Below are 72,089 nucleotides of genomic sequence, written 5' to 3' on the forward strand. Positions count from 1 at the left end.
CAATGGAAACTTTATCGGTCGGGATTGATAGGTTTAGTATCGTCATTCTCAACAACTTTACCTTTAACATAACCTTGTATCAATTCCATTCTAATTTTACTTCTTTAACCTCGTCCTCATCTTAACGGTTTAAGAGAATGCTCCCACTCATTTCAATGAGTCTTTACTTAGAGAAGCAAAGGTGAATCTTATAAAGATTACTCTTCAATTCAATCGTTTTAGTCTTAAAACTTTCATTGAAGTGGTTGCGTTATTTTGGTCAATTACGAATTCTGACAAAACTAATTACCAAAACAATTTATCGTTTCAAGGTACTTAATTCAATTAAGTATATGAAACATAATCCATTGTAAGTAGAAGTGTTAGTCAAGAATCAAAAACCTGTTTGATAATGAATAACTTTAATCTATACCTTTTACAAGAGATCCTTAGCAATGGTTCATTCGAGGTCTTTAGAAGAAAATTCAAATTTTGTCTTTAGATACGATGTTTTAATGGAGTTTTGAATCGAAATGATATCGTATATGAATTGTGGTAAAGAAATAGAACAATATAACAACGGAATAGTGGAAAACTTAACATTTATCGTTTTATTAATACTTGAAAAACAAGTATAGCATTTACATAGTGACCTCTACCTAACTATGATAAATGATTCCAAGATCCAAATTCATATTAACTTGGGCACGGTAGGGCCGATTCATCCCTTATCAATATAACTCGGTGGATTAACTCTTTAATCGATTCTACTTTTAGAACTCTTGGTCGATAAAATTACATTAACATTTATCTTTAGCCCAAAACACATCCGACAAGGGCACGGTGTGGCCGATACATCCCTTATCAAAAACTTTTGTTGAGTTCAACCCAAATTTCGAATAAATGTGTCCATGATCCAAATCCACATCAACTTGGGCACGGTAGGGCCGATTCATCCCTTATCAACATGAATTCGGTGGATAGACATTTATCACCCACTTCCCCTACGTAACAAGGTTTGTACCCCGGTAGGGCCGAGTGCACTCCCTTGCGAAATAGGTTTTCATGGTTTCTACTATTTGGTAAGGCTAAGTCTCAATTGTTTATTTTAGCGAGAGGTCATGTCAATTTATTATCTATCACGTTTTAAGTGAACTAAAGCGGTGAACTACGATAATTATAATTGACACGGTCGATATACTCGATTAAAAGATGATGCATGTTTTGGTTATGGCGATTTAGCGATGCATGCAACATATAAATAAAATGCAAAGCATAAAAATAAATCCTAGTATGGCCTTCCTAAAATAGAAAATCTAATTAACTATTACATATTCGGAAACCAACTCCATTGGTCCCTTGAACATCGGTTGTGGCACGCATCTCTAGGTAACAGCGTCTTTATGTATCGCCATTTTGAAGAAATCCGTCTTTGGGAACTCCGAAATGAATAAAATTACATAATAAATTACATAATTTCCTATTATACATTTGTAACTATAATAAAATAAATCTATTAAATTACAAGACGGTGATACGAGATCGCAATAAAATTACAACCGAATCGATATTCCCATACATTTCGGGTAATACCAATTAAAAACTAAGGCCATACTAAGTAAAAATTACATAATTCAAAATTACATAAATAAAATTATGACAATCATAAATAAAATGCAGCATTATAATATGTATGAACATGCCCAGTTTTATGCTAAATCGCCTTTAATTAGCCAATATCGTATATTACTCGGTTTTTACGGATTTGCGTGACTTCAACATTTTATAATCACAAAAATTATATAAATTCATATTTATGCATAAGTTAATTACCCTAACCTCTTAGGACTCAAAATTTAGTCTTCACTAATTATTTGACCATAATTAACTCATATTTCTAAAATTGTTCATTAATTGACCAAAAATTACAATAAAAATGCTATAAACTTCAAATAAATCACAAAAATTCAAATAAATTTGAAATTTGAAATTTAAACTCATGAACATTCTGGAAAAATACCATGACACTCATAATGTTCAAAAAACGTAGGTTAAAAATTTCGAAATTTTTCCGGAAAAACAATGTTGCGGTTTATCGGGTTTTAACAAAATAATCATAAAAACATGAGAAAAATTATATTCATCAACTTTTCAATTTTAGATCTGAAAAAGACAATAAAATTCAACATGTGACGTTTTTCCTTAGTCATAGATTATGTTTTATTAATTTTTCACTAATAATGTCACTATTTATGCTATTTTTCATCAAAAATCCATAAATCATGCACAAAGACTTCAATATAGCCTATTATTTTACACACATCTTGTAAAATTGCATGAGACAACATACTAAATTTTTATGACCAGATTCGAAATTTATCTCATATTAACCTATTTTTCACTTAAATCCGATTTTATCATGAAAAATCCATTTTTCGAGCATAAGAACTCATAAAATTATGAAAATTTCCAGATTATATAAAAATAATATATGTGAAAACATATCCAAAAACCACTGGAAAATTCGAAGTTTAGCTAATTTTTGTCCAAAAATGACATTTTTATCATAAAAATTACATTTTAATGCCAATATTATATAAAATGAACAATAAAATCCATAAATTAACCAAAATATCCTAAATACATTTTAGGATCAGAAACTTTAACATGCAAAAATTAATTTTGTGATATATCATAATAACACAAATTATACAAGTTTTATATGTTAATCTTTATAACTCGGAAAAACTTTTAACCGATTTGCATGCAAACAACCATGGCGCTCTGATACCGATTGAAGGAAAAGTAGATCTATATACTAACATATTCATATATGTTTTAATTTAATTTGTCATAAAATTAATAAGTGATCTTATGCATGCAAACTAATAAACAATATAAAGAAGAAACCATCATCTTACATTGTGATTTTCGGATTTATGGGCACAAGTGAGTTCACCTACTCACTTGTTCTTGAGCTTCCAAATATTGGATGAACAAGGTTCAAATTAGAACCTCTCCCAAAAGCATATACCCAAGGAAACTCATAATAACCAATATTATTTAGATCTAGTAATAATATTGGTTTTACTATAAAATTGACACAAAATAAATTGTATTTTTACTCTTGAAAATCTCGGTCAAGAGGGAGTATTTGTGAGATTTTATTTCTCTAGAAAAATCACATATTGTAGAGAGTATCTAATTTTCTTACTCTAGAAAATTTTTGTATCAAAAATGATGAATGAATAATGAAAAGAAAAACTCTCTTTTCTTTTCTCATATGGTTGGCCGAAATATTGGCCTTGGGTAGTATGCCCAATGCTTTTTATTTTTGCTCTTCTCAAAAGCTTAGGGTTGCATGGCTAGAAGGTAGTCTTTCATCATTATGTTTTCCACTAATATGAAAACACAATATTAACCCCATACTCCTTCTAATTTCGGCATTTTCATAATAAAATGGATGGTCCATTTTATTTTGTCATTTGTCAATTTTGTCACATGTAACATGTTACATGACATGTCACAATGTAATGTATTTTTAACATATTAAAAATCAACATACTCATAAAATATGTCATTTACAAAATCGACTAGTAATTCGTAATTACTCGTACCAAAAATGTTTCCAAATTATAAATTACAACATTCTGTATTTATAATAATTTATTCATTCCATTTCAATTGTTTCTGTAAACAATGATTTCATCTAAGTAATAAAACAATTCGATTACTTAGACCGTGTCTCATTTAATCATATTTACAATAAGATACGTAAATTATACTCACAAAATCATCCGTCAATTTTAAGCAATTTAATTAACTCGTATCGGTATACGATTAATTAAATAATCAATTAAGAGTATTTCCCTATAGGTATGACCTAAGGGGATCAACTGATCACCACCGTCGCACGACAGTAATGTCAAACTCTAGTCAGCCAATCATTACCGATATATGTGGACCAGTTGACTGTAAATATTACATCCCACATGTATTCTTAAAATGAGATTTAATAATGATATTTAAATCATGTGATCGCACTATTGTTGAGGACACATTTCCCAACAATCTCCCACTTGTCCTCGACAAGTGTGCGTCACCAATTCTCTTGTCCTATTACTATCTCCCACTCAATGCAAGGTGTCTTTCGGGTCGTACTTGCAAGTGATCATATCGAGAGTGGTTTCCTCGATCTGAAGAATAACTGATTGACCGGATTTATCTATCATAGATACCTTCCGAGCATGGCCACGCATTTCCAGTTCATTACTCCTCGAGTGGCCCTGAGATATTGTTTTAACCCTGACAAGGGGGTGGACAATTCCTATCGCACTTATTCCCTTCGACTGTAAATATTACCGATATATGTGGACCAGTTGACTGTAAATATTACATCCCACATGTATTCTTAAAATGAGATTTAATAATGATATTTAAATCATGTGATCGCACTATTGTTGAGGACACATTTCCCAACAAAAGTGTGACTCAATTTTGGTGGGAAAGTTATAACAACGGTTGTAATATACAAAACCGTTGTTATAACTAAAGACAACGGGTTGTTTCTCAATAACCGTTGTTGTTTGTTTTTAAAAAAAAAAAATATTACTAGATGCATGCATAATTACGGCCCCGTTATAATTCCGATGCATGCATTATTACTGACATCCCTGTGCATATGAATGGACAATATGGAATGAGAAGGGTTATAATAAGATTTGAAGCAGCAGAGAGAGATATGATGATGATTATGGCACAACTTCCTAACATATATATTAATTAAAAAACAACTCAAACCACACATTACTTAGTATAAATACATGCATTATCTCAACTAACATTCCATTATCTCACTATATATCTCCAAACCCTAACTGCTAAAACAAACTCCAAATAAACCCTAATTAATCTTTCAAACAAACTCCAAACTTCATCAACAAAATGAATGATATCATCCTTAAGACTCTTACTATGATCGTGAACAACAACAGTTTTATCCGCCGGTTGCTCCACATTGAGGACAGTTTCAGGAGCTACCTTGTGGATGCGCGATCCGTACTGAAGGACGCCAAAAAAGATGGTTTGACAGAGTAGCAGCAGTTGCAGCTATATGACGATATAGCAACTGTTGAACGGAACCTCCAAATAGCTAAGGAGGGGAGGACAAATATCATAGAAGAGAATAAGACTCTCTATGAAAATATAAGAATTGCATTTTTATTAATGTAATTTTTTTTTTAATTTATGTATTTATATATATATATATATATATGTATATATATATATATATATATATATATATATATATATATATAGGGTCGGGGTCAGGTACGAACTAAAGTACGGTGCGAACCGTACGAACTAATATATAAAATTAAATTAGACATTTCTACGACCCTCATTGATTGTCCGGTTGTCCCCTCTTCAACAAAATGTTATCCTCCTTCTGCCTCTTATTCACTATTCACACAATGACAAAATCGCACATGATGCCACTACACACCCACCACAAACTACTTCACCAACGGTCACCTCCAACGCCGCCAGGACAGCCGCCTCATCGACTCTACCCCAGCTCCTGCCGGCGATAATCTGACGACCACCGTTGCCTCCATTTTCCGTCCAGACGCGTGTCTCCTTCCTCTTTTCTCATCTCCGATCCTGCGCATTAATCACCGACGGTGAATCACCGTCGGCTCTCCGGCATTTCCTTAGCTTCTGCGCCGACAATGATCCTGCCTTTCGACGCTGCCGGTCACCCAGGTGTATCTAGCTAGATAAAATAACAATATTTAGCTGCTTATAGTAGTATATGAAGGAAAAGTATATCTAAATACTTACATATTCATATATGTTATGATTTAACTTGTCATAAAATTAAACATGGATTTTATGCATGCAAACAATAAAAACAAATAAGGAAGAAATAATATCCTTACATTGTATTTCGGTTTAAATGGGCACAAAAGAAATCTCCTTTTCTTTTGTTCTTGAGCTTTCCTTATGGATGAACAAAAGATCCAAGTGTAGGATCTCTCCCAAGGAATAATACCCAAGGCTTACTCTTAATTAAAATCAATATTATGTATACTAGGTAATATTAATTTTATAAGAAAAATGACCCAAAAATATTTGGTTTTTGGCTCCCAAAACCGGTTGGGAGAGAGAGGAGATGGAAGATTAATTTCTCTTTCTAAAACTTAGTTTTATGAGATGAATGAATAATCTTATCACCCACACATTCATATGGTGAATCATAACAAAAATAAGCAAAAGAACCCTTGTTCTTTTCTAGGTGAAACCGGTTGGGAGGAAGAGGAAGGCCAATGCATGGGCTAGGTGCTCTTCCACAAGAAGCACTAGGTATGCATGCCTAGTTGTAAAAAGAATGATTACATCTTCCACTACTCTAATTAACATTATAAGAATATGTTAATTATGTCCAATATTTCGGTCCAAATGGATAACATGAAATCCATTTTATTTTTGTCAATTGTCAATATGTCACATGTCATATGTAACATAAATTTGTTATGTATTTTTAACATATTAAAAATCAACGTATTAATAAAAATACGTCATATACAAAAATCGACTTAGTAATTCACAATTATGTGTACCAAAATATTTTACCGTTTATAAATCACAACAGATTGTATTTATAATAATTCATTCAATTTCAATTGTTTCTTTAAACAATAATTTCATCCGAGTAATGATACAATTCGATTACTCAGACCGTATCTCATTTAATCACATTTTAATGTGATACGTAAATTTTACTTCCAAAATCGTCCGTCAATTTTCAAGTAATTTAATTAACTCGTAACATTATACGATTAATTAAATGATCAATTAAGAGTGTTGCCCTATAGGTATGACCTAGGGGGTCAACTGATCACCACCGTCGCACGACAGTAATGTCAAACTCTAGTCAGCCAATCATTACCGATATATATATGTTGACCAGTTTGAGAAAAATACTTCCCAATTGTATTCTTTAAAATGAGATTTAATAATGATATTTAAATCATGTGATCGCACTATTGTTGAGGACACATTTCCCAACAATCTCCCACTTGTCCTCGAGAAGTGTGCGTCACCAATTCTCTTGTCCTATTACTATCTCCCACTCAATGCAAGGTGTCTTTCAGGTCGTACTTGCAAGTGATCATATCGAGAGTGGTTTCCTCGATCTGGAGAATAACTGATTGACCGGACTTATCTATCATAGATACTTTCCGAGCGTGGCCACGCATTTCGATTTATTACTCCTCGAGTGGCCCCGAGATATTGTTATAACCCCGACTAGGGGTGGACAATTCCTATCGCACTCATTCCCTTCGACTAGCCACACCATCATAACCCAAAATATGCCCATTTGACCCCATTTACGAAGGTCGTAGTAACACAAATCAAAGTTAATCGAAATCGTGCCATCTTAGGCGAATAGTCTTTAGTCAAAAGAATCGACTCATTTGAATACTATAGTAGCTCTCGCCACGACCAGGCTATATAAATTTTCCAGAACTCTATAAGCGGTCATTAGGCCCGACAAAATGTTCCTAACAGTCTTCCTATGTGATCGACTAGTCATCTCACATGACTCTATGGCACTTGAACTTGCCATCAATCGTATCACACTCTAGTCACTTCGAGACGTCACCTCATACAAGTGACTATGGGCAAATACTATGTTAATCCGTGTTCACTTTAACGGGGTTCAATTGTCTCTACAACCCGTTTTGATGTAACAATGTATAAATTAAAGATAAAAGACAAATGTGATTATGAACATGAACAAAAACAACACTTTTATTTCATTTCAAAATCTAACAAAAACTTGGTACACGTTTAAGTCCCATGGACGTAACATGTCCATCATGCTTAGCCTGCGATAAAGGCTTGGTGAGCGGATCGGCTATGTTGTCATCCGTCCCAACCTTACAAATCGCAATTTCCTTTCTTTCAATGAAATCTCTTATTACATGATATTTTCTAAGTACATGTCTAGATCTATTACTAGACTTTGGCTCCTTAGCTTGGAAGATCGTCCCACTATTATCACAATAGAGAGTGATGGGATCATTGGCGGTAGGTACTACTTTTAGACCTTCCGTGAATTGCCTCGATCCAAACAGCTTCCTTAGCGCCACGATCTTTGCGATGTACTCACCTCCATTGTAGAATCCATGATTCTGACTTCCTTGAAGCTTCTCCAACTTACAAACACCACCATTGAGCATAAAAACGAAACCAGCTTGTGATTTCAAGTCATCTCTATCTGTTTGAAAACTTGAGTCCGTGTATCCATTAACACGCAACTCAGTGTCACCTCCAAACACTAGGATAGAATCCTTAGTTCTTCTCAAGTACTTAAGGATGTTCTTGACTGCAATCTAGTGACTCTCACCTGGATTTCCTTGATATCTACTCGTCATGCTCAAGGCATACGAGACATCAGGACGTGTGCATATCATGGCATACATGATTGATCCAATAGCGGAAGCATAAGGAATCAACTTCATGCGTTCAACATCATGGGGTTCGGAGGGAGATTGAGTCTTGCTCAATATCGTCCCGGTTACCATAGGTACCAAACCCCTTTTGGATTTATCCATGCTGAACCGTCGAAGAATCTTATCAACATAAGACTCTTGACTTAGTGCCAATATCCTCTTGGATCTATCTCTATGGATCTGGATACCTAATATGCGTTGTGCCTCTCCTAAATCCTTCATTTGGAAGTGGTTGCCTAACCACTTCTTAACAGAAGACAACATTGGAATATCATTTCCAATGAGTAGTATGTCATCGACATACAAGATTAGGAACACAACATTGCTCCCACTGAATTTCATGTATAAACATGGTTCCTCAACACTTCGAGTGAAACCATTTTCTTTTATAACATGATTGAATCGATGATTCCAACTTCTAGATGCTTGCTTAGACCATAAATGGATCTCTTAAGCTTGCACACTTTGTTAGGATTTTTGGAATCAACAAAACCTTCGGGTTGTATCATGTACACCTCCTCTTCTAAATGCCCATTTAGAAAAGCGGTTTTGACATCCATTTGCCATATTTCATAATCATGAAATGCGGCAATCGCTAACAAAATCCGTATGGATCTTAGCATGGCTACGGGGGCGAAGGTCTCATCATAATGGAGACCTTGGACTTGGGTAAATCCTTTTGCCACTAGCCTAGCTTTGTAGACATCATCATGTCCTTCTATGCCATTCTTGATTTTGAATATCCATTTGCATTGAAGAGGTCTTGCCCCTTTAGGCAAATCTACCAAGTCCCAAACTTGGTTTTCATGCATAGAATCCATTTCGGACTTCATGGCTTCAAGACATAAGGAGGAATTTGGACTAGAGATTGCGGCCTTGTAGGTGGCGGGCTCGTCACTTTCCATAAGTAACACATCGAGTGTTCCATCTTCCTCGATAAGTCCCACATATCGATCGGGATGGCGAATTACTCGACCCGTCCTTCTTAGTGGAGGAGGTACAACCGCGTTAGACGACGAAGGAACTTCTTCTTGCGTCTCTACCTCGGTTTGTGGCTCTTGAACTTCGTCAAGTTCAAAATTTCTCCCACTCTGTCTCTTAGAAATAAATTCTCTTTCTAAGAAGACAGCCTCGCAAGACACAAACACTTTGTTATCTTGAGGTTTGTAGAAGTAGTATCCTCGAGAGGTTGAGGGGTAACCTACAAAGATGCATTTTTCGGATCTTCGGGCAAGCTTGTTGTCATTCTTGGTTTTGACGTAAGCATCACATCCCTAAATTTTCATGTAGGATAGATTAGGAACTCTTCCTTTCCACATTTCAAATGGAGTTTTTCCGGTGGCCTTTGTGGGACTATTATTCAAAGATATAATTGCGGTTTGAATCGCAAATCCCCAAAACGAGTTTGGTAAATCGGTTTGACTCATCATTGATCGAACCATATCAAGTAGGGTTCGATTTCTCCTTTCGGCAAAACCATTGAGTTGTGGTGTTCCGGGTGGAGAAAGTTGTGATATAATACCACAACCTTTCAAGTGTGAATCGAATTCAAGGCTAAGATATTCTCCACCACGATCAGAACGTAGTGCTTTTATCTTTTTGTCCAATTGGTTCTCTACTTTGTTTTGAAATTCCTTGAATTTCTCAAACGCTTCACTCTTATGTTTCATTAAATAGACATACCCATGTCTACTCAAATCATCGGTGAAGGTTATAAAGTAGTCATAATTACCACGAGCGGTGATACTCATTGGTCCACATACATCGGTGTGTATGAGTCCCAATAGCTCACTAGCTCGCGTCCCTTTACCACTAAAAGGATTACGAGTCATTTTGCCAAGTAGGCAATATTCGCATGTACCATATGATTGATAATCAAATGGTGTAATCACATTAGTTGAAATTAATCTTTTGATGCGATTCTCGTTTATGTGACCTAATCGACAATGCCAAATGAACGCTTCACTTGGGTCACTTGATTTGAGTTTCTTTGATTGAATGTTATAGATATCATTAGTTGGATTTGAGGTCTCTAAAATGTAAATGCCATTGATAGAGGAAGCTTGGCCTATAACCAAGTCGTTCCTAGAAATAGTACAACGATTGTTCTTAATGACAAAACAAAAACCGTCCATGTCTAGCATGGCGATTGAAATAATGTTTTTAGAGAGTGTAGGCACATAAAAACAATTATGCAAATACAACTCAAATCCATTAGGCAAAGCTAAAACATAAGTTCCTTTGGATTCGGCCGCTACCCGAGCTCCATTTCCAAGGCGTAGATCCACATCTCCCTTGCTAAGCCTCTCCACATCTCTTAAACCCTGTAAATGATTACAAAGGTGAGAACCACAACCGGTATCTAGTACCCATGTCGTAGTGGAAGTATAATTTATATCAATAACATAAATTTCCTTAGGAATTTTACCTTTCGGAGTGATGAGTCCTTCCCTTATATTTCGCAAATATACGGGACAATTCCTAAGCCAATGTCCCATGCCATAGCAATAATGGCACTCATCATTAACTTGCTTGAAGTTTTTTATTTTCTTTCCTTTCTTCTTGAACCTTTTGCCCTTGGAAGCAAGAACTTGATTGCTTGAGCTCCCACTAGCTTTGGCATCTTTATCTTCCAGAGACAAAGACCCTATAGATTGTATGAGGTAGTCTTCCTGAGACGGACTCACACGAGGTCTAGTAGTAGTAGGTGGTTTAGAAGAAGTGATGAAGTTAAGGTTTCCATCCGAACCTATCCCAAAATGAAGTTCTCTAGTTGTATCGAAATCATTGTTGGAGCAAATGTCGTCAAGAACATTGTGGTAAGACTCAATAGTTATTGGTGCGGTAGCATTTGTTGGATTCATTGTAAAGAACTACAAATATGGAGGAAAAGGAAATATTAACATTTGTCTTTTTAAATCATACTTGTAAAAATTGACAAGATATGAACATTTAAATAGTGACCTCTACCCAACTATTATAAATGATTCCAAGACCCAAATTCATATCAACTTAGGCACGGGATAGCCGATGCAACCTTTATTAATATAACTCGGTGGATTAACGTTTAATCGATTCTACTTTTAGAACTCTTGGTCGATAAAATTACTCTAATATTTATCTATAGCCCGGAACACATGCGACTACGGTCACGAATACTTCCGTTGAGGTCAACCCAAATTTCGAATAAATGTGTCCATGATCCAAATTCACGTTAATTTGGGCACGGGATGGCCGATGAAACCCTCATCAACACGAATTCGGTGGATAGACATTCATCACCCACTTCCCCCACGTAACAAGGTTTGTACCCCGGGATGGCCGAGTGCACTCCCTCGCGAAATAGGTTTTCATGGTTTCTACTATTTGGTAAGGCTATGTCTCAATTAATTGTTTTAGCGAGAGGTCATGTCAATTTATTATCTATCACGTTTTAAGTGAACTAAAGCGGTGAACTACGATAATTTTAATTGACACGGTCGATAAACTCGATGAAATAAGGATGCATGTTTTAGTTATGGCGATTTAGCGATGCATGCGACATAAAATAAAATGCAAGCATAAAAATAAATAAATCCTAGTATGGCCTTTCCTAAAATAGAAAAACTATTTAACTATTACAGATTCGGAAACCAACTCCATTGGTCCCTTGAACTTCGGTTGTGGCACGCATCTCGAGGTAACACCGTCTTTATGTATCGCCATTCTTGAAGAAATCCGTCTTTGGGAACTCCGGAATGAATAAAATTACATAATAAATTACATAATTTCCTATTATACATTTGTAACTAAAATAAAATAAATCTATTAAATTACAAAACGGTGATAGGAAATCACAATAAAATTACAACCGAATCGATATTCCCATACATTTCGGGAAATACCAATTAAAATCTAAGGCCATACTAAGTAAAATTACATAATTCAAAAATTACATAAATTAAAATTATGACAATCATAAAGAAAATGCAGCATTATAATATGTATGAACATGCCCAATTTTATGCTAAATCGCCTTTAATTAGCCAATATCGTATATTACTCGGTTTTTACGGATTTGCGTGATTTCAACATTTTACAATCACAAAAATTACATAAATTCATATTTATGCATAAGTTAATTATCCTAACCTCTTAGGACTCAAAATTTAGTCTTCACTAATAATTTGACCATAATTAACCCATATTTATAAAATTTGTTCATTAATGGACCAAAAATTACAAAAATAAGCTATAAACTTCAAATAAATCACAAAATTTCAAATAAATTCAAAATTTGAAATCTAAATTCATGAACATTCTGGAAAAATACCATGACACTCATAATGTTCAAAATATTAGGTCAAAAATTTCGAAATTTTTTTCGGAAAAACAATGTTGCGGTTTATCGGTTTTAACCAAAATAATCATAAAAATATGAGAAAAATTTTATTCATCAACTTTTCAGTTTTAGATCTGAAAAAGATAATAAAATGCAATATTTGACGTTTTTCCCTAAGTCATAGATTATGTTTTATTAATTTTTCACTAATAATGTCACTATTTATGCTATTTTTCTTCAAAAATCCATAAATCATGCAAAAAGACTTCTTTATAGCCAATTATTTTACACACATCTTGTAAAATTGCATGTGACAACATATTAAATTTCTATGACCAGATTCGAAATTTAACTCATATTAACCTATTTTTCACCTAAATCCGAATTTAATAATGAAAAATCCATTTTACAAGTTTTATATGTTAATCTTTATAACTCGGAAAAACTTTTAACCGATTTGCATGCAAACAACCATGGCTCTTGATACCGATTGAAGGAAAATTATATCTAAATACTTACATATTCATATATGTTATGATTTAACTTGTCATAAAATTAAACATGGATTTTATGCATGCAAACAATAAAAACAAATAAGGAAGAAATAATATCCTTACATTGTATTTCGGTTTAAATGGGCACAAAAGAAATCTCCTTTTCTTTTGTTCTTGAGCTTTCCTTATGGATGAACAAAAGATCCAAGTGTAGGATCTCTCCCAAGGAATAATACCCAAGGCTTACTCTTAATTAAAATCAATATTATGTATACTAGGTAATAATAATTTTATAAGAAAAATGACCCAAAAATATTTGGTTTTTGGCTCCCAAAACCGGTTGGGAGAGAGAGGAGATGGAAGATTAATTTCTCTTTTTAAAACTTAGTTTTATGAGATGAATGAATAATCTTATCACCCACACATTCATATGGTGAATCATAACAAAAATAAGCAAAAGAACCCTTGTTCTTTTCTAGGTGAAACCGGTTGGGAGGAAGAGGAAGGCCAATGCATGGGCTAGGTGCTCTTCCACAAGAAGCACTAGGTATGCATGCCTAGTTGTAAAAAGAATGATTACATCTTCCACTACTCTAATTAACATTATAAGAATATGTTAATTATGTCCAATATTTCGGTCCAAATGGATAACATGAAATCCATTTTATTTTTGTCAATTGTCAATATGTCACATGTCATATGTAACATAAATTTGTTATGTATTTTTAACATATTAAAAATCAACGTATTAATAAAAATACGTCATATACAAAAATCGACTTAGTAATTCACAATTACTTGTACCAAAATATTTTACCGTTTATAAATCACAACAGATTGTATTTATAATAATTCATTCAATTTCAATTGTTTCTTTAAACAATAATTTCATCCGAGTAATGATACAATTCGATTACTCGCATCAGTATCTCATTTAATCACATTTTAATGTGATACGTAAATTTTACTTCCAAAATCGTCCGTCAATTTTCAAGTAATTTAATTAACTCGTAACATTATACGATTAATTAAATGATCAATTAAGAGTGTTGCCCTATAGGTATGACCTAGGGGTCAATCGATCACCACCGTCGCACGACAAAGTAATGTCAAACTCTAGTCAGCCAATCATTACCGATATATGTTGACCAGTTGACAGTAAAAATACTTCCCAATTGTATTCTTTAAAATGATATTTAATAATGATATTTAAATCATGTGATCGCACTATTGTTGAGGACACATTTCCCAACAGTATACCACTAGAAGCTACTCCGTATTGCAGAATTTCAAACCCGATTTACTCGGTATTGTTTTAGGACTGAAGATATATTCTTGTATTGGGACTGAATTTTATCAAAAATGTTGCTGCAGAAGCATATTATTCCTAAAGATTGTCAGGTTCTAAATCCGATCGACTTGCAAATAATTATTGATTGGTTAATATTATCATTTCGGGTGATCTGGAAACTGTCTTTTATGTTTGTGTTTGGGTGAGGACCCACTCTCTTCGTAAATATTGTCAGGTTCTGAATCACATCATCACAAGATGTGAGGTGTTTTTGGGGTGAAAATGGATTTCTTGGGTAATTGGGGAAATATTAACAGCAGAGGAAAAGGATGCTTGGGTTTTACAGGAGTTTGTATAATCAACATCAATAATCTTTTGTGGTTATATGTATTTTACTTAACTAAGTTCATAATAGGGGGACGTGTATCTTAGGTTCCTAGCTAGTAAAGGTATGTACCATAGCCACTTAAAGAAGTGTATCTAGCTAGTTAGAGGTATGTATCTAACAACTAAAAAGAATGTATCTAACAAATTAGAGGTATGTATCTAAAAATTTAGAAGAGTGTATCTAGCTATCTAGAGATATGTATCTAGCAATTTAAAGAATGTATTTAGCAAGTTAGAGGTATGTATCTAAAAAAATTTAAGGAGTGTATCTAGCTAGCTAAATGTATGTATCTAGCAACTTAAACGAGTGTATCTAGCTAGCTAAATATATATATCTAGCAATTTAAACGAGTGTATCTAGACACTTAAAGGAGTGCATTTAGGAACTTAAATGTGGAAATAAAAACTAAACCCCAAAAAGATAGTGTCAAACCTTTCCGATGGGGAATTGGATCATAATAGTGAGACGGGTATCCTAAATTTAGGACGGAAAAGGGTTAGGGTTGGATTAGGCGTCCCGCTACGCCGATCCGCCTAATCCAACCTTAAACCATTTTCCTTATTATCAGAACGAGGGTGGAAACAAAAACTAAACTCTAAAAAGATACGGTGAACGCTTTCCGAGGGGGAATAGAATCGTAATATGGGGACGGGTATCCTAGGTTCCTAGCTAGTAAATGTATGTATCTAGTCGATCACTTAAAGGAACGTATTTAACAATGTAGAGGTATGTATCTAGTCATTTAAAGAAGTGTATCTACCTAGCTAGAGCCTAGAGATATGTATCTAGCAACTTAAACGAATGTATATAGCAAGCTAGACGTATGTATCTAAAAAATTAAAGGAGTGTATTTAGCTAATTAGAGGTATGTATCTAGCAACTTAAATGGATGTATCTACTTAACTAAATAGTTACTTAAATATCCTTTTTTTTTAAAAAAAATCCATTTTACAAACTTCTTATATATAACCGCTTTAGACCTGAATATGTAATTTCAATGTCATTTAAGCATATGTACATCAACATCTAGCTCAATTCACTCAAACCCACATACTTAGTTTATTTTTTTTTTGCAAAATTAACCAAAAATGATAAATGCCCATAATCACTTTCTTTAGCCCATGATCAATATCTAGCTCAATTCACCGAGCTATTTTTTATCCTTATTTTGTATGGTTTTAATGTACTTCACATATTTGTCAACCCATTTATTACGTACATTCCATGTGAATTTTGCAGAGGTACATTTTTTTTTTTGAAACACATGAGAGGGGCAAGCTATATTAAATCGAACTCCGCCAAGTCCAATATGGCTTGCGTAGAATTTGAGGTCAACACAATCTCCTCACACGCCGACATACAATATCAAGCCATACAATGTGCTACTGTATTAGCCCCCGCCTTACATGCTTGCGAAAGCTAGTAGAAAAACTACTTAGACGAGCATCAACAAAACAAATTCCGACTGGACTACGCACAATGCTCAGTTTAGTAAGGGCCTGCATAACCTGGTGATTATCACCCTCCAAAATAACATGCCTGAAACTTGCATCGCTCGTCATTTTCAAACCAACTAACCACTGCCATAGCTGCCACCACCATAGGTGACCATCGTGCCATAACTCGCTTGCACCCGCAAGAACGACCCTCCCTATATCATCCCTGCAAACAAATCCCAGCCCAACATCATCCACACCACAGATAGCAGCATCGATAACGTTACTCATTGTAAAATAGATACTCTATATTGAACTGTTAAGAAGATGGTATGGTCTTATCATCCCTTCAGTTTCTCAATCTTGGGACAAATTCAGAATCTGTTATATATACTCATACAACATAAAGAATATCCCATGATACACAAGTACACAAAAAATATCATGAATTTGGTATTAAATACTCCGTAGTTATCGACCAATTTGCGTTTAGCTTCACCTGAAATATGTTTGAATTTCCTCAAGAGTCCTTCCTTTTGTCTCAGGAAGCCATACTACTACAAATATGGCACTAAAAGCACAAAAGACTGTAAATGGCGAAGGTCCCTGCAATTGACATCAAAACCGGTGCAGACTGAGTTAATGCCGAGTATTTAACCTTAGTGGTGAGACTCCGTCTATATCTATCTTAGTTATTTAGATTTTAGACGGACTATCAATATAATGTTACGGAAATTTTATATTGTTATTTAGTTTTCTGAATTCTTTTGGGGACAAACTTTTGAAAAATAGGCGAGTGCTAATGTCACGGGGCTATTAGCTTGGTCCATGAGTGATCTAAGGTGTGTGTATCACCCCTGAGAGGATGAGCATAGGACTCATGGACAAGCTAATAATCCCGCGGATTTATATCCATCCAAGAAATATTACCTCCGCTGCTCCAACTGAGCATCTGGTTAGCACTCATAGTGATCCCCCAGGATGTGAGGAAATTCGCCAATGTTGCTACACTTCCTGCTAGACCTTTTATACTCATTGGGAGAATCTGGCCGAAAACAAACAAATCGAAAATTCAGAAATTCAAAAAGTGTAGATGTTAACTCCTAACCGAATACATTCTGCTGATATAATACCCTGACATAGTAGAAAAAATTTCAGTCATGCTCACTACTATTCTACAGTACCGAATTTCGCTTAATAATACGACCTCTGCGCTGAAAGTGCATTTGCAGTGAAGCTATTTTTACAGGAATGAGCGACGCGAACCTTTAAATGTAAGTCCAACTCCAATGTCAATCCCCCTTCAGAAAAAGATTCAAAGAAGAAGGAATTCCTTGAACTAATAGACACAATGGTTAGAAGTTTTATGAGTAGATACCAAGTCAACCTTAAGAGCTAATGCTCGCAGACCGAATTTCAATGGCTCCCACTTCCTTCCACGCCCCACTTATCTCTTGGTTTAGTGACAGCTTTTGTGATATCCACATTCATAAGAATTTGACAACAAGACGTTGAAGGGAAAGAATTCGACAACAAGCCGTCTTTCAGAGAATTCGAAACCGGTTGACGGAGTTGGAGGTGGAGTTCAGACTAGGTTGATTGATCAACACTGTTGGCCTAGTAAAAATGTTGGGAAATTATCTACTAGTATTTTAACTAAGAGCATTGATCTTTCACATAATAATAACGGAGTTTTAACATTGAGAAGATTGTCACTTGATGGAATTCCTAGGAATTTGGTTAAAGTTCCAACTGATTCCGAAATCCCAAGAACTGGAATTGGCTATTCATCATTGAGGAGATTATCACTTGATGGAATTCCTTGGAATTTGCAGAAAACAACAAGTGATGCTTCTCAACAATCAGAATTTGAGGATCATATTACTACATTGGGATTGCGTGTCAAATTAGATGACTGCAATAATTTTTAAAAAATCTACACAATGGTGACAATTCGTTACAGCGGCCTCATGAGTCATGATAGGTAGTATACTCCTAAATACTACTCCGTAGTTGTTGAAGGCTTTGACATTATGCGCATATAAGTCCATAACTAAACATTGAACGCTAAACATAACAGAAATGAATAATAGCAATAAAAGTAAAATACCCCCAACACCAAAATACCCTAATTACTACTTCAGATACACAAGGTATTAGTACCGGATACACCCAGTATTACTACCGGATACACAAATCGACTTGTGTATCCGGTAGCAATACCATGTGTACCTGGGCTAGTATTTAGTGTATCCACTGCCACAACAACCTGCGACACCACCTGACCAATCATCCCTACAACCAGTACCTCACCCAAACGACCACCACAAGCACATTTACCGGCGATCATCCCACAAACACCTGCGCAATTACTGCACCTCCCAATTAGTACACCGAAACCGACAAACCAACAGAACATTATCAACATTGATATAATTGTCCAAATCACCCACACCCACATTTCTCCCCATTGAACACCACACAACCAACCACCAAAAACGTTTTTTGTCGTTTTTTAATTATACAGATCTACTAACCTGAAATCCAAGAGTCTTTAAGAACTTAGTCTCAGTTTTAATGATGGCAGTATAAAAGTTGTAATCTAACAAACACTTCTCCTTCAAAATCAACAAAACACGATGCCTAGGCACCATTCGAGTCTCTAGACTATAAGTAAACAACGCAGAATGGGAAGCAATGAAATCAGGGTCACAACCCAACTCAGTCATCAAAAATCAGTTTTAATGATCAATTTCGTAATGTGATGACAAGTTCTATACCAGAAGAATGAGAGTCTTGCTCTGTGATTTCTGATGCTTGCACTTTTTTCTGCGACTACCTGATGTGAACTCAGCAATAATCAAACATACATAATTAATTAAAACAATGAGATTCATAAAAAGTAAATATAATGAAAAGTTTTATGATGGACAAAGCGAAATTAACCTTGGACTTATGGGTAATTGGGTTTACGTGAGATTGAACAGGCAGCAGGTAACCATTGGGGATGAGAGAACGATTTGGGAGTGTGAGGATGCGCGAAACCTAGATACAACGAGGTTGATGTAGGAGTTCCGGCGAAGGAAGAGTGAGGATAGTGCTCCGGCGAGGTTGATGTCGGAGTTCCCGCGGTGTTAGATGTCGGGTCGGGGTGGTGCTGAGTTGAAATAGGGAGAGAGAATATGGGAGTGTGAGTAATTATTGTGGGTTTGGGCTTGTGTTTAGTTATTGGGCTGAAAGAGATTTGTGTTTTTAAGTTAGTTCGTAAGTTCGCACCGAACTTTCAGTTCGCACGAGATCCTATTTCTACATATATATATATATATATATATATATATATATAGAGAGAGAGAGGCAAGATCCGGTGAGTCCACCTATATTTTTGAGTCCCGTGAGTCCACTTATGTATCACACGCTGTACAAAAGAATATCACGATTTTTTTTATGAATAAAAAAAAATTTCTTTGACAAAAACGAATTTCAAGTCCAGTACGGATTTCAGGTCCCTGCCCGATAACAAAAACGAAAACACTTGTAACACACATGAATTTCAGGTCAATTTGTTCAGATGATGAGATATAAGTGTGAACCTTTGGCATCAAACTTTCAGATTAACATGAAATACAAATTCAATCAAATTAGTGTTATTGGGGGATGAGGACCCCTGCTCCAACATGTCTTTCCTATACCTCAAATGCTTTAATTATAGATTCAGAGGCGGATTATTCGAAAAGATACAAGTAGGAGTTGTGTTGATATGCAGCAAAGTCCACTTGAACAACAAACATACCAACCTACTCATCAGCCACTTTCCGTGTGCAAGAAAAGAACATACTACACATGCCCTCTTTAATAATCAATAGGTCTTGGTATAGACGGGTGAGGCGAACAGACGGGTAAAGACCTTTAATAAAATGGGTAGAGGGACAAGGTGGGCACCCCCCATGTGCTTCCCACTTTATGGCAAATGGATATTTTGTGAGGGAAAATGGTATCCGTCTATAATGAGAATTTGTGTTTAATAATATAGTAACCCAACAAAGCTCACACACATGGACACACGTCCTTTACTCTAATTACTGCAAATGTCAAGTTCAGCCTCACACTATCTTCTTGGCTTTTCGGGATGCACATTTTTTTTGTTTTTTAGATAGGGTGAACATCTCATAATGAAATGTTGCTTAATTAGAGACGAGTCTTGGATTCGTGTGTATTACTCATTTTGCTGTCCGATAATTTATCTGTATGTAATGAATATTTGACTTATACTCATATTTATCATGTGATGCTTACTCCAGCGGTTCAATCCCTCATTATTTTTGTTGTTGTCATTATCATTGTGGTATCTTTTGTTGTCATTGTCATTGTTGTATCTCTTTCCAACAAAAATAATAAGCCATCCTTAGGTTCAGTGGTGTGATATTGTATAATATAACCCGTGATATTGTTTAGTACAACCATTGATATTGTTTATTGTAAGGGGTGATATTGTTTTGTATAACTCGTGATACTCTTTTACTGGACTCAAAGACTCGGATACAATATCACATGTTATAATAAACAATATCACAAACTTAGAAAAAAAAAAAAAAAAAAAAAAAAAAAAAATTATTCATAAAAAAAAAATATTCATAAAAAAAATCGTGATATTTTTGTGTAGAACGTGTGATACATAAGTGGACTCACGGGACTCAAAAAGATAGGGTGGATTCATGTGATCCTAATTCTATATATATATATATATATATATATATATATATATATATATATATATATATATATATATATATATATATATATATATAGGAATGGGATCATGTGAGGATACACTATCTTTTTGAGGATTGAGGATTTCGTTACAATATCATAGGTTGTTCAATACAATATCACAGGTTATTCGATAAAATATCAAAAAAAAAACACCTGTACAGAAAAAAAAAATATAATTTTTTTTTTAAAAAAAAAAAAAAAATTTTTGGCAAAGGTCGGATTTTTCGTGATATTGTATTGAAGAACCTTTGATATTGTATTCACTAATCCTCAATCCTCAAATATTTAGGAGTTCTCAGCGGATCCCGACTCTATATATATATATATATATATATATATATATATATATATATATATATATATATATATATTAAGTTTATCATGCATTCCTCTCGATCTATCATCTTGCTTCTTCTTTGTTTTATTTTATTTAACTTGTTTTACTAGCTAATTAAGCGAATAATACTTAGATAAATAACATAATGATCGATAAAAACACATACATGCAAATGAAATAATTAGAAAAAGAAAATAATGACGATGAAAGACGATGAAACTAACAGTGACGGCGAGATTTACCTGATAATTAGAGAAAGTAAGAGACGATGAAATCAACAGTGACGGCGAGATGATAAAGCGACGATGAGAAAGAGAGAAAGAGACGATGAGAAAGTGTGTGTTTTGTGTTTGTGTTTGTGTTTGTGTTTTGTGTTTGTCAGTGTTTGTGTTTGTGTTTGTGTTTGTGTTAAGGTTTGTGTTTTGTGGTTGTAGCCGATCTGTGTTTGTGTGGTTTATAGTATGGAAAGTATTGACAACGGTTGTTAAACAAAAACCGTTGTTAAAACGTTTTAACAACGGTTGTAAAACAACAACCGTTGTTATATAAGTTTTAACAACGGGTTTCAAAAATAATTGTTGTGATTACTTTTCACTAACTTTGCGCCAATTTTGCGCCAAATTATTTACAACGGTTGTGCATGTTTGACCCGTTGTTAAAACTTATAACAACGGTTATATTACCATACCCGTTGTAATTAATTTTAGTAAAATTCGCGTCATACATTCTACAACGTCTATTGTGATTTTCGTGAATAATCGTTGTTAAAGGGCGTTGTAGTTGCCTGGATTTGTAGTAGTGACGTCGACCCGTTCAGTCAAAGATAAACTAAAATAATTTTTATAAAAATATTAATATTTATTATATAATATATTTGAAAAAATAATTAATAAACTAAACACTGAATATGATTAAAATATTAATATTAAATATACTTTATGTAACACCCCATACTCCAAGTGCCTTACCAGGACCACTCAGGTATAAGGATGCTACCATCTCGGTTACCCGAGGCAATGATAATCATAAGACAATGAAGAAACATAATTTAAATAACAATATAGTTTTAAGTGATTACATGATCAAAACCAAAACTGTTAAACTGAAAATACAAGATCCTCAGACGGTCTACTGCTAAAACTATCAAAGCTATAAAACATCGTCTGACACAGCGGAAGACTTCTAACTGTCACGTGATGACTCATCCCAGCTATCCCATACGCGTCATATGATACCTGCTCAATAACTGCTCACCACCCCCGAATGGATCACCAAAGTTTTTAAAACATTAAACGGGGTCAGTACTAATCACACAATTTATATAATCCAACAACACAACAAACAACACAGCTCAAACGGTCACACACACAATCACACTCACTCCGATCAATCTCCGTCACCGACTGTCCACTGGACCAGCCCTGCCAGTGGGGGACCGCAGCCGTACCCACCAAATCCCCGCTCATCATACCGAGCGATAACCCTGTCCCATTAATGTGCACATCCCCTCCCGTGGCGGGTTCCACGGAGGGCGAAACTAGGGCGTGAAGCCACTCCCGCAAGTGACTCTACTCAGCCGAGAACGCATCTCGAGAACCACAGACAAACAATCACAACCATTAACCAGCAATCAAAACCAACGACCGTCACAATACGAATACGATAATATTCAACAATCACAAAACACCAATAATGCATCATGGGACTAATACTGAGTAGGGAAACCCTACCTGGAACAGCAACACAATCAGACGGTCTCAACAGCTGTATCAAAATTCTTCTTCTACGAATCCTCCTCCTAACATATAATCGCATAATCACTAATTACACAAAACTACCACAAATCCCCAATTCCCAAAATTAGGGTTTAACGAAACTTAATTAAATATAACAAATTCGATACATAGATCTTACCCTCGACGCAAAGATCACAAAGATGTAAAGAACGATGAAATCCGACCTCTCAAGCTCCGGGATTTGTCAATAACACGGATGAATGCGAAGAACGTAACTTGAATCTCTTTTTCAATGTGATGAGGTTTGTAAAAGTGTATTATGAAGTTGACGGAAAGGTTTAAATACTAATCCGTGTTATTAACAAAACTCGACAAAACATCACCCGTAAACCGAGCTACTCGATCGAGTAGCTGAGGTACTCGATCGAGTGCCCCCTTACTCGATCGAGTATCAAGGTTACTCGATCGAGTACCCAGCAGGTCAGAAACTATTTTAAAAACGCAACACACCCTTACTCGACAGAGTAAGGCCTACTCGATAGAGTACCCAGAGGCTCATAAAACCGTAGTATTACAGTCTTCCCTCCTTAAAAAGAACTTCGTCCCCGAAGTTCAACCCATACTCAAAAACAAACATACTAACTCGATCAAGACACAACAACGTAACTAAGAACTCAAAACAAAACTCCAACCAAACATGAACTCGTAACACCAACTCCACTAACTATTCCTACCTTCACAACATGGCTTACGATATCGTATCAACTCCATTATATCTCTCTCGACACTAACTCCATACACTATCAACTACCGTCCACAAACGCTGCTAGCTCCGTAAAATATCATCCACTAGCAAACCCAATATCAAAACACTCATAGACATCAAACGGAATGTTACATTCTATCACCCTTAAAAGGAACTTCGTCCTCGAAGTTTACTCACACTCATAAACATCATCATCCAACTGCCAAGACTATCGAATTCATAATCATCATCATCCAACTGTCAACACTATCGAAATATTCTCACATTGCTAAACATCGAACTACTACAAGCACGGTCATGACCTTTAATAAAATCAAAACAAATATCCGTCCTTTATGCTACACCAACACTCTACTTCCAATTATACTACCATATGCACAACCATCAAAATCTCTTTTATCGCATCCTACTCCTCTTAAGATAAATGTTACGTCCTCGTAACTCACTAATACTAAATCCTAGCTATACCTTCTCATTATCCCCATCACCACCGCATGTCAAAGATAACCACCTATAATCTGAACACTGGCCATGCATAAATCTAAGGCTCTCTTACTTAAACAATTCTCATACTTCAATTCACTCGTCACAACACCTAACTTATACCTCAAAATCTTTAGCTTAACCCAAAACTTCAACACTTCCACATTAGCGCAACATGACACACCTCTCTATATAAACTATATAAAACTCTTATCGCCAAAAGCATAACTCACGATCCACACTTGTTACGTACACTCACACTAGATCCTCAAGTTCCTTTCTTTCATTACCGCAAGACTCATACATAACTTAACACGACACTAATTACCCAACACCCTACACTCACTGTCTCAACAATGGATTATGAACCACCTGCATATATCAGATCATTACCACACATGTTCTACGAATCACTTGCCGTTACCATGTCTACGAAAGCCTTATCTAGAACAAGATCAGAATTACTGTAACAACCTCTCACAACCGTGTCCCATCAACAGAATGTCACTATACCATGACAACAACGAAAACATATACAACTCTATTTCATATCGTACTCTACCCTCATTCCCAAACTTAACCTGGTAAAGAAAACATCAATGATCAAGACAAATGTCTATCTGCACAAACTGAAACTCACAGGAAGCAACATCAAACAAAACAACAATTTATGTGTAACTGGTATGTACTTTCGAAACTCGAATCATAATCATCCCGCCTACTCCACCACAACCGGTGATGGCATCGCAACACCGCCACCAACAGCCACACCGCAGTGCGAAAATACCCGCACCACAACACTATGTACCGTGCCCGGATCACCACCCGAGGCACAACAACCACATCGATAGACATCACAACTGCATACAATTCCCATAAACACCGACTCGTAATAACTTCTCTAGACAAGGAAAACTTACTCAAATCCACTTTACTAAATCACAACGCAATATATTTTATGAATTAAACAGATAATAACCTCATGAATATCATCCCCTTACCATATCAGTTGATTGACATGTATCATGAATATATACAGTATCACCGGTCATGCCGATCACTCAAATTATTACCTTTTTAATCATCATTCAATTAGATTAGCGTACCCAATATGCGTCAGAACATTCAAATAACAACTTTATGATAATCACACCATATCACGTCTTGTGAGGTCAAAATCTCACACAAACATTTATATATATATCATGGACCGTAATCACATCCAACCGTCAATCCCGATCACGTAAGTTACCACTCCACAAAGGTTATCTCGTCACCCGAGCTTAACTCATATGCCCCTCATAACATATTCTCCCATTCGCATATCCATCACCCCCGCCAAATGTAACCATACTATTAATACTCAACTACTAACAACCGCCTCATATAACCACATCTTATACTCTCTCACAACCATACATAGCAACTGTCTCTCCGCAAAATCAACCTCTTTAGAATTGTTACCCTTCTAATATACCATCACCCTTAACCACTAGTCACAAACCATAACACTGCCACTGTCCGGACATCAAACCTCTTACACTCATCTCTAAACATCACGATTTCTTTCCTATCTTTGGTTAACATCCCAAATAACGAACATCGAATCCATCAACAAAATTACCTCAACATTCTTCCCAATACTATTCTTAATTGTGTCATCATCTAATTCTCCACCAAAATCTCATATCATGCAGATATTCTACCAACTTCTTACTCCCTTAATTCCTCGAAACTCATGATTAATCATGTTGTCCTGAAACTTCTGTATAACCATTAACTTACTTACTCTTGATAGTATCATACATCTCGACAATTCCTTACTTTTATGTTACATAACTCCGGTGAACATTTTTCTCAGCTTACTTTTATCCTTCTTTTCTCTTTATACTCAACAATACCATTTAATAGCCCAACTCCTTATTACTTCTATCTAACCCTTTAGTGCACCAATTACCTTCTCATCGCTCCAAAACTCAAATCCCATTATTTTATATCGATATCATCTCACTCTTTCTTACCATGGATCTTCTCTTATTATGCTATCACTCACACTTGCCACTAATCTATCCATAAAATCAACGTTCACTGTTTAAACAATTGTATCTCCTTTGTACCTCTTTAGAAATCAAAATTCATTTCATACCGTTAATTGCCCAAGGAAATCCCACAGTAGTTTCATCTCTTAATAAACCAAATCTCCCAAACTTACTCACTGTGTACAAATCTACCTCGCGACATGTCTCCATAAAGTTCACTGTTTACCACCCTTCTCAACCCCTTTAAAACGAACTTTCACTACATATATCCATAACTCACACGACTCCTAACCATCTCCCTCCATAATTCTTTACACATCTCAAGCTGCCACTATCCACATCCTTACTTTCAATCTTTTTATTCTCACGTTCCTTAGACTCACATCACCCCTTGCCCATATTCACTTGTTTTTACGTTACTCAACACACAATCATATCACTCATCTCATCTCAGAAAACATGCTCTATGTCTCAATTAAGCCATAACGATCTTCCTTTTCTTTTTCCACTATCTATCGCAACCACATATAACTCATGTCCTCCCACCGAACTCATACTCACCACAGGTGTCACTCCTTACATCATAAGATTGGGTAACTTACGCATCAGGATCAACATACATATAAAACAATGCGTAAAGAAGCAAAATAACACCTTTGAATTAAACATAATATGCAACGAAGTCAAAAGATAAGCATATGACCCAAAACAGGGGTCACTAGATCGAGTACAGGCCACTCGATCGAGTAAGGGACTTACTCGATCGAGTAGGTGAAGGTCAGAAGCACGTAAAACAAATCACCAGTGCTACTCGATCGAGTAACTGAGGTACTCGATCGAGTGCCCCCCTACTCGATCGAGTGCCAAGGCTACTCGATCGAGTACCCTACGCAATTCTCAACATTGTCCAGTTTTCGTAAAACAGTCATAACTCACTCGTTTCTTGGTCGATTTGGGCGTGTGACCTATCGTTAGAATCGTAAAAGGACAAGCTATCACCTCCAATTGGAATCACATCAAAATCATTTATGTATCTCAAGATATAACAGTTTAAAGACAACTTTGCTGTAATCAGACGACATAACTATTTGATTTTTACTTCCAAACAACTTAGACAACAACCAAGCAAACAAAACCAATCCAAAACTCATAAAACCTGTATTCCTAGTCATATGTTACTATCTTCAAAAGCCAAGCAACAAATAACTCGATGCACATATATCATTCAACTTACCAATCACATATTACCCACATGTTTTTATTATATAACTTTACGTAAACAAAATTACAATTATATGACATCAAGTATCATATTCACATGTTACTAGCATAACAAAATTATAACATCTCTTCCATCATACAAAATGCTTTAAAAAAAAATTAAAAAAAAAATATCATATTATCATGCAACAATTATCATCTTTTTCCACCAATTATTCATGCTCTTACTCAAACTTTCAGCTATATAAACTCGTACAACACTAGCAACAACATATATGTATACATAACTCTATGTATAACTCAAATCAAACAAATTTTCCTCCCGTATCTCTATAATGTCATATCGTAAAACAACTATCATGCTTTCAATCAATAACTTACGAAATCACATCATCACCATCTTTTCTACACATTCCCCATTCTCCACATACATACATCCACTGATTTATGCCACACATCACCATATAGGTACACAATTCACAAGATAAACACATAGCGATCCCGACTCATATCCCATGGTGACCGGTTCAAAATTGTAGGGCGAGTTCGCGACTTTAGGACGTCTCCCAAGTCTTTGCATTAGCTCCTACAACCTTTACCTCGGGTTCATTTTAATTGACTCCCTATATTCATTAAATTCATTGGTTACAGGTTTCAGGATCGTCGCTCTGATACCATTTGTAACACCCCCATACTCCAAGTGCCTTACCAGGACCACTCAGGTATAAGGATGCTACCATCTCGGTTACCCGAGGCAATGATAATCATAAGACAATGAAGAAACATAATTTAAATAACAATATAGTTTTAAGTGATTACATGATCAAAACCAAAACTGTTAAACTGAAAATACAAGATCCTCAGACGGTCTACTGCTAAAACTATCAAAGCTATAAAACATCGTCTGACACAGCGGAAGACTTCTAACTGTCATGTGATGACTCATCCCAGTATCCCATACGCGTCATATGATACCTGCTCAATAACTGCTCACCACCCCCGAATGGATCACCACAGTTTTTAAAACATTAAACGGGGTCAGTACTAATCACACAATTTATATAATCCAACAACACAACAAACAACACAGCTCAAACGGTCACACACACAATCACACCCACTCCGATCAATCTCCGTCACCGACTGTCCACTGGACCAGCCCTGCCAGTGGGGGACCGCAGCCGTACCCACCAAATCCCCGCTCATCATACCGAGCGATAACCCTGTCCCATTAATGTGCACATCCCCTCCCGTGGCGGGTTCCACGGAGGGCGAAACTAGGGCGTGAAGCCACTCCCGCAAGTGACTCCACTCAGCCGAGAACGCATCTCGAGAACCACAAACAAACAATCACAACCATTAACCAGCAATCAAAACCAACGACCGTCACAATACGAATACGATAATATTCAACAATCACATAACACCAATAATGCATCATGGGACTAATACCGAGTAGGGAAACCCTACCTGGAACAGCAACACAATCAGACGGTCTCAACAGTTGTATCAAAATTCCTCTTCTACGAATCCTCCTCCTAACATATAATCGCATAATCACTAATTACACAAAACTACCACAAATCCCCAATTCCCAAAATTAGGGTTTAACGAAACTTAATTAAATATAACAAATTCGATACATAGATCTTACCCTCGACGCAAGGATCACAAAGATGTAAAGAACGATGAAATCCGACCTCTCAAGCTCCGGGATTTGTCAATAACACGGATGAATGCGAAGAACGTAACTTGAATCTCTTTTTCAATGTGATGAGGTTTGTAAAAGTGTATTATGAAGTTGACGGAAAGGTTTAAATACTAATCCGTGTTATTAACAAAACCCGACAAAACATCACCCGTAAACCGAGCTACTCGATCGAGTAGCTGAGGTACTCGATCGAGTGCCCCCTTACTCGATCGAGTATCAAGGTTACTCGATCGAGTACCCAATAGGTCAAAAACTATTTTAAAAACGCAACACACCCTTACTCGACAGAGTAAGGCCTACTCGATAGAGTACCCAGAGGCTCATAAAACCGTAGTATTACACTTTAGTTTTTAAAAAATATTTTTCCGATCTATAAAATGCGTTAGATACTAATTGTTGACCCGCATTTTGCCCCTAATAACCCGACCCATAACCGTATTACTCGACCCGTATTTGAACCCACTGTACCCGACCTGTATGTTCTGACCCGCCCAACCCGTTTGAGATCTATAGACAACATAAAGGATATATAACCCCACTTAAATGGTGTAAAAAATTATCGGGAAAATAATATCAAATGAAGCCCGACCTTCTACCCTTGTATACACATTAAAAAGTGATCGGAAAATAATAATAATAATAATAATGCTTGCAAATTGTATTCATAAATTATAGGTTAAGACAACCTCAACTATGAAACTGTCCATTTTTGTTAATTAAAAAAACGTTCAGTTTTATTATTAAATTAATAAAAAAAATGTCTTTTTTATTTAATAAGTAAAAAATTATAAAATAAGAAAGTCTCACATCATGAGACGATCCATTTTTATAAAAAAAAATCATTTAATGCTAACAAATAAGTTGTCTTTCCACATTATAGAACCGTCTCACAGTATAAGACCGTCTTAATTTAATAATTAATGACAACCACAATAGCTAATGGAATATTTTTTTCTTACCATTACTGTAGTTTGTAGATTTAACATAGTTAGGAGTACGTTTGTTTTTGGGAAAAGTACCATCAATATAGAAATTTAAAATATATTCCGTAATTTCGGTTATAAATCAGTTTTAGAATCATATATTCCGTAACTTTGCTTATATAAATATATTTCGTAATTTTGCTTGAAAGAATATCATATAGCTATAGACCTGTAATAAATTAGTTTATAATCTATTTTTGCTTAGATATTATATTTATATTTATTATTTAATTTATACGGAGTATGTTTTTATACTACTCAAAAGATTATATGGTTTTTAAAGATATATTGTGTAAGAATTTATATGTTTTTTAATTTTTAATTTTAAAGATATATTGTGTAAGGATGGAAGAGGTTTTCAAAATATATATGAAATATACACCGAAATATATATATATATATAGGATATATCCCATATTTGCCTACATATCATATTTGTCAGGATATCATATGTTAATTTTACCATAGGCTGTCATCTCATCTTTGCTAGTTTATTATGCTACCATGTCAGCAGCAAAATTAGAGGATTAATATACAGACTAGGTTTAAACCCGTGAAATTCACGGGGCTATTTTTAAAATTTTAAATGAATATATATAGTTACAACGAAGATAAAATCACTTACGGAGTAATTAATTTTGAATTATTAACCATAGATGAGCTATCATCAATCATCATATATTGTGTCCATAGTATTAGTTAGACTTGCAATAAAATTATTACATATACTTAAAATGAGTGTAACTGTGTAAAACAAATGGTTGCACGACTCGGTTAATAAAAAAAAATTCAAAAGTTGGCTTAATAACTTACATTTGATTTTATTGGCTAAAAAAATACATATATCAAACAACAGTTATCCCGTGAGAGAGTCTGGTCCTGTGAGATAATCCAATTTTATAAAATGAGAACTCATTTACTATATTAAATAAATAGTTTTCTTAATAATATGGATCATCTTACAATGTAAAATTGTCTAACAGTATAATTTATGTACATTAAATACGTAAGAAAATACATAACATTAAGAGAACAAAATATTGTTCCGCTACATAAAACAAACATGAGAAAATAATTTAAGACAAAAAACTCTTATCAAACCCGAAAAATAAAACCCGGACGTGAAGAACACGAGTATAGCAAAAAGCTCTTATCTACCTACCAAACTCAGCCTCACAAAGATGGGAATTGCAAAACCCATAAACAAAGGAGACCATCGGTTCCTATTACCATCAAATGCCATTGTCAATCATAAATAAACATCACCAAAACAAAGCTAAGCTTGAATTTATCTTTGTCATTTTCTATTTTTAGAAACTTTTAGAAATTAGAATTGATTCATCTTTACTTACAAAAGGTTTGCAACTGAAAGTCCCCCCTTTTTTTTTTTTGTAAATTGGTGAACGATGGAGATGGAGATGGAGATTAGGGTTTGAAGTGAAATTTATACTGATTCTTATAGGTTTCCTTGAGAACTAATTGCGTTATTTTAGGGAGGAGAACTTTTGGTCAATTATTTTAGGGGTATATATAAAAGCCTAAATTGTCGATTACACCCTAATATGTTACAAAACTTGAAAATTACCCCCTAATAACTTTTTTTTTTAAACTTACCCCCTAATATGTCTTTTTTCTTCAATATCAACACCAGAATTAGATTCCGGTGACAAACTCTGGTGAACTTGTTCTATTCTGTTCAAAAGAGATGTTACTTGACTATTATACTCTTCTATTATGTATCCCAATTCACTCTTTACCATTCATCCTTTTTCTTTTCATTTTCTCTGTTATTCTTCTTCTTCTCTCTCTCCCTTCTCATCCTTCTATATTAAGTTTACCCAACAATGTCTTCCCCTTCCGATTGCTTGTACAACAATAAATTTGAAAGACCCTAATTAGGCTATTGTGGTAAAGAAGTGAAGCGGCTAACCTCTTGGACGAACAAGGACCCTGGAAGAATAAATTGAAGATGAACGGTGAAAGCCTTGGTGATGAATAGTGAAAGTGTCGGGTAAAAACAATGGTTAAATTAGGATTAAGTTTGAATGGGGAACGGATATAAGGCAAGAGCATATCGAACCAAAAAACCCTTCTCTTACTGGAAAAAAACTAAAAGTGTTGATATTGAAGAAAAAAAGACATATTAGGGGGTAAGTTTTAAAAAAAAAGTTATTAGGGGGTAATTTTCAAGTTTTGTAACATATTAGGGTGTAATCAACAATTTGAGCTATATAAAATGTAAAAAGATAATTGTCATATTCCTCCTCGTATTAGTTACTCCTATTGATTTGTGCTTCAGCTTTTATAGTGATGGAATATGGAATATTCCATGGATATTCCACAAATGATTTCATTCCATATATCATCTCATTGATTTCACAATCTTAGTTAGGTGTATATAGAGTATAATTTATTTACTTTTTTAAAAAATAATAATTATTTCGGTTTTATTTTTTAAAGGGCTCTTATTAACTGCCGCATAGGATTGTGCTTGATAATTAAGATGCCAAGTCAGCATCTTTGGCAACTGATGATAGATACCTTTACCATAATTACAATACAAAAACTTGACTCCGTACCATTAAGATGAAAATAAAGGCAACAAGAGTACGTAGAATTTTTTTAGCCTCCTATTGTTTATTTGAGTGCGCTTGATTATATTAATTCTTCTTTTATCCTCTTGAGCTTCTGTTTTGAATTGTAGCTAATAGTTTACAAAACGACATCCTTGCGAACCTGGAAATCACATGCAAAATATATTTAGTTGGCAACGTACTTGCATAATCTTATACTCCATATACCATAATGATTTTGTGTATACACATTACACAATATGTTTTATTATTGTAGTCATCCTTCATTAGTTCGTATCTATTCTTATGGCGTATGTAAGCTTATTAGTACAATGTCGAACATTTTTAAGTTAAAATTTAGGCTAAAAGTAGTTTCTGAATTTTAACACATATTTGAAGAAGGATCGAGTTATTTAAAACAAACTGCCCAAGTGTTCAATATTAGTGTAATTCAACTTTAATTTGTTCTCTGACTCTCATTTTTATTGACTTAAATGGTTAAATGGATTAATTAAAGGGAGTTTAACTTATAACTTACTTGGATCAACAGTGACAAGAATAGCAGTGCCACCAAAGGAGCAAGTTCCACCAGCAGCTTTAGTTCTTTGCCAAAAACTATTGAAAGCATAAGATGCATGTGCCAATAGTGTATTTGGTGCAAAACATTGACCATTTGGCTGTATTGGATCACAATCAGCTCCTGATCCACATGCATAATTCATTGCCTCTTGAATAATTGGGTCAGGCACTGAGGGTTTAGCCACACACCAAACACCTGGCCCACGACTTCCGGTACTAATAGATGGTGGAGGCGGCACCGTTGGGGGTGGATACACTACTGGTGGCTCAAACACTGGTGGGCTTGGCTCAAACCCAATTGGAGTAGGTACGTATTCTGGTGGGCTTGGCTCAAACCCAATTGGAGACGGTACGTATTCCGGTGGGCTTGGTACATTGCCACTAGGTGGACTTGGTTCATAATTAGGAGGGTTAGTAATAGGGGTTAATGGGCTAGGAGTCGACACCGGTGGACTCAAAAGAGTATCTGGTGGGCTTGGAGGTGGGCTTGATGTAGGAATTGGGCTGTATTCAATTGGACTGGGTGTTGACCCACCAAGGCTTGGAGGTGGTGGGTACACACAATATGGAGGATTGTTGTTATTGTTGTTACTGTTAGGTAAAGATATCGGTGCTAACGAATCGTAAGGTGATAAAGTTAATGGAGAGTTTATGTAAGGTTGTAAGTTTGAAGTATCCTTAACGGATGCGTCCATTAGCATGTTTAAGCTTTTTGCCATTTCTAAAATTTTGAGGTGCTTCATGTTTTGAGTAGCCTTTGAAAGTGAGATATCATCATTGGAAAGTCGCAATGTCCTTGCATCTGTTTTGCATTGAGAATTGAGATAAAGTGTAACTTGATTAAGCTTGATATAAGATATAATCGATAAATACAAGATGTACTCGTACAAGTAAAACTTGGAAAAATAACATAATGCCTAGCAAGTACCAACATCACTATATAACGTTATCTCATTTTCTTGTTTAAAATAATACGAACACAAAACAAAAAAAGTCGTTTAAGAAAATATGAAAATAGTAGACGTACCACAATAAGTGAAGAATAAGACGGTGGCTACAACGACGACAAAGCGAAGTCTCATAACCTTGAGTTTCGTAGAAATGCTTGTTGCCATGTCTTCTTCGTCACCATACACCATAAGACACTCCTCACTTAGTTAATATTTGAGCACTTAGTGATTAGTAGTATACACGTAAACAAAATTAAAAGATGTATATATACTTGATACTTAAAACTTAGTTTTCTTATAAAAGAGAGATTATTATTCCTTAGCAAACTACTGAAGATGTATTAATCAAGAAATTCTCTATTTACATGTCCTTATATTTTTTAAGTGTCTAAGTTTATTATTATGTCTTGGGATATATTCTTAGCTTGATACTTGCAAAATGGTTAAAAGTTGCAAGTTTTGCTCCTTTTATTTTGCTTGTTCCTTACTCAAAATTAACTAAAAAGCTATGATCTCCACCTAAACAACCTAAAAATTATTTAATTTGTAATAAGGATTTTAGGCTGATAAAAGCGATTAATGTGCTGCTAATAAAAGATTACTCTAAAAAAATTTGGTTTGCAAGATTATGCTTTTCTTTTGGTTGTGTTTTACGTTTTACAGTTTTTTCTTTTTGTTTTTAGTATTGATTTGCTGAAATGGGTTGAGTCAAGATGGTCAAGGTAAGTACAACATGAAAAATTAAGGGTACACATAAATTCACGGGAACAATAGACTAATCCACGGGATTTATGCATAATATATCAAGGCTACTCTTTTAAATGGGCTGCAAGATTCTTTGATGGGACCCACAACACAACTAGTAAGGGTATGATGCTTAGACCATCCCCAAGCAAGGTCAATTGTTAGGTCATGACCTTGCTTGGTCACACTAATTACCACTTAACACAAAAATTAGGATGACCTTTGGAGCTAAAAGGTCAATTTGTGACCTTTACCAACCAAATTGACCTTCCTCATGACCTCCTTCATGACCTAGTGAAAATGAGGTGTTCTATTTTTATTGGGTAGGAGCAAAAGTAGTAGGATGAGAGAGAGTTTATTTAGGGAGAATAAATGATAAATGATTGGAAAAGTGGAAAATTTTGGGAAAATGGAAAATAATTAAGAGTAAAGTATAAATGGTGACCTAATTAGCATGACCATTGCTTGGGGAGAATTCCCGTGGCCCAGATAATTTGCTCCGTGAATTTGTGGCTACCCAAAATTAATGATGGAAGGAGTTCATTATAAAATTTGTATAACAAAAACAAGGGTATAAACATTTCTGATAGATGAACCAACTCAACCAAAACCTTAAGGTGATGGTTGAGGCCCAACTATTATAAATATTCCTAGGAGTTTTTGAGGTTGCCAGGATTTGAACCCGTGACCTTCGGTCACACTGGCTCTGATACCATGATAGATTAACCAACTCAACCAAAACCTTAAGGTGATGGTTGAGGCCCAACTATTATAAATATTCCTATTAATTTCTTTGCAACTAGGAATGATAATTTCTTTCGAAATAATGCTAATAAAGAAATTATTGGCCACAAAATTAATCTTATTCACACAAAATAATCATAATTCAGAGAAAATCGTAGAGAGAGAAAATGCTCTAAAAGCCGTCATTTCTAAATTGAATTTACATTATTTTTTGTTCTCTAATAGCTAGGAAATCCACACAAAAGTTACAATCCAATCATTATAGTACTTCTAAGACTAAGGAAACTGCATCTAGAATAATTGCTGAGAAGGAGAAAGTGCTTGGGAGACCTGATGTGGATGAGACTCGTAAGCATAGGAGCCTACATGACATAAATGGTATTCCAGACTTGGATATTGATGATGATTTAGTAGAGGATGTTGAGGAGAGTGACCAAGATCTGAGTGAGAAAGAGGAAGATGAGGTCTGGTACCAACGGCATGGAAGGAAGGTCATGAAAATTATTGAAGATGATCCAGTTAACTTGCTCCAATTGACTGAAGAGGATGTCCATGAAGAGTTAGCATATTGGTAACAGGCTGTTTATGGCTTTATAGTTGAAGCAAATCCTTCATGGCAGGTACTTGAAGGTTTCCTGAAAAGAATATGGAATAAATAATATACAATTGATAATCTTTCTTTTCTACCAAATGGCGTCTTTCTGACTAGATTTCAAACAGAAGAAATGAAACAGGCTGTCTTGCAAAGTGGCCATATTCTCTTTGATAACAAGCCTTTGGTGATAAAGGAATGGAAGCCTGATAAAGAAGTGGCTAAGGAAGAGGTCAAAAACGTACCTGCAACCGTTCATTCACTAAAAAAGAATGACATTTAGAGTGGATAGTTCACTAAAAAGAATGACATATTTAGTGGAGAGTAACTCAGGGTTCTCTCATCCAAATTACATCATAATTGAACAATAAAGTAAGAAGCAAATAAACAACTTAACATGTAAATCAGTTGAGAATATAAGTAAAGAATACGCGATAAAAGATATAACAATGTTATACCATGCCAAGAAAGCAAGAAATACACGCATGTGATCATAATCGATAACACAACTTATAATAGTCACACCATGTAACATAGATAACAATATGAAAACAACATAATACTTGTGAATGAAAAACCGTAGTCATTTCCTTTGAAAACATTTTCTAGCTTGACATACAATGCATGAGACATGACTAACTAATGTACATGCATATTTAAGGCTTGCATTCACCATAAGTATCGATGAGAACATCAATTCCGCCAATCATACCGATACAAGGAGGCTTGCATCTCACCTCCTAGTGCTCAGTAGGATCAAACCACTCTCACGGTAAATGACACGTACAAAGAGAACATAACTAAAGACACAAGACTCAATCCTCCCAGTAGGACGGCGATTATAATATGGTCTTATTCTAAACCCGGTGACGGACTCTTGAGATAAACATACCCAAATTCGACAAACGATAACAACCTATGTAACACCCCTAATTTCCATAATATAATTCTATAATTTTATTTTCCCATATTTTATATTTTATTTTCCGGGAAAATATCCGTCTCTTGTCTTTTGGGCTCGTTGGGCTCGAAAACGATGAAGACCCGCTCCTTCCTTGGGTCTCACGTGTTTCTTGGTGTAGATGGGTAAGTTTTGGGCCTAAACCTAGAATAAACCCATGAGCTTCTCTATAAATATGAGGGAAAACCAAACCCTTGCTTTTCTTTTCTCATAATTCTCACAAAACTCTAAACCTAATTTCTCTCCTCCTCCTTCCTCCCTTGTGTCGCGCGTCCCTCGCCTAGGGTTTCGTGTCGTTCTTCCTCTCTTCCTCCTTCCTTCATCATCTTTCGTGCTTAGATCGATCCTACTTCTTGGATTTATCTATCTTCTTCGTAAGTTTTATGTTTTCGCGTAGTTTTTATAGTTTTATAGTTTTTATATATATTAGTATATTTATTAGTTTCGTTATCTTTGGCACGTGGATGATTTTAATAAAGGCGTGGAAGTTACACCTGGAGAAGACGTTTATATCGTTGAAGACGATCTTTAGGGTTATTTGCTTAATAAGGTAACTAGGTGTTTTCTTTTAATTGTGTTTATGCCAATTGATGTAATTAATATGATTTAATGAATGTTTTGCATGATTAGTACATGTTTGATTGTTTATTATCATGTTAATTATATTTTCTCATGTTTGTATATGTTTCAATGCATTAATTATATGTCGTATGTTGCTTATATGATTATTATGGGTGTCATGAGCGTAATTAGGGTTTCCGAATCAAACCCTAGTGGCGCCATGATAGGCGGCCAAGGGTTCTCTCCAAAGTTATAGCTAAAGCTAGTGTAACCTTGATGATGATTCAAGTGTTATAGCTGAAGTTAGTACAACTTTGGGTTGTTACTCTAGTTATGGCTGAGGCAACTATAACATTGAAGTACGAGATAAGGTTATAGCTGGAACTAACGTACCCTGAGATTTATGGCTCAAGGTTATGGTTAAAACAAGTATAACTTTGAGTTTCGTGTCAAGGTTATAGTTGAGGTAAGTATAACTTCAGGTTATATATGTTGAAGTTATAGTCGAGGTTACTATAACCTCGCATCCAGAGTTTATGTTATGGTTAGGGTTACTATAACATTGCAGGGTTAATGTTAAAGTTATAGCTGAAGTTACAATAACATTGGTTGCTTATACTTGTTTCATATGTTGTATTCGACGTGTTATGTCCTTGTGTTGCATATGTATTTGGTTACTCGTGTTCATATGATAGGTAGGATGGTCAGTTATACTATCCTATGAGTTGAGTCGTGATGTTGTTCACGCATGTTAGTACAGTCAGTTATACTGTGCATTTGTTTGTTGGCTGGTTTGAATAGATGACGGTAGTATCAGTTATATACTATCGGAATGAACTAACGCCACCCGTTGATGCGGGATTTATTTTGGTCTATGTTCGGGGGTGGCCAGATTCGTCAGTTATACGTTCTGGGTCCCGAGTGTCGTTCGGTGTACCGTTATTGCATCGAGAGGTCTGGCCAGATCTTAGGCATATAGGCAGTGGTGATACGCTATACATAGTACCGTGGAGGCAGTGGTGATACGCTCCACACCGATGGAGGCAGTGGTGATACGCTCCGTCAGTCAGAGGCAGTGGTGATACACTCTAACAAGTTAGAGGCAGTGGTGATACGCTCTAACGGGCGTTCGTTCTATTCGTTATGCTTTGTTGCTAGCTTTGTGCCTTCTGTTGCTGTGGATTGTGTGTTACCGTATTCGCTATGCTTTGATGCTAGCATTGTGCCTTAAGTTGTTAGGGGTCGTGTGCTACAATGGTTATTAGTGTACATGGTCTAGTTCTTGCGTATGGTTTAGGTTTGCATGATTCCGTTTAAGATTGATAAGTCATGGTAAGCTTTGTTAGGTTTTTCATGAGTATAGATGATCTCACATGCTTACTGGTTTTACATTTCATTTGTTAATGATTGTTGATTATATTCAATTGTTGTAAACATGACTGGGAGAGCATCTAGTTACTCCCGACTGATTGTCGACCCTCATTCTCAGGTTGAACGCTTGTTGCTGACTTGTTGATGCTTGCTTGGGGAATGTGCGAAGCGAGCTTAATAATAAATTAGGAGTTTGTTTTCATGTTATGAGAACCTTCGAATAATGTATTAGTTGTTTTGGATTTAGTAGCGAACCGGATTGGCCAAGTGTTTCCGCCACCTTGACCCTTTTATCAGTATCGTACTATCATATTTAATTTATATAAGGTTTTTCCTTTGTTTTATAATCCGGGTTGTTAAAGTTGGTATCAGAGCGAACACGCTCCCAACTCTCGCTTAGTTGATGACTAAAATAAATGACCTAGTTAATGAGTGAGAGTAAATGGGGTAGAAACGAATAGGATTAGTTGGTTTTCTTATGTTTGTAAAGTGTATGAGTAGTTGTTTGGAGTGGTACTTAGGTTCTACCACTTATAATGAGATTTCGTTCTTGCAGATGGTGCGTAACGCGAATGGTGAGACCGATGCTGACCGTATAAGGAGACTAGAGGCCGCTTTGGCATCTATGGCCGAAGGTTTCACCTACCACCTCAACAACAACAACAACAACCATCCGCAACCGACTGTGTTTGATCGTTTTGCTCGTCACCGTCCTCCGACTTATGATGGTGCGAATGATCCTACTGCTTTGGAGGCTTGGATTCGAGAGATCGAGAAGTTGTTCCTCGCTACTGGATGTCCTGAGGATCTGAAGGTGGATATCGCCACCTATTATCTGAAGGACGAGGCCGACATCTGGTGGACTCTTGCTAGAGCTGGTCTTGAAGTTCAACCAGAATATGGTTGGGCTGTTTTCTCTGAAGCGCTGAAGAAGAGGTTCTATCCTGAGGAGATGCGTTGGCAGAAGGAGCAGGAGTTCCTTCGTCTGCAACAAGGTTCCATGACCGTCGAGGAGTACACCAACAAGTTCGTAAAGCTGTCACGTTTCGTTACTTCTGTAGCTATGGACGAGATTTCGAGGACTCGTCGCTATGAGAAGAATCTAGCTCCTAAGGTCCGGACTGCTATGTCGGGAATTCCTTCAACTTCTTTTCAGCAGGCTTATGATCGTGCTCTTAACATTTATGATTCAGTTCTTGCTACCGAGGCTGAGGAGAGTGCAAAGAGTAAGTTCGTGAAGAGGCCTTATGTTGCGCCTAGTTCCTCCCAGAAGAAGCAGAAGTTCGAAGCTCGTTCGTATGCTCCGCGTGATCAGGGACAAGCTAAGAAGGATATGGTTTGCTTCAAGTGTGGAAAGACTTACCACCCGGGTAAGTATTGTGAGACTGGTAATCCGATTACTTGCTTCACCTGTAAAGCTCCGGGACACAAGGCTGTTGATTGCCCCCAGAAGCCAAAGTTTGATGCTCCTAAGGCTGATGCTCCGAAAGCTGGACGCGTGTTTGTGATGAGTCGTGCTGAAGCAGATGCTAATCCAGATGTGGTTACGGGTACCTTTCTCGTTCACTCTTTATCTGCTTTTGTTCTTTTTGATACGGGTGCATCGATGTCTTTTGTATTTGAATCCTTTTCCGTCCGTGCTGGACTCTCTTCTTCATCATCCGTTCATACCTCCATATCCCTTCCTACGGGTGAGATTGTTTCTTGCTCCGTTCTTTTCAAGGACGTACCTGTCAGTATCGCAGGGGCGATCCTTCCTGCCGATCTCGTCCAATTCAAACTCGGAGAGTTTGATGTGATTTTGGGTATGGATTGGTTATCTCGCTATGACGCTAGGTTCCTATGTCGTGATCACAAGATCGTGCTTAAGAGTCCTACAGGTTCGAGGGTTTCTTATCAGGGTGTTAGGGTTACACCTACGGTCAAGTGGGTTTCTGCTATGAAGATGGTTAACATGGGTAGAAAGGGTTATCAGATCTATTTGTGCTATGTTCAGGGTGTTTCTGTTGAGCCTAAGTTAGAGGATATCCCTGTGGTTAAGGAGTTTCCGATGTCTTTCCTGAGGATCTACCTGGTATTCCTCCTGAGCGAGATATAGAGTTCTCGATTGAGTTGCTACCTGCAACTGGTCCCATTTCGAAAGCTCCATATCGTATGGCACCAGCTGAGTTACAAGAACTCAAGAAGCAACTTGAGGAGATGATCGATAAGGGTTTTATCCGACCTAGTGCTTCGCCGTGGGGTGCTCCTGTTTTGTTCGTCAAGAAGAAGGATGGTAGTATGCGGTTGTGCATTGACTACCGTGAGCTGAATAAGGTTACAATGAAGAATAGGTATCCTTTGCCAAGGGTCGAGGACTTGTTTGATCAGCTTCGTGGTGCTAGTGTGTTCTCGAAGATCGATCTGAGGTTAGGCTACCATCAGATTCCAGTTAGGAATGAGGATATTCCTAAGACTGCCTTTCATTCGAGGTATGGCCACTATGAGTTCGTGGTGATGCCGTTTGGGTTGACGAATGCACCTGCCGTTTTCATGGATCAGAGGAACCGCATTTTTAGTGAGTATTTGGATAAGTGTGGCGTGGTGTTCATAGACGACATACTGATTTACTCAAGGGATGAGGCTGAACACGAGAGTCACCTTCGTGTTATATTGGAGACTCTGCGTAAGCAGAAATGGTATGATAAGTTCTCAAAGTGCGAGTTTTGGTTAAAGGAAGTTACCTTCTTGGGTCATGTAATATCTGGCGATGGGGTTATGGTTGATCCGTCGAAGATTCGAGTTGTGGTCGATTGGGAAAGTCCAAAGAATGTGAACGAGGTTCGGAGTTTTCTTGGTCTAGCTGGGTATTATCGTCGGTTTGTTCATGAATTCTCTAAGATCGCGAGACCGATGACTCAGTTAATGAAGAAGGAATCCAAGTTCATTTGGACTGAGGCGTGTGAAGCTGCTTTCCAGGAGTTGAAGAAAAGGTTGACTACCGCTCCTGTGTTGACTCTACCAGAAGAGGGCGTTGAGTTCGATGTTTTCTGCGATGCATCAAAGTTTGGGTTGGGTTGTGTCCTGATGCAGAAGGGTAAAGTTGTAGATTATGCTTCCCGTCAGTTGAAAGTTCACGAGACGAACTATCCGACTCACGATCTTGAGTTAGCAGCAGTGGTGTTTGCACTTAAGTTGTGGCGACACTACTTGTATGGGGTCTCTTGCAACTTTTATACGGATCATAAGAGCTTGAAGTATATCTTCACTCAGAGAGATCTTAACATGAGGCAGACACGTTGGTTGGAGCTGCTTAACGACTACAAGATTGAGCTACAGTATCATGAGGGTAAGGCAAACGTGGTTGCCGATGCTTTGAGTCGCAAGGTGTGTCATGCTATGAGATCTGTGTTGGTGTTACCTGAGGACTTAAGTCGAGAGTTCCAGAAGATGAGCCTTGAGGTAGTCCTTCCTGGTACTTTAGATTTGAGTGCGATGGTTGCTGAACCCGAGATCCTTCATGAGATCCGAGTTAAGCAAAGAGAGGATGAATACTTAGAAGGAGTTCGAGTCGCTATAAGCGAAGGGCGCGCCAGAGACTTTGACGTTGGACCTGATGATGGTCTACGATTCCATGGTCGTTGGTGTGTGCCTAGCTGTGAGGTCTTAAAATGTAAGATTCTCAAAGAGGCTCATAGTACTCCCTATTCGGTTCATCCTGGTGGTGATAAGATGTATAAGGATCTGAAGCTAAAGTTTTGGTGGCGGGTATGAAGAAAGAGATCGCCGAGTTTGTGAGTCGTTGCCTGATCTGTCAGAAGGTCAAGTTCGAACATCAGAGACCTGGTGGTCTACTGCAACCTTTGGAGATTCCCACCTGGAAATGGGATTCGATTTCGATGGACTTCGTTATGGGTTTGCCGAGGTCACCGAGAGGAATGAATGCGATTCGGGTCGTGGTTGATCGTTTGATTAAGGTCGCGCATTTCATTCCGATGAAGGAGACTTGGAGTCTCGAGGAACTAGCGAATGCTTATCAGCGTGAGATCATTCGTCTTTATGGGGTTCCTAAGGATATCATATCTGACCGTGATCCGAGGTTTTGTTCTCAGTTTTGGAAGAAGCTTCAGTTGGCTTTGGGTAGTGAGCTTAAGATGAGTACGGCTTTTCATGCTGCAACTGATGGTCAGACTGAGCGTACGATTCAGACGCTTGAGGATATGTTGCGAGCTTGTGCTTTGGAGTTCCAAGTTAGTTGGGAGAATAGCTTGCCGCTTGTGGAGTTCTCCTACAACAACAGTTACCAAGCTAGTATTCAGATGGCTCCATTTGAGGCACTTTATGGAAGAAAGTGTCGTAGTCCTTTGTGTTGGGACGATTCTAGTGAGGCTGTCGTTCTTGGTCCAGAGTTGGTTCAGGAATCGATTGAGCAAGTGAGGTTGATCCGCGAGAAGCTTAAGGCAGCCCAGGATCGACAGAAGACGTATGCAGACTTGCTGCGTAGGCCGGTTGAGTTTGAGGTTGGCGATAAGGTTTTTCTTAAGGTTTCGCCGATGAAAGGTGTTAAGAGATTTGGGCTTAAGGACAAGCTTAGTCCTAAGTACATTGGATCGTATGAGGTGCTCGAGAGAGTTGGCGAGGTAGCTTATAGGTTGGCTTTACCTCCGAATCAGTCGAACGTTCACGATGTTTTCCATGTGTCGCAGTTGCGTCGTTATCGCAGTGATCCTTCTCATGTTCTACAGGCTGATGTTATCGAGGTTGAGCCTAACCTGACTTATGAGGAATGTCTTGTTCGCATTTTGGAACGTCAGGAGAAGAGGTTAAGGAATAAGGTGGTACCCTTGGTTCGAGTTCTGTGGAGGAGTCAGAAGTTTGAGCAAGAGACTTGGGAAACCGAAGCGTCTATGCGAGAGAAGCATCCACATCTTTTCGAGTGAGGTAGTTCTCTTATCAAGTTTCGAGGACGAAACTTCTTTTTAGGGGGTTGGATTGTAACACCCCTAATTTCCATAATATAATTCTATAATTTTATTTTCCCATATTTTATATTTTATTTTCCGGGAAAATATCTGTCTCTTGTCTTTTGGGCTCGTTGGGCTCGAAAACGATGAAGACCCGCTCCTTCCTTGGGTCTCACGTGTTTCTTGGTGTAGATGGGTAAGTTTTGGGCCTAAACCTAGAATAAACCCATGAGCTTCTCTATAAATATGAGGGAAAACCAAACCCTTGCTTTTCTTTTCTCATAATTCTCACAAAACTCTAAACCTAATTTCTCTCCTCCTCCTTCCTCCCTTGTGCCGCGCGTCCCTCGCCCAGGGTTTCGTGTCGTTCTTCCTCTCTTCCTCCTTCCTTCATCATCTTTCGTGCTTAGATCGATCCTACTTCTTGGATTTATCTATCTTCTTCGTAAGTTTTATGTTTTCGCGTAGTTTTTATAGTTTTATAGTTTTTATATATATTAGTATATTTATTAGTTTCGTTATCTTTGGCACGTGGATGATTTTAATAAAGGCGTGGAAGTTACACCTGGAGAAGACGTTTATATCGTTGAAGACGATCTTTAGGGTTATTTGCTTAATAAGGTAACTAGGTGTTTTCTTTTAATTGTGTTTATGCCAATTGATGTAATTAATATGATTTAATGAATGTTTTGCATGATTAGTACATGTTTGATTGTTTATTATCATGTTAATTATGTCTTCTCATGTTTGTATATGTTTCAATGCATTAATTATATGTCGTATGTTGCTTATATGATTATTATGGGTGTCATGAGCGTAATTAGGGTTTCCGAATCAAACCCTAGTGGCGGCATGATAGGCGGCCAAGGGTTCTCTCCAAAGTTATAGCTAAAGCTAGTGTAACCTTGATGATGATTCAAGTGTTATAGCTGAAGTTAGTACAACTTTGGGTTGTTACTCTAGTTATGGCTGAGGCAACTATAACATTGAAGTACGAGATAAGGTTATAGCTGGAACTAACGTACCCTGAGATTTATGGCTCAAGGTTATGGTTAAAACAAGTATAACTTTGAGTTTCGTGTCAAGGTTATAGTTGAGGTAAGTATAACTTCAGGTTATATATGTTGAAGTTATAGTCGAGGTTACTATAACCTCGCATCCAGAGTTTATGTTATGGTTAGGGTTACTATAACATTGCAGGGTTAATGTTAAAGTTATAGCTGAAGTTACAATAACATTGGTTGCTTATACTTGTTTCATATGTTGTATTCGACGTGTTATGTCCTTGTGTTGCATATGTATTTGGTTACTCGTGTTCATATGATAGGTACGATGGTCAGTTATACTATCCTATGAGTTGAGTCGTGATGTTGTTCACGCATGTTAGTACAGTCAGTTATACTGTGCATTTGTTTGTTGGCTGGTTTGAATAGATGACGGTAGTATCAGTTATATACTATCGGAATGAACTAACGCCACCCGTTGATGTGGGATTTATTTTGGTCTATGTTCGGGGGTGGCCAGATTCGTCAGTTATACGTTCTGGGTCCCGAGTGTCGTTCGGTGTATAGTTATTGCATCGAGAGGTCTGGCCAGGTCTTAGGCATATAGGCAGTGGTGATACGCTATACATAGTACCGTGGAGGCAGTGGTGATACGCTCCACACCGATGGAGGCAGTGGTGATACGCTCCGTCGATCGAGGGTGGTGATACGCTCTGACAAGTTAGAGGCAGTGGTGATATGCTCTAACGGGCGTTCGCTCTATTCGCTATGCTTTGTTGCTAGCTTTGTGCCTTCTGTTGCTGTGGATTGTGTGTTACCGTATTCGCTATGCTTTGATGCTAGCATTGTGCCTTAAGTTGTTAGGGGTCGTGTGCTACAATGGTTATTAGTGTACATGGTCTAGTTCTTGCGTATGGTTTAGGTTTGCATGATTCCGTTTAAGATTGATAAGTCTGTGGACATGGGCCACGTCTCGGTCTGCGGATTTAGGCCGCCTACCGGTCCGTAGTCACGGGCCACCTGTACGCCAAGCCAATCTGTGGACATGCAGAGGTCTCTTTGAAAGCCACGCTCGGCGGCGTAAAATGCTTTCGACCGGATCACTTTAGATCGGTCGGTATCGTCTCGGCAAAGGCCGCGAAACGATGTAGAGATGTTCGGAGTCGCCACCAAGCATTTGTGGGATGCTTGGAACCCGTTCGATTCCACTTTATACCTAGGTCAATCAAGGCAAAAAGCGGTGTTTGACATAGGTACTAAAGATAAGGACTCGTCCCCCTTTTAGCATTCTATGCCTAAAATGACTCTCGTACGCCCTGGATAAGGCCATCCACTATCCAAAGGTTCTGAGTAAGGGGTGAGGGTACGTATTGGGAAGCCCTTTAATCGGACACCCAATCTCTCCCGCGTTAGCGGCCTCTACTGATCGATCGTGGTTGTTTAAGTGCAAAAGTTGATAGAACGGTTAAAATGCATGAATACGCATCCAAAAGTTTAACCTAACATGTGAGCTTTCTAAGTAGGTTTGTTAATCCAAATATCAAGCATAAGATGTCAAGTTGGATTTAGATTAATTTGCATGTGAAAACGGAAATTAAACATCCATTTACCAAATTCGGGTTATGTTGCTTAACACGATCCATTTATTTGAAAAAGGATGTCAAATGACAAAGTGTAAAAACGTAAGCTTGTCAATCTGATCCGTCATGTATTCGGATTAACCGTAATCGGGATCGTCCTAGACAAATGCTAAAAACGAGGCAGAACAGCGCCAGGCAGCCTCATTGGGGCGCGAGCCTATTGGCGAGGGAAAGGGGTCTGCCTGGGTTTTTGAAATACGAAAGCAGACGGCCTCTTGGGGCGCGAGCCATGAGCCGACCCAAGGGGGTGTCTCCTGGTTCTTGAAAAGGTTGTTTAAAACCGTATTTGTGATTGAATAATTTGCAAGTGTTGTTTGCATGACTCGGAATAATTACTATTGTGTTAGTAACATTCGTTGTCGGATTTGCATGTTTGAAAAGCATAATAAAATGGTAAAAGGAAAATGTTTGATTTGAACTAATTATGTTAAGTTCAATTATTTGTAATTAGTCATGTTTGTCATCGTACTCGGATTAAACCGACATGGTATAAAGAACCAAGGATGATTATGAATTATGACTAATATATTTACAAATGTAAACAAATGATAAAAATGGTAAATAAAATAAAGGGGGTTAAAATACCCTTTAATTTTTAATTAACCAATAATATCATCGGGTCACGGAATAAACTGTCATGGTATAAAGAACCAAGGATGATTTTTATAATGGTCAAAATATGTTCATCATAAAAATGAATTAAAATGGTAAATAAAGGAAAAGAATTTCCTTTAAAATGTAATTAACCAATTAATATCACCGAGTCACGGATTAAACCGTCATGGTATATGGAACCAAGGGTGATTATAATTTACGGCTAAAAAGTTTGTCATAAAAAGGATTTGAAACATTTGAAATGGTAAAAACCGATTACAAATAAGAAAATAGATTAAAGAAGAAAGACGAGAACAAATACGGTTGAGTCTGACCTGGACACCCACAAGAGGCGCGAGCCTCCCTGCATAGCAAGGAGCTCCTGTCTCTGGCCAAAACTCGGTTTTGGCTCGTCTAACCTATATTTGAATCGTGTTATGCATTGTTCATGCATATAAACTCATAAAAACAGTAAAGACATGAAATAAATGAGATATTTACACCCTCAAACTTACGTATATTTATGTTTGCGACGTAGACGACTTTAGAGACGGTTTTCTCGTAGCGACTACTCACGATCAAAGAAGTTTAAAAGAGTGCTTTAAAGGGATTTTGTTTTGAAAATATGTTAATTAAAACATGTTGATTAATGTTGAGTTGGTCGAATGGGTCGGTCGAATGCACGGCGACGGTACCAAACAATATGTGTAAGGCTTGTGTTTACGATCGGTAGGTCGTAAACACGTGTCGATTTTGTGACTTAGGAAGTCGAGTATAGAAGTTTAAGGGAGAAGGAGGGGGCGGACGCTCGCGTGAGGTTTATGGTGTGTGATGGTGGGTATTTATAGAGAAATGTGGGGAGGTAGGTTGGTTGTGTTTGCTTAGAGGCTAAGCAGACACCCTAAAGAGGCGCGAGCTACTCCGTGATACAAGTGGGTGTATTGTCCCTTTCAATTTGGACGTGGCCTATTCTCCATCCATTATTGATTTGTGGTAATCAAATAGGATGTCGTGTAATAATATGGGCATCTAATAAGATGATTTTGGGTGTTACTTGAGGTAGGTGTTTTGTGTGCTTGACTCGGGTTTGATCCGTGTGAGTCGGGATTTGAATTTCGAGTTGGTTTTTGGCTCGGTGTCGGTTTTGACTCTAGTTAGGGTCATTTTAATGGAAATGACATGATGAAGACGTTCATGGCATTATTTTTGACATTCGGGATTTGGGTTGACTCGGGTTGACTCAGGTTGACTCGAGTTGCGGGTTTCTGAGTCGATTTTGGGTCCGAAGACGGTTTTAACTCTAAATAGTGTTATTTTAATGCAAATGAAGTTAGAAAACTTTTGAAATCATTTTTCATATTCGAGTAGTGCATTAAACCGTCTCATTTATAGCCAATCCACGCACGCATATCAAAAACACGTTACAGTCCGATCATCATCGGGTGGTTTTTGGGAGGTGCAGATACTGGGTATCTACAAAGTCATGGTAAGCTTTGTTGGGTTTTTCATGAGTATAGATGATCTCACATGCTTACTGGTTTTACATTTCATTTGTTAATGATTGTTGATTATATTCAATTGTTGTAAACATGACTGGGAGAGCATCTAGTTACTCCCGACTGATTGTCGACCCCCATTCTCAGGTTGAACGCTTGTTGCTGACTTGTTGATGCTTGCTTGGGGAATGTGCGAAGCGAGCTTAATAATAAATTAGGAGTTTGTTTTCATGTTATGAGAACCTTCGAATAATGTATTAGTTGTTTTGGATTTAGTAGCGAACCAGATTGGTCAGATGTTTCCGCCACCTTGACCCTTTTATCAATATCGTACTCTGATATTTAATTTATATAAGGTTTTTCCTTTGTTCTATAATCCGGGTTGTTACAACCTATCGCACCTGAGACTCGAAACATAGCATATATAACCACAACTACAAAGGTTGAGTAACCCAATTCGGAAAACATGGCACATACAACAATATCAAATGTCCGAAAGAAGGCGGAAAAACAAGTCAAGCTAGTGATCAATGCACAATGACATCACCTCGCATGAGTAAGACGGCCGATAATATTGAAAATAAACTCTTTCCCTTACTCATAATAAAATAGACAATTAATTTGGAAAATATTAAGAAATAAAAGATTAAGATGCAGAAGGGATTAATAAAACTAGAACCGAAGCAATATTAAACTCACCCACTTTTAAGCATGCATATTCTTTTCAAAAATGTTTATTTTAATTTTATTTTATCCATTTCTCCTATGAGACGGTCTTACCTTAATCTTAATGTAAGACTCCTCACAAGTAGAAGTTATTTCGTTCATCACATACCCCCTCGTATACACTCATTTGCTCCCTTTTTCCTTTTTGGGTAAGTCGGATTTTCTTCACTCTTTCCTTTTTTGCATGTGGGGTTGTGTGTTTTGTGTGGTCCAAATTCACTTCCTTATTTCTTGTGCAAAATAGAAGAGGGAGGAAATGAGTGAATATGAGAGAGTATGTATTAAAATATTTTATTTGATAATATGATATTATATTGATAACTTATTATTTTATATTGATAATCTATAAAATATAATTAAAAGGCTACCCTAAAATGACTAATAAACGCCAAGTAGACAAAGCCACGTAGGATCCAAAAATGCCACGTAAATGCCACGTAAATGTGAGCATCAAAACTAGGGCTGAGCAAAATTATACGATACGGTTTTATTATACGTATCCGATACGCTATACGAATTTAATTATACGGATATCCGATACGAATTTGCGGATATCCGATACGGTTCTTTAAAAACCGTATCGGATAAGAATCGGCAAAATATGAAACCGGATATACGGTATCCGATACGGTTGTCTTTTTAATAGAATAAAATATTAAAATATATACAAAATCACAAAATATCCAATATGTTGGTGATTAAACCTCATAGTATTAAATTTTATAAGTTATTTACTCTTATAACTTTAAGTTACTACAAAAACTAAAAAACACAAGTAGAAAAGAAAAAAAAAATATTAAATTACATAAGTGAGGCTGAAAACCAGATACCGGATATACGGTTTCCGGATATACGATTTCCGGATATACGGTTTCCGTATATATGGAAAAACCGCATCGGATAAGGATACTAAAAAAGGAGATTTTAAAAACGGATATCCGATACGGTTTCCAAAACCGTATCGGATATCCGGTTTTGCTCACCTCTAATCAAAACTCATTGCCACGTAATTGTCTTATTTTATAGATTTAATTCATTTTTCAATAAATTAATTTAATTTATGTAACTCTTACAAATTTACATCAAAATTTCATAATTTATAATCAATATTGACATTTTAATTGAACTTTTGTGATAAAAACATGTTAATAAATGTCATAATTTATAATTAAAATTGACATTTTAATTGAAATTTTGGTAATAAAACATGTTAATAAATTAAAACTTTTCATATTACTTAATATGCACCCACCATTTTTATTAACACTTTTTCCTATTTAATTCATTTTCTAATTAAAAATTATAATAAATTGATTAAAACTCTTCATAATACTTAACACCCACCAAATTAATTAAAATTTCTTCTTATCTAATTAATTTTTGTAATATAATATGTTAATAAATTGATTAGGTTTCTTTATACTACTTAATACCCATAATTTTCATTAACATTTTTCCTTATTTAATTCACCTCTTGAGTTGCTCAACAATCAATTATCTAATTTAATAATACCACAAAATAAATTAAAAATAAAATTAAAATATGGGAGTCTATGGTTGTGTGATGGCTATAAAACCTATAATACCTATGATAGTTTCTATTCACAATATATATTTAAAATCTATTGCTCATTTGCCCATGAGCTTTTAAGTTGTGGATTATATTTTATGGTTTAATTTATTTATTTGATTATACAGAGTAGATTGAGTATTATTATTGAGTATTGTTGTTGTTATGTCCAATAAAGTATATTTTAATTTGTTATGTTAGTGGTTTTATAAATCCTTTGATTTATATTTAAATTTATGTTTTCCATTTGATTTAATTTCAATGATTTACATATGACAATGTTGATTCGTTTGTGAAGTTTTTGCCATCTTGATGTTTTACCTTTTGGTCAATATATTTTTTATATGAATTTTAAAGCATCGTGAAATGTATGTGAATGCAGATAAGACAAAGCATCATGTGGGTAATCTGAAGAGGGAAGAAATACAAAAGGCACGAAACTGAGGTAAAATCTATCTATACAATATAATTAAAAGGCTACTTAAAATATTTAATTTTTATTCACATGGAATTTTTATAGAGGTTAATACTAATTCATCTGTATTAATTACTTAATTATTTATTTTTATACAATATTATAAAAAGGCAAAACTATGTATTAAAAAGTTAATTATCTCCAAAATTGTCACATGCTTATAAGTACCAAAAAAATAGTAGTTGCAATCACTAAAAACACAAAAACTAATATAAACTATTTATTTTCCTCTCATAAATTTGGTTATTAATCTACCTATTTATTTAATTTTAATTCCATAAGATAATTAAAAAGCAAGCGATACTATCTACCATTATTATTCTGCATGTCATATTTTAATTTCGGAAGATAATTTCTAAACTATTCTCATGCAAAGTAGATTGTGTAAAATAATAATAATAATAATAATAATAATAATAATAATAATAATAATAATAATAATAATAATAATAATAATAATAATAATAATAATAATAATAATAATAATAATAATAATAATAATAATAATAATAATAATAATAATAATAATAATAATAATAATAATAATAATAATAATAATAATAATAATAATAATAATAATAATAATAATAATAATAATAATAATAATAATAATAATAATAATAATAATAATAATAATAATAATAATAATAATAATAATAATAATAATAATAATAATAATAATAATAATAATAATAATAATAATAATAATAATAATAATAATAATAATAATAATAATAATAATAATAATAATAATAATAAAGCAAACCTTTCACATTCCATTTCTCCTTACACCATATTTATGTCTATATTGGACTTCATAATACTGAGAAAAATCTATAACTCTATAATCTAAATAAAAAATCAATAATCTATAAATCTAATTAAAAGGCAAGCCAAACTATCTACCATAATCTATATGTCATATTTAATTACATACGATAATATCTTAAACCACTCTTGTATAAAGTAGATTTTGTAAAAAAAAAAAAATCTATACAATATTATTAAAAGGGTAACTAAAATGACACCTATAAATATAACATGGCAAATTTTAATATGACATGGCTAATTTTAATGTGACATGGATTATAAATTTATAATTACATGATATTAATTTAATTCACTCATCAATAAGTAAATATAATTAAATGAAAATGTAGGATTGAAGGGTTCACATCCACATGAAATTTTTAAAATTCAAGAATTTATTAACTTTTACTGATTGTTTGAATATTGACAGCATAACATGGAATTATAATTAAATCTATAAGTAATAATAATAAATCTATGCAATATATATAAAAGGCTAGATAAACCATTAAAATTTATTTCATAGGATATTTTCTGAATCCAATAATTTTTATTGATTATTTAATTATTGACAACATAACATGAAACATATACAGTAATATAAAAAAGCTAACATTACGCACATTTTAACTGATAAGCTAAGTGGCATAACCATGTGATTTCAAAGAAGTTATATTGCAAGTCTTATCATATTTTTTTTTTTTAAATGATTCCCCTAATATTTATTCCTACAATTATAATCTTATAAATATCATATTTGTGTTAAATAATTCCCCTAATATTTATTCCTACAATTATAATCTTATAATAAAGTTAATAAACTTTTTATCTCCCTCTACATGAATACCTAATTCAATTCACCATTAACTTTTAACTACACTTTTCATCTTCTTTCCCCATAACTCATTTCTCAAGTTCCTTTATAATAATTCATATTTTTAGTTTGCCTTGAAAGCTTTCATGAAATTATGGCTTTTTAATTCCTACTTTTTTTTACCTCTAAATAATAATGTTCATTCCATAAGCATAAAATTTGTTTTTCTCATGTTCTCTTTTAATCTCCATTATAATCATTTACTCTTGATGGGGCATATTCTGCACCCACTGACCGAGTCAACATATTGAGCAAGGTCAAAGATATCCACAGCAAGTCAATGAAGGAAATGTAGATTCATATACATATTAACATACTCATATATGTCTAATTAATTTGTCATAAAATTAAAACGGATTTTATGCATGCAAACATTAATAAAAGAGAAGAGAAATAATGTCCTTACATTGTAGTATTTCGGTTTAGAGGGCACAAAAGAGATCACCTTTCTCTCTTGTTCTTGAGCTTATCCTTATGGAAGAACAAAGATCTAAGTATAAGATCTCTCCCTATGTATTATACCCAAGGCTTCTCTTAATTTGATTAATATTACAAATACTAGTATAATATTAATCTTATGAAAAATTGAACCAAAAATTATTTGGTTTTATGCTCCTAAAACCGGGTAGGAGAGGAGAGATTATGGAGGATTTTTCTCTTTCTAAAACTCTTATTTTTTAGATGAATAAGAATAATAATTCACTAGTTTTTCTCTAAGTGAATAATAGGTAAAATAAGAAGAAAAATCACTAGGATTTTTCTCTTCCCAAAACCGGTGGGAGTGGAGAAGAAGGAGAGCCAATGCATGCCCATATTTGTCTTCACAAGATGAATAGGGTTGCATGGCTATTATAGCTTTTTCATCATTGTGTTTTCCATTTTAAATATAAACATAATGTTAGCCTAATGCTCCTCCATTATTTCGGCATTTTGACATAATATGGATTCCATATTATTTTGTCAATTGTCAATATGTCACATGTCATGTGTGACATAAATTTGTTATGTATTTTTAACACATTAAAAATCAACGTATTAATAAAAATACGTCACATACAAAAATCGACTTAGTAATTTCATAATTACTTGTGCCAAAATATTTTACCAATTTATAAATCGTATTTATAATAATTCATTCAAATCCAATCGTTTCTTTAAACAATAATTTCATCCGAGTAATGATACAATTCGATTACTCAGACCGTATCTCATTTAATCACATTTCAATTTGATACGTAAATTTTACTTCCAAAATCGTCCGTCAATTTTTCAAGTAATTTAATTAACTCGTAACATTATACGATTAATTAAATGATCAATTAAGAGTATCGCCCTATAGGTATGACCTAGGGGGTCAACTGATCACCACCGTCACACGACAGTAATGTCAAACTCTAGTCAGCCAATCATTACCGATATATGTTGACCAGTTGACAGTAACACAATTACTTCCCAATTGTATTCTTCAAAATGAGATTTAATAATGATATTTAAATCATGTGATCGCACTATTGTTGAGGACACATTTCCCAACAATCTCCCACTTGTCCTTGACAAGTGTGCGTCACCAATTCTCTTGTCCTATTACTATCTCCCACTCAATGCAAGGTGTCTTTCAGGTCGTACTTGCAAGTGATCATATCGAGAGTGGTTTCCGATCCGGAGAATAACCGATTGACCGGACTTATCATCGTCATAGATACTTTCCGAGCGTGGCCACGCATTTCCATTCATTACTCCTCGAGTGGCCCCGAGATATTGTTATAACCCTGACAAGGGGTGGACAATTCCTATCGCACTCATTCCCTTCGACTAGCCACAGCCATCATAACCCAAAATATGCCCATTTGACCCCATTTACGAAGGTCGTAGTAACATAAATCAAAGTTAATCTGAAACTGTGCCATCTTAGGTGAATAGTCTTTAGTCAAAAGAATCGACTCATTCGAATACTATAGTAGCTCTCGCCACGACCAGGCTATATAAATTTGCCAGAACTCTATAAGCGGTCATTAGGCCCGACAAAATGTTCCTAACAGTTTGCCTATGTGATCGACTAGTCATCTCACATGATTGTATGGCACTTGAACTTGCCATCAATCGCCTCACACTCTAGTCACTTCGAGACGTCACCTCATATAAGTAACTATGGGCAAAACAATGTCAATCCATGATCACTTTAACGGGGTTCAATTGTCTCTACAACCCGTTTGGATGTAACAAAGTATAAATTAAGGATTAAAAGACAAATGCGATTATGAACATGAACAAAAACAACACTTTTATTTCATTTCAAAATCTAATAAAAATTTGGTACACGTTTAAGTCCCATGGACGCAACATGCCCATCATGCTTAGCCTGCGATAAAGGCTTGGTGAGCGGATCGGCTATGTTGTCATCCGTCCCAACCTTACAAATCGCAATTTCCTTTCTTTCAATGAAATCTCTTATTACATGATACTTTCTAAGTACATGTCTAGATCTATTACTAGACTTTGGCTCCTTAGCTTGGAAGATCGTCCCACTATTATCACAATAGAGAGTGATGGGATCATCGGCGGTAGGTACTACTTTTAGACCTTCCGTGAATTGCTTGATCCACATAGCTTCCTTGGCGCTTCGATCTTTGCTATGTACTCACCTCCGTTGTTGAATCCGCATGATTCTGACTTCCTTGAAGCTTCTCCATTTACGGCACCACCATTGAGCATGAAAACAAAACCACTTGTGATTTCATGTCATCTCTATCCGTTTGAAAACTTGAGTCCGTGTATCCTGTAACACGCAACTCAGTGTCTCCTCCAAACACAAGGATAGAGTCCTTAGTTCTTTTCAAGTACTTAAGGATGTTCTTGACAGCAATCCAGTGACTCTCACCTGGATTTGCTTGATATCTACTCGTCATGCTCAAGGCATACGAGACATCAGGACGTGTGCATATCATGGCATACATGATTGATCCAACAGCGGAAGCGTAAGGGATCAACTTCATGCGTTCAACATCATGGGGTTCGGAGGGACATTGAGTCCTGCTCAATATCGTTCCGGTTACCATAGGTACCAAACCCCTTTTGGATTTGTCCATCTTTGAATCGTCGAAGAATCTTATCAACATAAGACTCTTGACTTAGTGCCAATATCCTCTTGGGTCTATCTCTATAGATCCGGATACCTAATATGCGTTGTGCCTCTCCTAAATCCTTCATTTGGAAGTGGTTACCTAACCACTTCTTAACAGAAGACAACATTGGAATATCATTTCCAATGAGTAGTATGTCATCGACATACAAGATTAGAAACACAACATTGCTCCCACTGAATTTCATGTATAAACATGGTTCCTCAACATTTCGAGTGAAACCATTTTCTTTTATAACATGATTGAATCGATGATTCCAACTTCTAGATGCTTGCTTAAGACCATAAATGGATCTCTTAAGCTTGCACACTTTGTTAGGATTTTTGGAATCAACAAAACCTTCGGGTTGTATCATGTACACCTCCTCTTCTAAATGCCCATTTAGAAAAGCGGTTTTGACATCCATTTGCCAAATTTCATAATCATGAAATGCGGCGATCGCTAACAAAATCCGTATGGATCTTAGCATGGCTACGGGGGCGAATGTCTCATCATAATGGAGACCTTGGACTTGGGTAAATCCCTTTGCCACTAGCCTAGCTTTGTAGACATCATCATTTCCTTCTATGCCATTCTTGACTTTGAATATCCATTTGCATTGAAGGGGTCTTGCCCCTTTAGGCAAATCTACCAAGTCCCAAACTTGGTTTTCATGCATAGAATCCATTTCGGACTTCATGGCTTCAAGCCATAAGGAGGAATTTGGACTAGAGATTGCGGCCTTGTAGGTGGCGGGCTCGTCACTTTCCATAAGTAACACATCGAGTGTTCCATCTTCCTCGATAAGTCCCACATATCGATCGGGATGGCGAATAACTCGGCTCGTTCTTCTAAGAGGAGGAGGAACAACCGCGTTAGATGACGAAGGAACTTCTTCTTGCGCCTCTATTTCGGTTTGTGGCTCTTGAACTTCATCAAGTTCAAAATTTCTCCCACTCTGTCTCCTAGAAATAAAATCACTTTCTAGGAAGACAAAGATCGCGAGACACAAATACTTTGTTCTCTTGAGGCTTATAGAAGTAATAGCCTCATGAGGCCATGGGATAACCTACAAAAATGCATTTTTCGGATCTTGGGGCAAGCTTGTTGTCGTTCTTAGTTTTGACGTAAGCATCACATCCCCAAATCTTCATGTGGGATAGATTTGGAACCTTTTCTTTCCATATCTCATATGGAGTCTTTTCAGTTGCTTTGGTTGGACTCACGTTCAAAGATTTTATTGCGGTTTGAATTGCAAATCCCCAAAACGAGTTCGGTAACTCGGTTTGACTCATCATGGATCGAACCATATCAAGTAAGGTTCGATTCCTCCTTTCGGCAACACCATTGAGTTGTGGTGTTCCGGGTGGAGTAAGTTGTGATATAATGCCACAACCTTTCAAGTGTGAATCAAATTCAAGGCTAAGGTATTCTCCACCACGATCGGATCGTAGTGCCTTAATCCTTTTGTTCAATTGGATCTCTACTTCGTTTTGAAATTCTTTGAATTTCTCAAATGCTTCACTCTTATGTTTCATTAAATAGATATACCCATATCTACTTAAGTCATCGGTGAAGGTTATAAAGTAGTCATAATTACCACTAGCGGTGATACTCATTGGTCCACATACATCGGTGTGTATGAGTCCCAATAGTTCACTAGCTCGTGTCCCTTTACCACTAAAAGGATTACGAGTCATCTTGCCAAGTAGGCAATATTCGCATGTACCATATGATTGATAATCAAATGGTGTAATCACATTAGTCGAAATTAATCTTTTGATGCGATTCTCGTTTATGTGACCTAATCGACAATGCCAAATGAACGCTTCACTTGGGTCACTTGTTTTGAGTTTCTTTGATTGTATGTTATAGATATCATTAATTGGATTTGAGGTCTCTAAAATGTAAATGCCAATGATAGAAGTAGCTTGGCCAATAACCAAATCATTCCTAGAAATAGAGCAACGATTGTTCTTAATGACAAAACAAAAACCGTCCACGTCTAGCATGGCGATTGAAATAATGTTTTTAGAGAGTGTAGGTACATAAAAACAATTATGCAAATACAACTCAAATCCATTTGGCAAAGCTAGAACATAAGTTCCTTTGGATTCGGCCGCTACCCGAGCTCCATTTCCAAGGCGTAGATCCACATCTCCCTTGCTAAGCCTCTCCACATCTCTTAAACCCTGTAAATGATTACAAAGGTGAGAACCACAACCGGTATCTAGTACCCATGTCGTAGTGGAAGTATAATTTATATCAATAACATAAATTTCTTTAGGAATTGTACCTTTTGGAGTAATGAGTCCTTCCCTTATATTTCGCAAATACATAGGGCAATTCCTAAGCCAATGTCCCATGCCATAGCAATAATGGCACTCATCATTAACTTGCTTGAAGTTTTTGACTTTCTTTCCTTTCTTCTTGAACCTCTTACCCTTTGATGCAAGAACTTGATTGCTAGAGCTCCCACTAGCTTTGGCATCTTTATCTTCCAGAGACAAAGATCCTATAGATCGTATGAGGTAGTCTTCCTGAGACGGACTCACACGAGGTCTAGTAGTAGTGGGTGGTTTAGAAGTGGTGATGAAATTAAGGTTTCCATCCGAACCTATCCCGAAATGAAGTTCTCTAGTTGTATCGAAATTATTGTTGGAGCATACGTCGTCAAGAACATGGTGATATGACTCAATAGTTATTGGTGCGGTAGCATTTGTTGGATTCATTGTAAAAACTACAAATATGGAGGAAAGGAAATATTAACATTTGTCTTTTTAAATCATACTTGCAAATAAACAAGATATGAACATTTATATAGTGACCTCTACCCAACTATAATAAATGATTCCAAGACCCAAATTCATATTAACTTAGGGCACGGTGTGCCGAATTACCCTTTATTAACATAACTCGGTGGATTAACTTTTTAATCGATTCTACTTTTAGAATTCTTGGTCGATGATATTTACATTAATATTCATCTCTAGCCCGAAACACATCCGGAAATCGTCGTGAATACTTTCGTTGAGTACAACCCAAATTTCGAATAAATGTGTCCATAATCCAAACCCATATCAATTTAGGGCACGGTGTGCCGAAATACCCCTCATTAACATGAACTCGGTGGATAAACATTCATCACCCACTTCCCCTACGTAACAAGGTTTGTACCCCGGTGTGGCCGAGTGCACTCCCTCGCGAAATAGGTTTTCATGGTTTCTACTATTTGGTAAGGCTATGTCTCAATTGATTGTTTTAGCGAGAGGTCATGTCAATTTATTATCTATCACGTTTTAAGTGAACTAAAGCGGTGAACTACGATAATTTTAATTGACATGGTCGATAAACTCGATAAAATAAGGATGCATGTTTAGTTATGGCGATTTAGCGATGCATGTGACATAAAATAAAATGCAAGCATAAAGATAAATAAATCCTAGTATGGCCTTTCCTAAAATAGAAAAAACTATTAATCTATTACATATTCGGAAACCAACTCCATTGGTCCCTTGAACTTCGGTTGTGGCACACATCTCGAGGTAACACCGTCTTTATGTATCGCCATTCTTGAAGTAATCCGTCTTTTGGAACTCCGGAATGAATAAAATTACATAATAAATTACATAATTTCCTATTATACATTTGTAACTAAAATAAAATAAATCTATTAAATTACAAAACGGTGATACGAGATCACAATAAAAATTACAACCGAATCGATATTCCCATACATTTCGGGAAATACCAATTAAAATCTAAGGCCATACTAAGTAAAATTACATAATTCAAAATTACATAAATTAAAATTATGACAATCATAAAGAAAAATGCAGCATTATAATATGTATGAACATGCTCAATTTTATGCTAAATCGCCTTTTAATTAGCCAATATCGTATATTACTCGTTTTTTTTTACGATTTGCGTGATTTCAACATTTTATAATCACAAAAATGCATAAACTCATATTTATGCATAAGTTAATTACCCTAACCTCTTAGGACTCAAAATATAGTCTTCACTAATAATTTGACCATAATTAACCTTTATTTATAAAATTGTTCATAAATGGACCAAAAATTACAAAAATAAGCCATTAAACTTCAAATAAATCGAAAAATTTCAAATAAATTCAAAATTTGAAATTTAAATTCATGAACATTCTGGAAAAAATCCATGACACTCATAATGTTCAAAATCTTAGGTTAAAAATTTCGAAATTTTTCCGGAAAAACAATGTTGCGATTTATCGATTTTTTAATAAAATAATCATAAAAACATGGAAAAATTACTTTCATTAACTTTTCAATTTTAGATCTGAAAAATATAATAAAATGCAACATTAGACGTTTTTCCTAAGTCATAGATTATGTTTTTATTAATTTTCAATAATAATGTCACTATTTATGCCATTTTTCTTCAAAAATTCATAAATCATGCAAAAAGACTTCTTTATAGCCAATCATTTTACACACATCTTGTAAAATTGCATGTGACAACATATTAATTTTCTATGACCAGATTCGAAATTTAAATCATATTAACCTATTTTTCTCTTAAATCCATATTTAATAATGAAAAATTCATTTTTCGAGCATAACAAGTGAAAAAATTATGAAAAATTACAGGTTATCTCAAAATAATATATGTGATAACATATCCAAAGATCAACTTAAAATTCGAAGTATAGCTAATTTTCGACCAAAAATGACATTTTTATTCATAAAATCACATTTAAATGCCATTATTGTAAATTATGAACAATAAAAATCCGAAAAATTAACCAAAATATCCTAAAACATTTTAGGACCAGAAATATTAACATGCATGTAATGATTTCGTGATATATCATAATAACACAAAATTTACAAGTTTTATTTTGTTATTCTTATAACTCGGAAAAACTTTTAACCAATTTGCATGCAAACAACCGTGGCTCTGATACCAATTGAAGGAAATGTAGATTCATATACATATTAACATACTCATATATGTCTAATTAATTTGTCATAAAATTAAAACGGATTTTATGCATGCAAACATTAATAAAAGAGAAGAGAAATAATGTCCTTACATTGTAGTATTTCGGTTTAGAGGGCACAAAAGAGATCACCTTTCTCTCTTGTTCTTGAGCTTATCCTTATGGAAGAACAAAGATCTAAGTATAAGATCTCTCCCTATGTATTATACCCAAGGCTTCTCTTAATTTGATTAATATTACAAATACTAGTATAATATTAATCTTATGAAAAATTGAACCAAAAATTATTTGGTTTTATGCTCCTAAAACCGGGTAGGAGAGGAGAGATTATGGAGGATTTTTCTCTTTCTAAAACTCTTATTTTTTAGATGAATAAGAATAATAATTCACTAGTTTTTCTCTAAGTGAATAATAGGTAAAATAAGAAGAAAAATCACTAGGATTTTTCTCTTCCCAAAACCGGTGGGAGTGGAGAAGAAGGAGAGCCAATGCATGCCCATATTTGTCTTCACAAGATGAATAGGGTTGCATGGCTATTATAGCTTTTTCATCATTGTGTTTTCCATTTTAAATATAAACATAATGTTAGCCTAATGCTCCTCCATTATTTCGGCATTTTGACATAATATGGATTCCATATTATTTTGTCAATTGTCAATATGTCACATGTCATGTGTGACATAAATTTGTTATGTATTTTTAACACATTAAAAATCAACGTATTAATAAAAATACGTCACATACAAAAATCGACTTAGTAATTTCATAATTACTTGTGCCAAAATATTTTACCAATTTATAAATCGTATTTATAATAATTCATTCAAATCCAATCGTTTCTTTAAACAATAATTTCATCCGAGTAATGATACAATTCGATTACTCAGACCGTATCTCATTTAATCACATTTCAATTTGATACGTAAATTTTACTTCCAAAATCGTCCGTCAATTTTTCAAGTAATTTAATTAACTCGTAACATTATACGATTAATTAAATGATCAATTAAGAGTATCGCCCTATAGGTATGACCTAGGGGTCAATCGATCACCACCGTCACACGACAAGTAATGTCAAACTCTAGTCAGCCAATCATTACCGATATATGTTGACCAGTTGACAGTAACACAATTACTTCCCAATTGTATTCTTTAAAATGAGATTTAATAATGATATTTAAATCATGTGATCGCACTATTGTTGAGGACACATTTCCCAACAGTCAACACCTTGGACAGCCTAACCGACGCAGCCAGTCGGCCTGTCACTTGGGTCTCGGCCAGGCAACTAGCCAGCCGGGATACACATCCGCGTACTCACATCCAAGACCCCTCGACATGGAGTCAACAGGGCCCGCCGGCCTGCCATGGGTCCCTCGGCCGAGGGTAAAACAGTCTTTCCACCTGCCCTGCCACTTGGCCACTTGGTTTTTTCACCCTCATTGAGGAAAGGATCCGAAATATAACCTAAACATCTCACAATACACTAATCTGGTATAAACTCCCTTATCTCTCTACAATATACTTTGTCAAGTAACACACAACTTAATCCCTTTTAAGTTTACTGACTTGAGCGTCGGAGTGAGTTCGCTCGGTACAAAGCCGAGCCCTCAGTTTGTTCATTGTTTCAGGAGAGGCCGAAAGGAAGAGTCAAGCAAAGTCATCATTCTACAAGCTTACGTGGTAACAAATCCTGCTCCAGAACTACACCCGGAACAATTGGCGCCGTCTGTGGGAAAGCATACTAAAAGCTAGTCAAATCCCTTACAAAAAAAAAACAAAACCCACCTATCAAGCTAAGAAGATGTCAAAACAACAAGAAGTAATTGTGAGTGACGAAACTGCATTCTATCAGGATGAAACGATTCCTAATTCTGAGATCGGGCAGTCCCCCCACCGGCCGAGTCATTCAACCGGCGTACGGGATGCCCATACTACCAGAAACACCGCTGCCCACCGGCCAAGTCACTGTCATGGGACATGTGGTCGATGCAGCCAAACTGAAGTTGTTCCTGGACTCGATGGGTAATACGCCGATCACCCCGCCGCAACGACGGTGACGGGCAAAGACACCCGCAGTGACCAGGGCCCATAAAGTGACTCCGATCAACTTGACCGGAGCAATACAAGGAGCGAGCATGCAAGGGCCGGCGGTGCCCGTGGTGTCAGTGGCAGACCAAAGTCCTTCCCCACCTCGCGGGAGGACAGCGTCGCCGCGGCAACAACGAGGCCACCCCCGAAGAAATGAAGAAAGAAGTCCGACTCTCCAAAGTCGGACAACAAGAAGCCCTTCCCGCCACGGGGAGAGAAGCCGGACTAGGGCTGCGAGGAGCCGATCGCCACGTGTCATTCGGCACGTGGTCAGACAGCCCCTCAGTGCCTATGTCCTCGACGTCTCCGTGCCGACCAAACTGAAGCTGCCGTCCCTGTCATACAAAGGGGACAGTGACCCAACCGACCACGCCGAGGCTTTCGAGTCTTACATGTCGGTATGGGAGCAGCCTGATGAGGTATGGTGCCGGGTCTTCCCAACAACCCTGCATGGGATAGCCCAGAGTTGGTACAAGGGGCTGCCTAATGGTTCGGTATACTGCTACGCCGACCTAAGGGATAACTTCATAGCCCAATACGCCTGCAACAAAAGGAGGGCCGTGGAGACATCGGATCTCCTCACTATCCGACAGGGGGACGACGAGTCTCTACGAAGCTATGTGAAGAGGTTCGACGCAAAAGCTCAGCAGATCCGTGAGCTAAACACCGAACTGGCGGCCTTCGACCGATGAAAGGCCTCCCGAAAGGCGAGCTCAAAAACGAGCCGATCAAGTGTGAGGTCCTCAACGGACTCCGCCGGAAAGATGGCCGACCGAGCCGTAAAGGTGGAGGACTACCACAAGACCGGGTAGGCCACGGTGAGGCCGGCACCCGAAAGGAAGAGCGCGGGAGAATGCGATGAAGATCGCCGTGACACAAATCGGTCACGGCCGAGAGATTTAATAAGAGATGAACTCGGCGGGCGCGGGGAGTTCGGGACCATACACCCGAAGCGGTAGCGGTCAAACCCCCGGTCAAGTCTCCGGCCGAGGTCTTCGCCCGAGCAAGAATGAAGGGCGAAGTGGGCAAGACCCCCAAGACAAGGGCGGAAGGCGACGCAAGCCAATTTTGCGATTACCACGGCCAACCCGGCCATAAGACCGACAACGCGTCGGCATCAAGAACGCCATCGAGGAGTCGATCCGAAAGGGGGCCCTCAAAGCAAGTATGTAGCGGGGCCCGGAGACGAGCTCCGACGGGGCGAATAGGAAATCGTATTCCGGAGGATGGGAGTGATCCGGTGGTTACCGGAGGAAACGAGAACGGAGGGTCGGCTAATGGGCACAAACGGCACCTAAATGAGCTTTACCAAGCCATCAACTTTGTGCCCACCACAACGATCCCCGCTTCCACCGTCCCCGATATAACCATCGGAAGGAAAGACTACGAAGGAGTCGTAGCCCGCATGACGACCGCCGGTAGTCCATCCGGACATATCCAACCACTTGGTTAAGAGGTGCCTAATTGATACGGGCGCCTACACAAACATCATGTTCAGGGAATGCTTCCTCAATCTCGGTCTGAAGATTGAGGACCGAGCCCCCGCACCAACCCACTATACTGACTTTCTGGGGCCGGCCTGGTACCCCGGGGTCAATCGGGTTGCGGTGATGTTCGGCCAAGACGATGCGGCCAATAATGTTTTATCTGAGTTCGTGGTCATTGATGGTTCGTCCGCCTACAATGTTCTGATAGGTCGGGTTACTTTGAGCGAGGCCGACGTTGTAATGTCCATCCGGGCCCTGACATTGATGTATGTCTCGGACCGGGGGGGGAGGCACAAAAGCTCGTCTCAAAGGACGAGAGAGACGAAGTTGTCAATGTCCAAAATCCTCCGCAGAGGGTGTAACATGCAATCCCTCAAAGTGGCAAAGAAATCAGAGAAGGGGAAGAGCCCATCCTTACGACAGGAGGGTGATCCGATAAGCACCAACAACGTCAGCATGGTCGAGGGAGCCGAGACCGAGCAAGTGGAAATTGACCCAGACGCACCGTGAATCGCGTCGGTGTCGGCCTTGAGCCAAAATTCGAGCCGATCTCCCGGACTCGCCGAGGAAGAACAAAGACGTCTTCGCGTACTCGGCCGCCGAGATGCCAGGCGTGAGCCGAGAGGTGATCGTTCACAAGCTGAACGTGCTCTCCAACGCCGCCCGTCAAGCGAAGATGAGGAACTCCTCTCGCCGAGAAAGATGACGCCATCAAGGCCGAGGTAGATAAACTATTAGAGGCGGGCTTTATCATGCCTTGTACTTACCCTGAGTGGCTAGCAAATGTTGTAATGGTGAAGAAGTCATCGGGGGGTGGAGGATGTGTGTTGATTTTACAAATCTTAATAAAGCATGCCCTAAAGATTGCTATCCCTTGCCTCGAATAGATAGTTTAATAGACGCAACGGCAGGCTACACTATGCCGAGCCACGCTCGACGCCTTCTCGGGTACCATCGGTATTCATGGCCGAAGAAGACATGCCTAAGTGCGCATTCATCACCATACACGGCACATACATGTATAAAATGATGCCGTTCGGTTTGAAAAATCTTTGGCGCAACTTACACTAGGCTGGTGGACAAAGTGTTCCAGGATCAAAAAGGGCGAAACATCGAGGCTTACGTCGACGATGCTATTGTAAAAAGCAAGTCCGACAATGAGCACTTGGCCGACTTGAGCGAAACATTTTGTTCACTAAGGAAATACAAGATGAAACTTAACCCAATGAATGCAACCGGTGTCCGGGTAAGTTCCTCGGCGTGCTTGTCGGCGCCGGGGAATTGATGCCAATCCGAGAAAAAGTCCAAGCAACACTGGACCTACCGGAGCCGAGGAATCGAAAAGAGGTTATGATGCTGACCGGGAGGATGGCGGCTCTCGCCCGTTTCATCTCTCGGTCAGCCGACAAAAGCACCCCATTCTTCAAAGTGTTGAAGGGGAATAAAGACTTCAGCTAGGGGGAGGAACATAGCACACGGCTTTCAGGCAATCGAAAGCTCATCTTATAACTCTCCCGACCCCGTCCGGGCCGATCGGGGAGACGCTATATCTATACATAGCGATTACCTCGGCCACGGTCGTCGTAATCATCGAGAGAAGAAGACAAGCAAAGCAACACCCAATCTACTTTATCGCCATACATCACTGGGCCGAAAGAAATTATCCACTGATCGAAAAAGCAGCCTTTGCTGTCGTCATTACCGCAAGGAAACTGAAACCTTACTTCGACGCACATCCCGTAACGGTCCTAACCGACCAGCCATTGGAGAAAGCATTGGAAAATTTTGAAAAATCCGGCAGGCTCATCAAATGGGCAGTAGAGCTATCCGGCTTCAACATTCAATACAAGCCGAGGCCCTCGATAAAGGGGCAGGCACTTGCAGACTTCCTGGCCGAGTGCACATATCAAGAAGAACCAAATCCCGGAGTATGGGAAGTATACACCGACGGGTCCTCCACGACGAACAGCTCAGGAGCCGGCATCCTTATCATCAGCCCAAACGGAGACGAGTTTGAGTATGCCTTGAAGTTTACCTTCTCGGCCTCAAACAACGAATCCGAATACGAGGCGGTGATATTTGGAGTCGAGCTAGCTAGAGCTGCCGGAGCGGAACACATTGTGTTGAAGACAGACTCACTATTGGTGACTAACCAAATCAGAGGAGAGTATGAGGCTCGAGACGACGGGATGGTAAGATACCTGGAAAGGGTAAAAGCTGACACCGCTAAATTGAAATCTTTCCAAATCCAATGCATCCCCAGGTCTGAGAACAACCGAGCCGACGCTCTCTCAAAACTTGTCAGTTCAAGCATCAAGAATGTCAGCCGGACCGTGCTGGTGGATATCAGGAATGCTAAAAGCATCACTGAGACCGTCGGCATGGTGGGCGACATCGAGACGACGTGGATGACTCCGATAATGAAATACAAACTAACAAAAGAGTTACCGAAGGACCGCAGTCTCTCCCAGAAGATAAGAAGGATCGCCGCAAGGTACTTGGTGTTCGAAGGAGAACTATACAGAAGGTCCGTAATAAGACCACTTTTGAAATGTGTCGGCCCAGCCGACGCGGAGCTCATACTAACAGAGATTCACGAAGGCATCTGTGGACATCACATGGGGGCAAGAACGTTAGCCCACAAAGCTCTCCGAGCCGGCTACTTCTGGCCTACCATGCTTGAGGACTCCAGAGCTAAGACCAAGAAGTGCAAGAATTGTCAGATGCATGCTTCGGTGATACACGCACCCTCCCGAGACTTACAACCAGTACTTAGCCCCCTACCATTTGCACAGTGAGGGATGGATTTATTAGGGCCATTTCCGACGGCCTCCGGAGGAAGGAAGTACCTAATCGTCGCCGTTGATTACTTCACCAAATGGGTAGAAGCTGTCGCGGTACCTGCCAAGACCACGGCGGCCGTAAGAAAGGTAATCTGGGAGAATATTATAACTCGTTTTGGGTTACCCCAAGTCATGGTATTTGACCACGGCCGAGAGTTTTGGAGTGACATGGTGATGAACTGGCTAGAAGAGCTCGGTATCAAGTTTGCATACTCCTCCGTCTGCCACCCTCAGAGCAACGGGCAGGCGGAAGCAGCTAATAAAACAATCCTAAACGGGCTGAAAAAGAAAGTTGAAGATCTAAAGGGAAGGTGGGCTGATGAACTACCCGGCGTCCTATGGTCCCTTAGAACCACGGAGAAAGAAGCAACGGGGTACAGTCCATTCCACCTGGCCTATGGGTCTGAAGCCGTCCTGCCAATTGAAGCATCGGTGCCGACATTCAGAAGGCAAACCTTTGACCCAGTCGAGAATGAGGAAGGCCTGAGAGTCTCCCTAGACCTGGTCGAAGAAAGCCGAGACACGGCACGGCTTAACTTGGCAGTATATCAAAATCGAATGAGCAGAGCATACAACCGTAGGGTCCACAAAAGAGACTTAAGAGTAGGAGATCTAGTCCTAAGAAAGTCAGCCGCGACCAACAAAGGAAACATCCATGGTAAAATGACGGCCAACTGGGAAGGACCCTACAAAGTGGTTGAAGAAATGAGGCCGGGGACATACCGGCTGACAGACATGGAGGGTGTTCCTCTAATGAGCCACTGGAACACAGACAACCTAAGGAAATATTTCGTATAGCGGCGGAGGTGTCCGAGACCGTTGTGGACACCCCGACGTGTGATTATACCTTATAAAAAGTGATCCAAGTTTTCCATCAAAATACTCGTCCCCTCCATAATCATGCCAGAGTAGACGCCGCGGCCAAAGCCGGGCAGTCACTACCGAAGTACAAAAGCGTATGAGCACTGTTGAGACGCAAATCTGACTGCCCCGGCCAATCCGGGAGTGGCAGAGGAAGCGATCAATATGTCTATAGATACGGAAAGCAGTCAAAACGTAAACTCGGTTGCCTCGGTCAAAGCCGAGAGTGACGAGGGAAACGCGACTTGCCAACAGCAGTTGTTACTCGCCACAACGACCAACATGCTTAGGAACGTATAAGTACGGTTGAGAAACGCAAATCGGACGCCTCGTCCAAACCGAGAGTGAAAGAGGAAGCGATCAACACGTCTACAGATACGAACGCTGTCGAGTCGTAACCCCGATTGCCTCGGCCAGACCGTGAGCGACGGGGACACAACGACCGATACGCTAACATGTTCACAACGGCGGTTGGGAATCGCAAATCTGACCGCCTCGGGCGGTGGAGGAAGCGACCGACACGCCAACATGTTTAAAAACGTTAAGTACAGTTGAGATACGCATTCTAACCGCCTCCAAGCCAAGCCGTAGAAAGGTAGAAAAAAAAAAAAAAAAAAAAAAAAAGCGCTCAACTAATAACGAAAGAAGACAACTCAGACGAAAATGAGATAAAGACCTCGGCCAAGCCGGAGGCAAAATAAGCAAAATCTTATTAAAGTATTTACAGGTAATACAAGAAAGAAGTCGACGGCCGTCCCCATTGGGATAGCCTAAACACAACCTACCAAGAGTTTACGAAAAGAGAAGGAACAGCAAAAGGTTACAGACATAAGACATTAAGTGCCAAAAGATGGCAGGGAGGAAAGGCTCAATAGTTGGCCCCGAGCAGTGAAGCTATCCGAGATGCCGGGTGAATCGGTGACGACCGCCGTCTCCCTATGCTCGCTTACGCCCGCCATCGCAGCGGTAGCAAAGATCACCATCGTGGGCGACCCGAAGCCGACTTGGCGGCTTCACTGTCTTCGCCCTCTCGCCTTCCTCCCTGGCCGCCTTCACCTTTTCAAAGCATGGGCCGCCTTCTCATGACCTCCTCGGCCGGCCTTCTTAGCCTCTCGCCTCCTCCATGACCTTTGCCTCCGCAGCAGCCGCCTTATCATCAAGCGGTGGTCAAATTTACCGCCACGGGAAGGAGCCGTCGGGAAAGAGCTCTCGATTACTTCCCTGGTAGCTTCTTCGGCCTGGTCCGGTATTGGGCGCACATGTTAGGGATGACGTCAGTTTGGAGCGTCTCAATGCCCTTCTCCCTCTGGTCGAGGATGGCCCTCGTGTTCCTGTGCGCCTTCGCCTGAGCCGTATACAGAGACTTCCATTATTCCCTCTTCTTGACAAAGAAAGTCGAAAGCGGTGAAGCTTGTCCCGCTCCTCCCCAGCCTTAGCGGCGTCGGCCTCCGCAGCCTCAACCTTGGCCCTCTCGGCTAGGACCGCCTTCTCAAGATCCTCCCCGAGCTTTCGCTCGCCGAGGAAATCATTTTCGGACGGCCCGGAAGTCCTTCTTCGCCTTCTCGGCCTCTTGCTTAGAAGCATCAAGCTCAAGCCTCAGCCGTGCAAGCGCAGGAGCCGCCTCAACCATGAGCTTCTCTTGCTCCATAATGTGAGCACCGGCAATTTCATTCCACTTCGACGCTTCCGCACAATCTTGTGCCCTCCGTCACAACCGAGCGACGGAAATCTTCGAGGGACGAGGAGTCGACGGTGACATTTTGATTGCCCGCCCGCACCGGCCGCTTCCCCAATTGCCGTTCGGTGGGACCGGCAATGGGTGGATTGATCTACAAAAATTCGGACAAAGCATCCATGTCAACATTCATTGACATGCCGAGAGCTCGTCATCGTGAACGCCTAATGAACCGGCTAAATCGAGCCACGGAGTTAGATCTGTACCAGGCTTGGCCTTCTTGGTTGGAGGACCCATTTCTTTACCGGCCTCGGTAGCGGCGGCAGCAAGCAGACAGACCTGTCTCTTTTCTCTTACGTAAAAGAGGAGATTCTCTCGCAACGGTGACCTCCTCTTCGACATCAACAACGACCACCACCTTCTCCTTTTGACTGCGCAGGATTGAAGGTTGAATCGAAGTCGACGCGTCGCCGCCGTAGACGTTGCTCTTGGCTTTCGGCGCAAGCACGTTACGGCGATCTTCCTCCGAGCGCCCCCGCATCCAAAACCTTCAATCGCCGATCCATGAGTTCGTTTGGGGCCGGGTCTGCGATCACGTGCCGCGGCCTTAGGATGCAACTCAACAACTCTCCTGTTCTTGTCAAGTCCCAACCTCTCGAGGACGTCAACAGACAGTTTCGGGCCAAAGCGGTCTGCAAAGGAAACGAAGCAAGAGTTAAGTAAAAGAAATAAATCAAAGTTCAAAAATAGAAACATTAAAAGCAGAGATGGGCCTCACACCGACCCCACTCACCCTGTTCGAGGGCCGGTATAAGGCCGACGTGGCAGAGCGACTCATCCTCGAAGAATGATCGCGTCGGGGGCATCCATCCCTTCGGCGTCCCATCCTTCTCGGCCCAAAAATGACTTCATTTCCCGCCTTTCGTCCTCATTGAGATAGACCTTCAAGGCGTCCATCTTAAGCTTATTCCGGGAGACATATTTCTCACGCTCCCCTCGACTCTCACACCGCAAATTGACACGGTCTTTGGAAGGACCGGGGCAAATGGATAATCCTCAGGAACCTCGACGTATACCCACCGCCCCTTCCGGTCTTTGCAAGAAGTAAGCTTAGAGACGGTGATATAACCCGGCTCATCGTATGCTATACCACCCGTGCCACCCACGACATTCGTCGAAGGTGGTGAAGCCGCGAAAGAGGTTCACCGTTGGGACCTCCCCTTTGAAAAGACACAACCATACAAAACCAACAATCGTCCTGATGGCCAACGGATGCAGTTGGGCCACGGCGACGTTCATGGCTTTAATAATGGCAACAACGTACTCATTCGGAGGAAACCGG

General features: G+C 37.8%; 1 protein-coding gene across 1 annotated transcript; it reads right to left on the reverse strand.

Moving 5' to 3' along the window:
- Positions 1-32,886: 32,886 nt before the first annotated feature.
- LOC141646087 (uncharacterized) lies at positions 32,887-34,811 on the reverse strand. Its single transcript, XM_074454156.1, has 3 exons — positions 34,657-34,811; positions 33,589-34,431; positions 32,887-33,213 (listed from the first exon to the last, which is right to left on the reverse strand). Exons 1-3 carry the CDS (start codon positions 34,766-34,768, stop codon positions 33,182-33,184), a joined length of 987 nt encoding a protein of 328 aa, XP_074310257.1. The 5' UTR covers positions 34,769-34,811; the 3' UTR covers positions 32,887-33,181.
- Between the last annotated feature and the right edge of the window lie 37,278 nt (positions 34,812-72,089).

Source organism: Silene latifolia, chromosome 3 (assembly GCF_048544455.1).
Source record: "Silene latifolia isolate original U9 population chromosome 3, ASM4854445v1, whole genome shotgun sequence".
NCBI classification, from domain to species: Eukaryota; Viridiplantae; Streptophyta; class Magnoliopsida; order Caryophyllales; family Caryophyllaceae; genus Silene; species Silene latifolia.

Excerpts from the sequence above, each read along its gene's own strand:
- LOC141646087 (XM_074454156.1), bottom strand. The coding sequence starts at position 34,768 with ATGGTGTATGGTGACGAAGAAGACATGGCAACAAGCATTTCTACGAAA. Across the intron at positions 34,432-34,656 it reads CTTATTCTTCACTTATTGTG|ATGCAAGGACATTGCGACTT; the intron begins GTACGTCTACTA and ends AATGCAAAACAG. Across the intron at positions 33,214-33,588 it reads TCTTGTCACTGTTGATCCAA|GTTCGCAAGGATGTCGTTTT; the intron begins GTAAGTTATAAG and ends TGTGATTTCCAG.